The sequence below is a fragment of the Typopeltis vanoorti genome, chromosome 9 (genome assembly GCF_054136105.1).
Source record: "Typopeltis vanoorti isolate ZY-2024b chromosome 9, IOZ_Tvanoo_1.0, whole genome shotgun sequence".
In the NCBI taxonomy this organism is placed as follows: domain Eukaryota; kingdom Metazoa; phylum Arthropoda; class Arachnida; order Uropygi; family Thelyphonidae; genus Typopeltis; species Typopeltis vanoorti.
The window spans coordinates 129,811,223-129,883,311 of NC_143557.1; the positions used below are offsets into that span (position 1 = coordinate 129,811,223).

The 72,089-nt window shown below is 36.8% G+C and overlaps 1 protein-coding gene across 1 annotated transcript; it reads right to left on the minus strand.

Annotated features, from left to right (window-relative positions):
* Positions 1 to 1,789: 1,789 nt before the first annotated feature.
* On the minus strand, positions 1,790 to 42,344 carry LOC150103543 (uncharacterized). The gene is made up of 13 exons (XM_090397931.1): positions 42,212 to 42,344; positions 33,747 to 33,860; positions 33,460 to 33,544; positions 21,667 to 21,680; positions 16,645 to 16,743; positions 12,582 to 12,680; positions 9,850 to 9,948; positions 3,955 to 4,053; positions 3,608 to 3,703; positions 3,279 to 3,374; positions 2,950 to 3,045; positions 2,663 to 2,758; positions 1,790 to 2,445 (listed from the first exon to the last, which is right to left on the minus strand). The coding sequence occupies exons 2-13, from the start codon at positions 33,823 to 33,825 to the stop codon at positions 2,129 to 2,131; spliced, it is 1,275 nt and encodes a 424-aa protein (XP_090254057.1). The 5' UTR covers positions 33,826 to 33,860; positions 42,212 to 42,344; the 3' UTR covers positions 1,790 to 2,128.
* Positions 42,345 to 72,089: the final 29,745 nt, after the last annotated feature.

A 72,089-nucleotide genomic window follows, 5' to 3' on the forward strand; every position in this document is an offset into this window, starting at 1 on the left:
AGAAAAGTTCACACACACACACACACACACACACACACACACACACACACACACACACACACACACACACACACACACACACACACACACACACACACACACACACACGCGCGCGCGCGCGCGCGCAGTTTATTTGAAACGAAGAGAACAGGTGAAAAAAAAGTGTCTGATATGTACGAGGGGTCGTCTGAAAAGTTCTCGGCTCCCGACTATAGATGGCAACACTATCAGCAAGAGATTTCTTTTTCTAAGTTGGTACATCTGTCATAAGTATCCTTGTGAAACTGCAAGTCATTCTATCAAGTAGTTTTTTTTTTATACAGCTGTCTGAAGCAAGAGCGTTGTCTGTATCCCTTGAAATGGATAAAATTGAGTATCGTGCGGTTATAAAATTCTTTGTAAAAGAAGGTTTACTGCCAAAAGAAATTCATTCAAAGTTCATAAAAATTTATAGGCACCCTTTGCCTTCGTTTTGGACAATTAAGAAATGGGCTGGCGAGTTTAAACGTGGACGTACCAGCCTTGAAGATGATCCACGTGAAGAACGTCCAAAAAGTGTAACAGCACAAGAAATCATTGATCAAGTGCATGATATGTTATTGGATGAGTGGCGAGTTAAAGTTCGTGAAATTGCTGAGACTATAGGCATTTCAAAAGAACGTGTAGGATATATTTTACATGAAGAATTGCAAATGAAATAGCTTTACGTAAGATAGTTGACACGCTTGCTCACAACAGATCAAACCTCCACTCGAATTAAACTCTCTGAACAGTGCTTGGAGCGTTTTATCAAAAATAAAAGTGATTTTGCGCGTCTGTTTATGACTATGGATGAGACTAAGATTTATAAGCTGGTTATGCAGCGCCAAAGAAGACAAAGTCGGTTCCATCAGCAGGAAAGTTCATGGCATCGGTGTTTTCGAATGCTAGAGTCATTTTGTTTATTAATTATGTTTAAAAAACAATAACCGGGGAATATTATTCCGATCTTTTAACCAGACTAGGCGAAAACATTTGTGAGAGCAGACCCGGTTTCCAGAATTAAAAAATCATCTTTCATCAGAACAACGCGCCTGCTCACAAATGTGTTTTGGTAATGGGAAAATTAAGGGATCTGCACTATGAATTTTTACAACATCCGCCCTATTCCCCAGATTTGGCTCCCATTGACTTCTATCTCTTCCGAAAACCAAAACTCTTCCTCGAGGTGAGTGCAGCTGTAGAGAGTATTTTGAAGATCTTACTGAGAACCACTACAGGGACAATGGGCTAGAGCATCGCTGCAATAAATGTATTAGTCGTAAGGGAGATTTATTGAAAAATAAAAATAATTTTGAAATTATAAATTCGTTTTTTTGATTTTCATTGTTGGGCCTAGAATCTTTCAGATCATACTCGTAAACACAATTTTAATAGTTTAATATATTTTAAACATAAATAAGTGATAAATACTCACAAATCTCCGTAACAATATGTACTACGTTTACTAGCACCCATAACTAACAGTGTATAATCCGTCCTGTCTGTTTCTCTATTTCATAAACAATATCAGAACTGGTAAACTTGTTTACAGAGTGGTAAACGTCACGATTGGTAAACAAATGGCTTATTCCTATGTCACAATTCTGTATCATGTGAAATACCATTTGAAATAGGTTGAACCTAATCTATGACAAAGGAGTTAGGTTGCCTTTTTGTCAAGAAGGCTTACTAGATAATATCTGTTTACAAAATTATGTAAAGAGGTAATAGATAGAAGAAGGAAATGTATCAAATCAATTCACGAAAGAACAAGTTTGAATCGAGATTTATTTTCGACATAGCTGATGCAAAAATTCCATCGCAGATCGTACTAAATTAATTAATACTTATTTAAATCTTTTTAAAATATCAATAATTATAATTTTATGTTGATTTTTATATTTAGAATCAGGAACAGAATACATTCCATTTAATCAGTTCTTTAATTTTAATGTTCATATCCTAAATCTCAGAATTTATAATCCAATATTAATTATTACAATTAACGTTCTAAAAGTTCACTAAATCTCAGTTGGTGCCTAGTATGATGCAGGAATTATGAGTATTTCAGCGTATTAATAATATCACCAAATAAACACTTCTGCTATTATGATTTGGTGGCTGTATTTACTGGAACATTAGAAGGATGTTGTTGTTGTAGAGGACCAGCGGAAACCTGAGCTTGCTGTACTCCTGCATATGGAACGTTCGATACAACATAGCCGGAAGAAATGTTAGGATAAAGAGGAGGGGCACCATGATGAACTGCTGGAAAAGATTGTGGTCCAACAATTGTACCTATTACTGCACCTGGAGTTCGCCTGGTTCGACGACAGTGGACAATTAATAAAATCACAATGGCAATTAAAATAATACTTCCGATAACAATTCCAATAATTGGTCCCACTGAGATGTAATCATAACCTAGGAAGAAATAATATCAGAAAATTGTCACACAAACATTACTTAACAAGAGAAAACTGAATAAATGATAATTGATACTGTGTTATAAGGATACTGTAGAGAAAACGACGGTTTATTTCTATCTGTATGCATTCTTGCCATGCAATGGAAGGTCATATAACACGGGGTGAAAATTATGAAATAAACTCAAATAACAAAAGAGAAAATGAAGTCGTACTTAGCTGGCACCACGATCCATAGTAACCCGATGGACACACGCAATAGCCGCTAAGGCTGCACCAACCTCCATTGATACAAGTTGGACTGCATTTCTCTGTAACAAATATAAGGTTCAGTGAGAGGTTGTGAAAGTATCACAACCTTTCCTTTAGTTTTCTACGCAAAGAAAACTAAACGAAAGTGAAGTGTGATTTCACCTACTACATTTCTGTGCATTAAAATATCAGAAATGTAAAAATTTAAAATTAACAGAATTCATGTGGTAATCGAGAAAACAGTACGTACTTATCTGACACCATTCTCCAGAAACTCCCATTGGACATCTGCAATTGCCATTAATGTCACACCAACCTCCATTGATACAACTCGGAGAACAATCTTCTGAAAAAATTTAGAAAATTATGTAAAAAAAGTCATGTGATATATCTCCATATTTTCTAAGACACAAAGCTATGGTAAGATCATGATCAAACAGTAAGTTATATTATCACTAGTGTAGGAAACTAAAGGAATGTGCAGTGTCATCTATTACATTTCTGTGCAGTAAAATATCGGGAAATGTGATCATCTAAAGTAAACAGAGTTCATGTGGTAATCGAGAAAACAGTACGTACTTGTCTGGCACCATGATCCAGAAACTCCCGTTGGACATCTGCAATTGCCATTAATGTCACACCAACCTCCATTGATACAACTCGGAGAACAATCTTCTGAAAAAATTTAGAAAATTATGTAAAAAAAGTCATGTGATATATCTCGATATCTTCTAAGACACAAAGCTATGGTAAGATCACGATCAAACAGTGAGCTATATTATCACTAGTGTAGGAAACTAAAGGAATGTGCAGTGTCATCTATTACATTTCTGTGCAGTAAAATATCGGGAAATGTAATAATTTAAAGTAATCAGAGTTCGTGTGGTAATCGAGAAAACAGTACGTACTTGTTTGGCACCATGATCCAGAAACTCCCGTTGGACATCTGCAATTGCCATTAATGTCACACCAACCTCCATTGATACAACTTGGAGAACAATCTTCTGAAAAAAATAAAGAAAGTTTTGTAAAAAAGTGATATCGTTTATCTGTCTCGACGTAACAGTACAGTAAGATCACGAGCAAATAGAGAAAGGTGAAAACAACCCCCCGACACCATGACCAAAATCCCGATGACTACTGCATTTGTCATCATCATCATCATCGCCACATCCATCTTCGTTGATTTAAGCTGACGAACACCTACAGATGAAACATGGAATAGCTGTAGTAACGAAATAGAAAATTAACTTACTTCTCTGGCACCATGATCCAGTAAATCCCGTGGGACATTCGCATTTGCCTTCATCCTCGTCACACCAACCTCCATTGATACAACGTGGATTGCACTTCTCTGGAACAAAAACAAATATTCATAAAAAAAAAGTTGAATTCTCAGTAAAATGAAGAACACTATGGAAAAAACAAAGCTATTATAGTATTAATTTTTATATATTTACTATTACACACTACATGTGAAAACTAATGCCAAAGATGTTTATTTTTCAAAGACATAATGCAGAGAAAGCGCTTCTATGCAATAAGAAATATACTTAATATGAGATTATAAAAATCCTCAAGTCAATTTAGTAAAATTTTACACAATTTTGCTAAATTGTGTAAACTAGAACACTCACTTAACAAACGATTTATGTGGTAGACCTTCCATCACGTTCATTGTGGCGGTGGGGTTTACCAGTCAATGACAATGCTGCTTTATCCTTTCTTCCCTAATACTCATCTGTACTCTTTACAGTAGCTTTACTTTCCATTTTTTTTTTAAATTAAGGGGATATTAAACCCCACATTGTTTTAAAACCGAATAAGAAACTCAAAGATCGGAATCAGAGAGTTTCATGCCGAATATAGTAAACTATAAAGTATGGGCGATCACTAGGGTGAGCTAATGCAAGTGACCCTAGTACGTAGTACAATACCGGACAACTCGCAGCAGTCGGTAAAGTTCTGATCGCTATTCTTAGGTATTTTCCATAATGTAAAAATAGATTTCCTAGGAAATGTATGCTGTCATTACATTATGGAGGGAGGTCACTACCCAGACCGGTTTCAGCCTTTTTTGAGGCTTCATCAGTGAGTAGCTAGACCAAAGGGTATAGCGAAAAGAACTTATATACTCTACTATATGAGTTGTTAAACGGGTGCACCCATTAAGTTACGTAAATATAAAGAGCCAATAGGCTTCATTTCGTCGATATAAACATTATTTAAATTAAGGGGATATTAAATCCCACATTGTTTTACCACCTTTGCGGAGAGTTGCCCTGTATTGTACTACGTACTAGGACTACTTGCATTAGCTCACGTTAGTAATCGCCAATGTTTTTATAGTTTACTATATTCGGCATGAAACTCTCTGACTCCAATCTTTGAGTCTCTTATTCGGTTTTAAAATAATGTGGGATTCAATATCCCCTTAATTTAAATAATGTTTATATCGCCGAAATGAAGCCTTTTGGCTCTTTATATTTAAGTAAAATTTACTTTCCATATTTCCTAGACCACCATCCCGACTGATATACCTCATCCTGCTGTTTTGTACAGGGCGACTCATTGCATCATGTGAGGAATGAAAAAATTCTCAGCTTCGTATATTTAAGACTAGAATCCTTAGGTATATTTAAGACTAGAATATATGCATGAGTCTTAAATATACGAAGTATATTTAAGACATGCATATTTAAGACTAGAAAGGAAGGGATCCTGGATGGTTCACTCAGGAAAAGTCAGTTAATTGGTTCAACAAGGGTGCGGTGTGTCTACTATCCATGATTCGGAGAGGATGGACAAGACTTGACACAATGTTGATGTAGAGCCTAATCTGGTTATGGCTCTGGAAAAGAACACGGATGGTTCGCTCAGGAAAAGTCAGTTAATTGGTTCAAAAAGGGTGCAGTGTGTCTACTATCCATGATTCAGAGACGATGGATAGGGCTTTACACAACTTTGATGTAGATCCTAATCCGGTGATGGCTCTTGCTTCCAGTTCAAAAGTAATTTATTGCTTTCGATAGTTCGAACTCTAGCGTGGAATGTAAACTCACATTAAATATCCCAAATTCATCCTCTCATTTCATTGCAATGCTCCAACCGTATGCAGAAGAAACGCAGAGACATTAAATGTCACAAAACCAACAAGCAAAAGAAAAAAGAAATGTTATTGCTCAACGCATTTGTAAGCAGTCTGAGTTTCCTCATCACACATTCACTAGATGTACAGTCAAGAGAAAATTTTCCTAATCTTTTACAGGAAAGATTCAAACTCTGAGAGTTTTCAAATTCACTTAGAAAATTCCATCTAGAACGGATCGATTCAAGTAGAGATATCATATACGCCCACATCAGGGTTTCTCAATCTGTGAAGTGTAGCTACCACCCTTGCAGAGGTACAGACAGAGTCCAGGGAGGGTGTGAAGAACTTTTTTATTACAATACATCTAGTCTAATTGAACTACAGAGAAAATCTTTGAAAGAGAACATTTCGTTAATAAAATCCGATCATGTCCTGTGTTCCCAAATGACTGTAAACCTGATTTTAACAAGCAGCCTTAATCCAATTTGTTACAACCAATCTATGCGAATCTGGATTTTCAACATTAGTCAGTGGGAAGACAATATTTAGAAGTCGATTGGATGCCAGACCTGATATTCACTTAGTACTGTCAAAGACTGTTCCTCGATTTTCTATCCTGGTTGACATTCATTTCATTAAAGTGGTTAAGAAGAACTATATAATTATTTTTGTTTCATTTGAACATTTTATTTTTATATCGTTATTACAAATAAAGTTCGAAGTTCATTTATGTTCATTTAATGTTTGGATTTTTAGGGAACATTAAGATTACACTAGAGGAAAGTTGATGGTGAAGAGTTTGATAACCTCTGGCCCAGATGGTAGAAATAAATAAGATTACGATCAAATGTATCGGTCTTGAGGGTACATTAATGCAAACAACCTTTTGGCTTTCCTCCCATAAATACAGAAGATATCGGAGTACTTTAGAAAATACCGACAAGGGAATCGCGCAAATAAAAGGTTGGACATCTCTAAGAAACAATTAAATAATCGATTACCTTTGTACCCAAGACAATATATTCCGTATATACAGGGTGGCCTATAAGCCCAAAGGAGATTACAATGTGAATAACGTTTTTGATTATTAATATTTTTTTTTTTTCAATCTAAGGAACATTGGGGAAATTAATCACGGAAACGTTCACAGCACCAAAACGAGCCAAAATCTTTAAGGCACATTTTTGCAGAACCAATAATTTCCCGAATATCTGCTAATTGGTCATCGCGTTTTGTCGATGTGACGGTTCCCGATTTCTTAATAGCATTACCTAAAGGAAAAGGTGTATATGAAAAGCCTCAGATAATCCAACAGCAGATGGAGAACAATTGTGCAGAAATGAGGGAGCCACAAGCGGAAACATTAAGAGCTGTCATGGAACTTGCTGTAGAAAGGGCCCGTCTTTGTGAATCCGAAAATTGAAGGCAATTATGTGTTTGTGGTTTTTAATAATTAATATAAATCTCCACGTCTTGTGTTTCATTATAACAAAAGAAAGAATAAAAATAATTAATAATTAAAAAAAAATAAAACTTTAAACCTCTTCGTGCCTTATGGCCACCTGGGTATGTCGAGAGGAAATCAAATGCCGATCTTTTGGATATACTTCCTGAGGAGGAAGAACAAACTACTTCCATAACTGCAATCCAGACGGATACATTAAACAAAATATTGACTGCACTGAAAGGCATTATCTAGGATGTCAGCTGAACACTGACAAGATGTAAGTCATTCTTCGGAAGCAGAAGACGAGGTCCTATCTGAAACCTCACGTAATCATATTTCACAACTATCTATAATGACAGCACAGGGGTCGACTTGCTCATGAAGGAGCCCCTGTCCTAGAGTAGCCATATTGCATTTCAGTAAGCCATTCTTCATATCATCCTACGGACCATTTTTGCCCTCCTGTCAACAGAATGTCTGATAACAACAGGTTCTTTCCATCTACAAATGGCATCTCCCAAAATGAGATTGTTCAGCTCATCAGACAACTGCAACCTCTAGAGGTTTCATGGATTTAAGCAGACATACTCGCTGGAGGTGATAACGGAATTAGCGATCTCTTGTTGAGCATGTGCTTGGCAACAACAACAGCAACCGATTCGTCTTACCTACACGAAGCGTTTCGCATGCCAGTGACAGAAATATTTAGCCTCGTGTGAAACACAAAGATTATATTCTCCTTTCCAACAGATTTTATGTTTAAACAGTGAGATCTTCATAAGTTGGAGAAGATGGGAGGTAGCGTTAAAATTCTTTGGCATAACGCTTTTCCATTATTTACGAAAACACATTTTTAACGTCCAAAATATCATAAGTCAAGACTATTAAATAATCTATTGCATGGCTGTTTTCAGATCATGAAAGGCATTTATTCACAATAGCAGATATTTTAACAATAAAATATAAATATATTATAAATCAACAGTTATTGCTAAGAAAATTATAATGAAAATTTCCCTCAGATATTTAACTACAAAAGATTTCTGATAATAACAATAATATTGGAAAGATCTGGGTTAAAATCCCGTGTCTGTTGTGCGTTCTATGTCCATCTCTGTAGAGAGGTAACTATGTATGTATCTATGCAAATAAAATAACTATGAATATTCGAATTTAACTAATGCTGTTTAAATTTGGCATAATATGCCATCATAATTTATTATAGCAGCGTCCGCAGTTCACTTGGTAAGTACGATGGCCTGCACTGGAAAGTAATGGATTCGTTTATTGTCTAAGAAGCGAATATATAAGGATTTTGCAATTGCAGTAGTCACAGAGCTTTTCTTCCAGAAATTCTCGCCGTCATATCGCAATACCAGTCATTCAGACCTGAGAATGCAATTGATTGATATAGAAGGCCATGTAGAGAGGGACCGTACTATCATAACATTAAATTCGTTCCTATTAAAGCAACTACATTGACCGTAACAGGCCATTTAGCCTAACACGCAAACTAACAGTGCTGGATCAAATGAGTTTTCTTGAAAATCCATAAGCAATGTTTTAAACACTAATGATGATCTGAAGTGGAGCGAAGAAAATCCAGTGAATTTTAAAGATATCAAATATTATCTAGTGTTATCTTTCGGAGGAAGTATTTCATTTTCTTACCCGCCTACGTTACGTTTAATAACATTGAGCTCCCCAGTCAAGATCGCTATTCTCTCTTTTGGTTCACGTTCACATTTATCCTATGATAATATAAATATGTCACATTAGTGGCTTGTTGAATTTCTGAAAAACGTGGTGCCTTCTTGAGTTCAAAGCACTACCTTTTGGATTCGCAACTCATAAGACTTTATAAATGTAAAATCCGCTCCTAAGCCTAATATATTGTTATCATATTTGGGAGAGGTAGCGCTTTAGGATATTCTTCCCAATATACAGGAACTGCCGATCAAGATGGTCATGGATATTTTAATAAATGACAGCCTCCTAACAAAAATTTCTCTCTCTCTGTCTGTCTGTCAGGCTTCCAAATTTCAACTTTGAACAGTCTCTGTGATTTCAAACAAGAGATGTGTAGTAACTGGCTTTGACATCACAGAGCATGTTCCTAGGCTAATATTCTACAGAACTCAGTAAACTACAATAGAACTGATAGTGTAATCCTATACGACTTTTGGCGTATGTCACTATCCTCGCATCAGCAATAGTCACAGAGGATCGTCGGCAGAGCGCCACTGCTTCCCTCCATACACGAGACTATTCTTGTTCTTTATGTCAATGTATTCCTAGTCTTCAGTGCATATTCGAATCTTTAAAATGTCTTTGAAAATGCTCGTTGGGCTAACAAATATTGGGGTGTAAATATTTACGTTAATTAGTAAATTAATCATTTTCATTCCACTTTCACGTGGATTTTATTTCATAAACATCGACGTGAATCACATCATTCTCGTTGGTTAACACCCAAGGGTATTCGAATGGCATCCTTTCATTTTGGACTGTTGTTTCACTTATTCCATGAAAGTTACAGAAAAATTAAGGTGATTATATAATCTCACATCCAAAGAATTAATTGAAATGATAAAAGAGAAAATAATACTTGCTATATTGGCAGTGCAATCCATAATGGCCATCTACACAATTACATGTGTCATTTGCGTCACACCAACCTCCATTCAAGCAAATGGTAGTACAGTTAACTTCTGCAAAAAAATGTACGACATTGATTATCATTTACTATTTTTGGAGACTGAATTACCAGCTATAGGACAAAGAGAAAGAATTATAACCACATATCTAAACTCTTCTATGGTTAAATTACACTTTCATTTGACTTTATCGAATTTATACAATTCGATAAAGTTTCTTTATTTTGGGACATTTACGAACGCTATAAAAAGACTGCTTGTGTATATCTGGTGACAAAGGAATATATGGAATAGTTAAACAGGCATGGTGTCATTTCCAGACTGATGCAATATCAAATATATGGAGCTGCTTCCTATGATATCCGATCTTAAGATTCGTTTGCATGACCAGCTCGTTTGATGTACTGTAACCCCCAAAACAGTGAGTAATGAACAGTTTATTAATAAACTCATTGTAAAATGTTAACAGTGTAAACTGAAACTTTCACTCTTTTTTATTTTTACTCAGTTATTATGTTTAGAAGTTGATATATAATTCCATAATTTTATCACTTAATGCAATTTTGTTTAATTATGATTAAAAAAGTTAACATTTAATGAGGAAAAAGTAATGAAATTTTAAGATCTAGAAAATGACAATTACATGAAGACCCCTTATGTATATTTAGTGAGAAAGGAATCTTTAACACAGAAGAAAATATTGCTTGAGATATATATGTGAAAGGATTACTGGAAACATAGATTTCTGGTTAATTATGCATGCAAAAAATAGATAAGATTTTTTACTCACGTATTGCTTTAAGAAATTGATATATAAATTCATAATTTTATCCCTTAATGTAATTCTGTCACTAAGAACCAAATAGGAGTAGGGTAAATAGGGGGATGGAACCTCACTGTCATCCCTGTCTATTCTTATTAGATGTAGATATGAAATACCACACACACACACACACACACACACACACACACTAAAATTATCAAATCGTACTGCCATGTGTTATCCCTGCTGTGAAATTAATGCAGGGAATGAAAAGAAAAAAGTATGGGAACACTAATATCCAGTAATTAATTATGTTAGAAAAATGTCTACTGTTCCCTATTGACAAGAAAACATGAATGAAAAAAAATTGTGATGATATCTCTTGATACTAAACTAAAAATTCCGATTTTTATTCCGAGTCTAAATTAGGGAAGAAATACCACACACACACACACACACACACACACACACACACACACACACACACACACACACACACACACACACACACTTAACATACCAAATTCGCATTGTCACATTGAAATTAATGCAGGGAATTAAAAAACTGTGTGTGTGCGTGTGTGTTTGTGTGTGGGGGGAGGTGATGGGGACACTGCTAATATCCAGTAGTTAATTATTTTAGAAAAATTCCAATATTCAAAATAAGGAATGAAATACCACACACTCATATTCGCAAAGTCGTCGTGCCCACCTATAAACAAATATTCTCCCATAGTTCCACTATTGAGCCAAAGATCTCAACACTTGACCAAATATCCTCTCAGAATTCTAATCTCTAATCATTACCATAATGCCATATTCGAACCAAAGGCACAACTCACGTCACTGATAGATGGCAGCACCAGGGCACATCCCAGAATTTCACCCTCTGACCATTACCCAGAATTCTACTCTCCAACCAAAAGACACAACGTCACGTCACAGAAAAATGTGTCCACAGGGAAATTCCAAGGATTCCATAATCTAACCATCACCCAGAATTGAATACTCGAACAATTACCCACAATGCACCAATGAAACCAAACAAAAAAGAGGGCGCTCACACAACTCTTGCATCCAGGAGACAGAAAATGGAACAAATGTCCATGACAATAAAGACATGAAACTACATCTCAAATTTAGGTAACTTATCTACTCTAACCAATGACGTCAATTATCTATCTAAATGAACACAGTTATCTGCTTCTGATAATAATAGAATGGGATGATACTGACGTCATTTACCACCCCCCACACCATTTACCCTAACCCTATTTTACTTAAAGTGAACGGTTAACTACTCACCACGCTCACATTATACTGTTCTGGTTCTCAACATCAGTTTTCCGGTCTTCACTGATGATCTGCGTCTATCAGGTCCTTATAGTCCTTATAAGGACTGGCTTAAAGGGGCGAAGCAAGAATGCTTTTCATCTTCCCCGTTATCTGTAGAGGACAGTGTAGGGATAAGGTGTTATTGAGCTATTAAAGCTCTGATCATGGCAGGAGGGTAACAGCAGTAGCCGAGCCTCAGTTAGAACTTCATTAGCTACAGCATTGCCATCCATTACCCTTCAAGGGTATTGGATTGAATGAATCAATCACCGCATCTCACGGTCGATTGATTCAATCACCCCTGCGTCTATCAGGTATTTGCGATTATTTTTGATATTGCTAGCTTAAGCTGGCAAAACTTTGGTGTGTGTAAATTTATTTAGTAATTTAATTTTGTTAGTAAATTTCTGAAAATTCAAAGAAACACATAATTCTCATTGGGTTTTAAACATTTTGAACGATATCGTTATATTTTGGACTGCTGTTTCACTAATTTCCTGAAACTTCCAGAGAAAATAAAATCCTCTTATATCCTAACATTAAAAGAAGCAAACTATAACTGAAATGCTAAAGATGAAACAGTACTTGCTTTTCTCGCACTGTGATCCATAATAGTCATCTGGACAATTACATGTGTCAAATGAGTCACACCAACCTCCATTCAAACAAGGCTTCGTACAGTTAAACCCTGCAAAAACAAAAAATATTATCAAAACATTGGTTGTAAATGTATCAAAAATAAGGTACATTAAATGTTCTTTTCGTATATCTTCTGAGTTATAGTCACACTAGTCGAATTTAAAAGTATAACGAAAGTAATAAAATAATTATTAGAAAGTTAGTTATAAAGGAAACTGGAAGTGCAGCAGTGCTTAAATTCTAAACAAATGCATTTTATCCCACTCTAATTCGGAGTGAGATAAAACGAAGCCGTCTTTACTTATACCTGAGAAATAAAATTCGTTATGTTATCTCAAATGAAATCTGGCTAACTTAAAACTATGAAACAACTGTTCATATTACTGTCGTCACCAAGGATAGCTGTTGAATGCCTAAGGAAGCAAAGAAGTAAATTGATTCTTTAGAGAATATATTTCTGAGAGTAGCAAGTATTATCGCATCGGCGATCAGAACACCGACATAGGTTAATAGATAAGCATCTATGAGTATTTTCATGGTGATAATATTATTATTAGTTCTATTAAGAGAGACCTCGAGGGAGTCAGAGACTCATCAAGGGAGGCCACATACTACACATACCAGCTATCATACTTATTCTCGAATTCATTCACACTGCTTGCACTCACAACATCCAATGGCAATTCATTTCCAATGGCAATTCATTCCAATCACGCACCACTCTCTGAGAGAAAAATCTAGCCCTTACACCCTTCTTGGCAGCTGTCATTCTCAGCTTCCAAGGATGTCCTCTCTTCCTTTCCCCACCCTCCATAAATTGAAAAATCCCATTTATTGAAATCCTGTATGACCTTTTCAGCAGTTTGTAAGTCTCAATCATATCACCAGGGGCGCGCCGGCCATATGTGCAATGTGTGCGATGCACATAGGCGCCACGATAGTAAAGGCGCCAAAGTTGAGGAAATACTTAAAAAAAAAACGTTTTTTTAAGTGATTTTTTATTGGAAGGAGGATAGGGGCGCCAACTAAAATTTTGCACACAGGCGCGGGACACTACTGACGCTCCCTGCATATCACCCCTCTTTCTCCTGTTTACTAGTGTATGCAATTTATCAATTCTCAACCTGTCTTCATAATCAGTATTCCACAATCCTGATATCATTTTTAACACTCGGCTTCGTACTCTCTTCAATATATCAGAATCACATCCGAAACCAGGAGACTAGACCTGCGCGCAATAGTCCAAGTGAGGTCTTATAAAGGCCTTAGAAAGAGACAAAATAACATCCTTAACCTTTACATGTGAAGGTTCGTTTGAGCATCAATTATCTTTTGAGTTGTATTTGCAATCTTTGCCACATGGCCCCTGAACTTCAACTTCCTATCTATTAACACTCCAAGATCCCGAACCTCATCAGTTTCTTCTAGACTAATCCCGCCAATATAATACGACATTGGATAGGTAATCATGCCGAAGTTAATGACTTTACATTCAGTGACATTGAACTGGCACCCATTTTCCCATGCCCAAATTCCAGCTTATTCAAATCATTCTGCAAGGACTGCATATCAGCAGCATTCATAATTACTCTGCCTATCTTTGTATCATCAGCAAATAACCGTATGTCGCTTGTCAAATCCTTCCCAATATCATTAATGTACAGATTGAATAACAGTGGACCAAGCACTGATCCTTGTGGTACACCACTTATTACCTTAAACCTTGCAGACTCACATTCTCCGTGTTCCAATTTTTGATATCTGTCAATCAGCCATCCTCTTATACATGCTAATGTTGTATAACCCAAATCCATTTTCTCCAATTTATACAGCAGTCTGTGATGTTGTATTCTGTCAAAAGCCTTAGCAAAATCCAACAGTATCATGGTGTATCCATTCCCCTTGTCTACTTCAATTGTAACATTGTCATAGAATATGATCACGTTGCTAAAACATGACCTTCCCTTAGTAAGCCATTGTTGTTCATTGCAAAGTAGAGATTCACTCTCAACCCATTTCTGAATGCGGGCCCTAACTAATTTCTCTAAAATCTTCACCACCACTCCTGAGATACTAATTGGTCGATAGTTTGATACATCGGTCTTTGCGCCACCCTTATGCAATGGAATTACCATACATTCCTTCCATTCCTGTGGAATCTTCCTTGTTCTGAGACTGATATTAAATATCCTGGTCAAAGGAATGATCAATTCAGCTGAACACTCTTTTAGCACGCATGCTGATATTCCATCAGTCCCTATTTCTGAATTCTTATTCAGTTTATGGAACAGCTCTAATACCTCGGCTTCACACACCTGCGTTTCTTCATCTAGTGAAGAGGTAACAGGGAGCTCAATGTTGCGTTCACTAGGATGATAGCTTTTAACAAAATGAGCACTCATTAACTGAACAACCTCGTCTGCATCAGTAACCTGACTCCATCTGGATTTAGAAGAGTTATTCTTTCATATTCATTCGTTTTTTTACTTGCAGCATATCGATAGAATTCTTGTGGGTTGTCTTTAGCACGCAGAGCCAGTTTCGTTTCATAACCAGACTTTGCATTCCGTACAAAAGTTGTGACTATTCTAGCCTGCTGCTTATAATGTTCATAACAGACGTCATCCTTCTGTAAACGGTATTCCTTCCACATCGTCCTTTTCTTACGAATCTCTTGCTTAATAAGATTGCACATCCATTTGACTCCTACTCTATTTATTCTTCGAACTCTCGGGACACATTCTGATGTCGTATCACCTAAATATTATTTAAATGCTTCCCATATACTGTCGATGTCCTTTCCATCCAGCAACCGCTCCCGTTCCACTGAACTCAATATACTCCTCAGATGGTCATAATTTCCTGCTTTGTAGTTCAACATGTAACCTTTTCTGAATGGAACATTCATAAACTTAGTCACTTACCAAGTGAGTACCACATGATCACTGTCACTAACTGGAGGCACAATACTTACGTCTTTAACTGAAATGTCCTCTGACACTATAATCAAATCTAGCACTTTTTGACCTCGAGTTCCTTCTGTCACATGCTGCTTGAGGAAGTTGTCCCGCAACAGCTCAATAAATGCATTTTCATTCTTCTCATGAGATTCTACTGCTACCCAATCAATATTTGTATAATTAAAGTCTCTCATTATGATTACTCTTTTCGAGCTCACCTTTTCTATTTGGTGATGCATTTCTTCATCACCAGCAACCGATCCACCAGGTCTATAACAACACCCCACTGGGTAATTTGTCTTCCAGATTCCACCTCACATCAAATGGCTTCAAACTCACTGCCACGTGAAATATTGTTAGTAGTATTACTACATTCATAGGTCTCAACTCTAACTGGATTTAAGTCATCCAATATCATTAGGAGCCGCCCCCTCCTCTCCTGTCCACTCTATCCTTCCTAAAAATACTGTAACTTTCACCCTCGATACCAGTTAGTAGGTCTAATTCTGATAGCCAGGTCTCACTAATTCCTACAATCTGAGGGCCGAACATATTGACTAAGGCTACAAACTCTACCCCCTTTGGTTCTGATACCCCTAGCATTCGTGTACAGACATAATAATCTACCTTTATGTTCTTTAGTATACCTTTATTTGCAGTCTGCCTAACCCAATTGGACAACTTGAAGATCTCTATTCTTCTCTAATACTTTACACATGTAAACATCTTTGCATACATATAGTTGGTCCGAACCGGACAAACACAAACCTGAAATCGTTCTCACCTCGTCAACATTCCCATTAAAAATCCCATTCCCATCATTAACACAGTTATATAACATTATCGCTGTCAAACTCACATTCACGTCGTTCCTCCCTTTATAATTTAGTTTCCCTGACTCTCTGTGTTAGGTCTCATACCAGTTATTAGTATCTTAGGCATTGAACTGCTGTTACATGTATTTAATGAAACTACCAGAAAACGTGAAGCAATCTGCAAATACTATCATCAAAGGAAAAAAATTAAAATTGAAATTTTAAAGAAGGAACTAACCATTTAATTGGCACCATGAGCCTGAATATCCAAGTGGACATATACAGACGTCAACCGCACAATACCCACCATTAATGCAAGATGGTGTACAGTTCTTCACTGCAAAAAAAATTTAAGAAAATAAAATAACCAATAACTAAATAAAGAGATCTGAGTCTTAAATAAATAAAGAAATCTGATTGTAAAAATATCACAAATCAAGACTTTTTAAAAATTGTTTTGTAAGTCGACACTCTTTTCATATCTTGAAAAAATTAAACTCACACTAACAGTCATTAAATATGAATAAAAATAAACAAATACATTTATATAATTCTATTAGCATGTGTAGCTCAATGGAACTGGTTTATGCCATCCACAGCGCTAAATCGCCTGAAGAGACCGCATTGTAAGTTCAGTTCTAGTCGCTGACTAGAGGAATTTTACAAAACCTTTTTCCAAACGATTCTCTAGTTAGTCGATCTCTGGCATGGCAAGGGTTTTTCCAATAGAGACTTGAGGTTTTCGTCCAGTAAACAGAAGAAAATATCGACAGTAGGAGCGATGCCATTTCCAGACAATAAGTATATCATTAGAATTAGGAACCACCAGATGGCAGCATTTGTCTGTCGACTATCTTCACCAGATTTATTAATTAGTGATAGTCTGAGGAATGCTATCTCTGATTGGCTACCGGTGGAGTGTGAACTGCTCCCTCAATCACCACAAAGTCAGATAGGGCTAAAATGGCCTAGTCTACCCCCTATACGGAAATAAAAAGGCGTTAGCTGATTTTTTTGGTATTACTATATAATTTTCTCTCGTCCAGATCAGTTTAATTCTCCATCATATTTTACTACTGCAACTCACATGATAACCACGATGGCCTTTATAGGAAAGACGTGACTTCGATTCTTGTCTAGTTGTGAAAATATTTCATATGCATTTTTCTACTGAATAGTTGCATGCCACAGGACAAACATACTTACTAGAGAATATGTGGTGAGTAACCATGTTATCATATCATTAATTAGATTCCTATGAAGGCAAGCACTTGTGCCTTGACAGACCACTGGGCCTAACTGTCAGGGAAAGATGAGATCACGAGATCATTTATTATCAGGCAATAGTCAAAGTACTTTACAATAGATTGTATTCCATTAATATACTCGTAATTCTACATCATTTTATAACGAATAAAAAAGATTGTATTTGTTTGTTAATTGTATAAAAAGCTCTGCTTGTTTATTCCACGTATAAAACAGCTTCGAGTACAAACAAACAGTGTGTAGGAAGCAGGCTTTTGTCTAGCCTATCCTTACAAAGAGACCTAAACTGCCGTCCAATAGGCTCGCCTAAATACTGTTTAACATATGAAAATAGATAGGGAAGGTTATTAACAGCTGGAGTCTTCACTTATCTGAAAACCCACCAATCAGTTGAGGATTACAAAATGGGCTCAGCCATTCTCGTTCACGTCAGTTCTCGTAGTCAGTCTTAAAAATCTTGGGACACAAGTCATGAAAGTTTGATCTATCCAAAACATTGGATCGAGATTGGTATCGAGGCCTTGAAGCTACCATTGTGTGAACTCCCTCCTGTTATTTGTGCTTTTTTTGTCCGTTTACTCTTTTCTGTGAATGAAGAGGTGTTTGACCACTCCCTTTCTCCTGTGTATTAATAATCTTTTCTCATCAACTTCAAATCCTATCCACAGTTTTGTTGACGACGGTATCATTCCTCGAACTTCATCAGTCACACCTCCATGTGGCGCTTCAGCAAAGATTGCGATTTGGACTTCAAAATTTTCTGTACGTAATAGTTTAAACATTGATGATTTAATAAAACTTATAAAACTTTCTGAATTGGCGTGAAGAAATTTCAGTGAATTTCTACGCTATCGAATACCATGAGGCTGTTTCTCTTAGAAAAAAGCCTCACTTCCCTTCCCATTAATTTTAATAACATTCCGATGCCTATTCTAGATCGCTTTTCCCTTAGTTGGTTCATTTTCACATCATTCCTATAAATTTAAAATACTTCACATCCATAGCCAACTCAGCCACTGTGAACGTGGCATCTTGTTTATTTAAAAGACTAATTTTTGAATGCACAAATCCTGTCACTTTATAAGTCTCATTTCTGACTAATTCCAGAGCGTCGTTCTCACGTTTGGGACAACCAAAATTCCTCTTAAAAATGCTCAATACTTCCCGGTAGTTGGCAATTAGTTTAATAATTGATATACTCACTCACAAATTCTCTCAAATAGCTTTGTTATAAATGATCTAATTCTCTTTTAGGTATTTTCGTGAGAGTTGAATCACCGAATTACTGCTCTGTGAAGTAAATCCCCCCTCCCACCACCACAAAAGTCGACAAAACTCGATCATACTAAAGAGCATTATCGATAACCAAGTAAAAAATACAGACTAGAATTCCCTACTTAAAATAAACGATCCTGTAACATTATACGAGAATTTTCAACTAAAGTTCACAGAAATATAAAAAAAGCAACAAAACCTACACAAACGAGGCGACAAACAGACAGCAATCCATGGATAAATGACGACATACTAAATACTATTACTGAAAAAGAAAATCTATGGGAAAAAAGTTAAAAAGTCACCCAGTAACACACATTTACAAACCTTATACAAAAACACAAGAAATCAACTAACAACAAAAATTCGTAGGACAAAAAGACGCTACTACTTCCAAAAATTCATGGAATATAACCACAACATTAAGCAAACATGGGCTGCACTCAACGAATTAGTAACCCGAAAAAAGAAAACTTCAGCACAAGATTTTATTGCTAAAAGCTTCGGTCAGGACACAAACCAAGAGGAACTAGCAGACTCATTCAACCATGCTTTCACAAACAACATCACACAACTCAAAAAATACAAACTACCAACGATCAACAAAAAACTACCAACGATCAACAAAAAACTACCAACACAAAGTCAACAACAAACGATGTATTTTCCACCCATAACAAAACAGGAACTGAAAGAAGCACTCCTAAAACTAAAACCAAAAGACCACTCCAGGAATAGACAAAATAAGACTCACAGACCTTATAACACACTTTGAACAAATAAATCCAATACTTTTGAAACTCGTGAACATAATATTCGACACAGCCATTATTCCACAACAACTAAAAACTGCAGTAATTACGCCAATATACAAACACGGCAAAAGAAACGATACTCAGAACTACAGACAAATAGCTACACTACCACTCATCTCAAAAATTCTAGAAAAAATAACACACACCAGACTACAGAACTATTTACAGAAGTACTGCATCATCTCACAAAACCAATACGGCTTTCAGAAAACAAAAAGCACCATTACTTTATTAGAAGACATCGCCGACACAATAAACAAAGCTCTCGACAAAAACAAGTACGCCGTCCTTATACTGCTGGACCTAACCAAAGCATTTGACACACTTGAACATGACATACTACTCACCAAACTATACTCAATAGGTATAAGAGGAACACTGCATACATGGTACAAGAACTACCTCTCAAACACAGAACACAAGTAACAAAAAGTACATGTCACAGTCGTAGTATACACGTAAAACACGGTGTACCTCAAGGTGCCATATTATCACCCACTTTATTCAATATACATTAACGATGTTCATAACATATCCATAAGAAGTCAGATATTTCAATACGCAACGAGTTGCCCGGTATTGTACTACGTACTAGGATCACTTGATTTGCTAACGCTAGTGTCGCCGATACTTTATAGTTTACTATATTCGGCAAGAAACTCTCTGATTCCAATCTTTGAGTTTCTTATTCGGTTTTAAAACTATGTGGGATTTAATATCCCCTTAATTTAAGTAATGTTTTCATTGCCGAAATGAAGCTTATTAGCTCTTTATATTTAAGAAACATTCGATTATTTTTTCTCTGAATAAATCCTTATATGATTGCATATGGAGTTCACAACATTTCTTTTGTGTATGGGACTTTTAACTGAACACCCAACTTAGGAAAGTTCATATAAATAGAAATTTAAGGAAAATAAGTTTAAAGTTTCCCCATTCTCTCCTTTCGTTTGGCAGTCTTGCCAAACAAAAGAAGAGAATGGGGAAGCTTTAAAAATTCATCCATTTATTCCAGCAACAGATGCAATGGAGACACATAACAGAACACTCCCTGCACCCAATATATGTTCCTACTATTTATGAATCCATGTTAACTAAAAATGAAAACGAAAATAGCCTCGAAGAAGGCCAAGACAATTTTAAGTTCAACAAAACGTGGTTTGTTCCACAGAAGGTGCCTTGCAGATTTTTATTAAAATTCCGCTTTGCATAGAAAATCATATAAACACAATTTTCTATTGATGTAAAGTTAACAAACTAATACGAAGGTTTCTCAGGGTGTTTTGATTACATTAAAATAATGTAAGTTTTCGAAGCTCTTTCTCTCTCTCTCTCTCTCTCTCTCTCAAATTTCTATTGTGAATAATCTGTCTGATTTGAAACGGGATTTCTACAGGTAACTTGGTTTTCAAATCTTAAAGATTGTTCTTGTTCATCTTCTACAGAATCCAACAAACTCCAATAGAACCGATGGTGTCACGCTGCACAAATTTTGGGACAACGTCTTATATTTCCATCAGCGGTTTCACAGATTATAGCGGTGGCGAGCGCCATTCTCATCTCCATATGTTGTTCTGGTTCTCAACGTCGGTTTTTCCGGTCTTCACTGACGATCTGCCTCTACAAAGTATTTTTTGATTATTTTTGATATTAGCAGCTTAAGCTGGAGAAACGTCGGTGTGTGTAAATTTATTTAGTAAATTAATTTTAGTAAATTCCAGAAAATTCAATCATTCACATAATTCTCATTGGCAAACATTGAAGGGTTTTGAACGATATCCTTATATTTTGGACTGCTGTTTCACTAATTTCCTGAAACTTCCAGAGAAAATAAAATAATCTTATATCCTAACATTAAAAGAAGCAAACTATAACTGAAACGTTAAAGATGAAATAATACTTGCTTTTCTCGCACTGTGATCCATAATACTTATTGGGACAATTACATGTGTCAAATGAGTTACTCCAACTTCCGTTCAAGCAAGGGTTCGTACAGATGAACCCAGAAAAACGAAAACAGTATCAAAACATTGGTTGTAAATGTATCAAAAATAAGATATTATTAAAGATATATTTTTCTTTTAGTATACCTTCTGAGTTATAGTCACACTAGTCGAATTTAAAAGTATAACTGAAAGAAATAAAGCTATTAGTAAGTTAGTTATGGAGAAAATGTTCTTTTATATCTCGTACAGCTGCCTAGTACCGCCTAGTAACGCTGCCTAATGATGCAGGGTTATTTTGAAATTGAAAATGGCTTACAGCCACGGAAGATGATGCCTCAAAATACTCGAAATAATAGGAGACATGAATATAAACATTAGGAATATAAATGACAACACAGAACAATACCTACACCTCTTATCCGCATATAACATAACCCCATCCATACAGTCGTATACACGAGAAGAGATAATCGGAAATACAACAACCTCATCCTGCATTGATCATATAAATATAAGGGCACCTCCAAACAGCCACACAGCAGCCGTCATAACATGCAAACTGGCAGACCATTATTTCACAGCATTACAGTAACACATTGAACCAGAACCCATAAAAATCACTGAGACTACAAAACAGTATTATAGCATTCTAAACGAAACAATAGGTACATGATGAAATCAGAAAAAAAGACTGGATGCAGATAGCATCTTTATATAATAATCTTAAACTTGCATTTAACAAAATATATAACAAAGCATCAACAAAAATAAAAATACGCCCCCAAACGAAATAAAATCCATCGATAACAGACAACATATTAACAGACATACAAAGAAAAGATGCCCTATGGAAACAACTTAAGAAGTCGCCGAACAATATCGCTTTAAAAGCTGAATACAAAAGAAAACAGAATATCCAAACAACACAGATTAGAAAGCCAAAAATAAACTATTACAGCAACAAATTAACAACAGCTCAGAATGATATAAAGGAAACCTATCACCTGATTAATGAAATGCTGGACAATATACACAGAACCACTGTCTCAGAAACAATAAAACACAGGTTTTGCCTGCGACCCCAAATCTCTCAAACAGTTGGCAAACAACTTTAATCAGCACTTCGTGAACTCTGTCCAAAAACTACAAGAGACAACCTTTCCTCACACAAACGAACATTCTCCACTAGGTCCACGAGCAACCCAGTCGATGTGGTTCCCCACAGTAACAAAAGAAGAACTATCACTGGCAATTCAACAAATTAACCCTAACAAAGGACCGGGATAGACGGAATCAGACCAAAAGACATCAAGAAACACTCAACCGACCTACTTCCAGTTATACAAAAACTGATAAATAAAATCTTCGAAACGGGACACATACCTGAAACACTGAAGACTGCATTAATCACACCCATACACAAACAGGGAAAAAGAAACATTATAAGTAATTACAGACCCATCGCCACTTTGCCTGTAATCAACCAAATTATGGAGCGCATTGTACATCAGAAACTTTCCACATACGTTGAAAAATTTCAAATCATACCCAAAACACAATATGGCTTTCAAAAAAATAAAGGAACAGCACACTCCTGGAAGATTTCACAGATCTAATAAACGCTGCATTGCATAAAAACAGAATAACATTAGTGGTATTCATTGACCTAACAAAAGCATTTGACACACTAACACACAAAACCTTGTTAACGAAACAAATGCATATCGGAATTGGAGGTCGTCTACTCCAGTGGTTTAAAGCATACATCAAAAACAGAAAGCACACCACACTACAGCAAAGAGGTAGATGTAACCTGTGGAGTACTGCAAGGAGCTGTTCTATCTCCCATTCTATTTAACATATACACACACGATATAAGCCACCTTCCCCTAAAAAGTATAATCTTCCAGTACGCAGATGCAAGCCATAGTATCCATTCACAACAACGCAAATATCGCTTACACAAATATGCAACACGACATCAATCAAATCACTAACTGGTTAACCGAAAACGGCATATATATATAAACCCTGGAAAAACAAAGCTAATGATATTCAAAAACCCCCAAACCCTGCCCATAGAAACTAAATATATCACTATCAAACATTCATCCTCCTATATACAAAGTGCAGAACCTAAAATCACAACCATCACACAGGTGAACACAACACACTACCTTGGACTTCACTTCGATGCTGATCAAAGTTGGAATAGCCATACGAAATACCTACATACCAAGCTCAGGATAATAGCAAGCAAACTATACAGATTAAAAGACATTGCTCCAACCCACATAAAAATACTAATCTATAAAGCATTATGTGAAAACATTTTAAGATATGCAATCACATCATACGTATTCTGCGCAGACTACAGACTTAACAGGCTACAATGGTTGCAAGATAAAATGATAAAACTGATATTCTGGGAACAACCCACTCTTATGCAGGAAACATGGACAAAACACAAAATATTTAAGGTGAAACACTTACGCCACTACACAGTCATGTTAAAACACTACTACAGCCCAACCTATAGAGTAACCAGAACAATATATCAAATCACAAGACCACAGTCAACAAACTACATAACATATAAGTACAACAATCAATACGGCAAAACCACCCGAAACTTCTACGTACCTGACATGATAAACAAACTGCCGTTCAAAGACAGAAACCTAGGGACATACAGAGAGCTGAAACAGGCACTATATAAATATTATAGCGAGAATGAAAATTAGAGCAATTCCTGTTTCTATCTCCCTCCCCATACCCGCCCGCCCGCCCGCCCGCCCGCCCGCACGCACGCATACACACACACACACACACACACATACACACACATACACAACCTATGACAAACCGCCCTCTCAGAAAAAAACATCACTACAAGAACACAAAGAAACAAACACACCATGTCTAAATCCAACCCTACTTGTAAAAAAAAATTAAAAAAAAAAATTTTTTTTTAAAAATATAAAAAATAAAAAAAGGAAAAAAAGGTTAAACTGTAATAGCAATTGAAGTCTTCCAAGCACGTACCAATAAACAGTAAATTCATCACCTGGCTTGCGACCAGTATAGAAACTTAACCATGAAACTACCACCAGCTATCATCTATTATCTTCCTCAGATAAACTCTGCTAAGCTTCCAGGAAGAAATCAGAAATGCCTCCCAAAGAAAGAAAGAATATAATACATTATACAGAAAAAAGTACTATTATTATTATTTAAAAATATTATTAACTTTCAAGTATCTGTTATTCACAATTGTAATGTATTATAATTATTACTGTATCTATGTATGTAATTTATCTGGGATATAATAAAATGTTTAAATGTGAAAAAAAATTATTTAATAATATTTTTTATATTTTTATATTTAATAATATATAATATATAATATTAAACGTGGCATAAAAATAATAATAAACCGCTGAAACCATAAAACACAGCTTCATTAAAGACGCAAAACCTATCCAACAAATAGCAAATGATATTAACCAATAATTTGCCGACTCCATCAAAGAACTGCACAGAAATATTCTCCCAATCACAAAACGTATTCCTCCTATTGAACCACAATCAAAACAGACATTACTGTTCCCAACCATAAAAGCAGAACTTCTCTCCGTAACTTATTATTAATACAGTTTTCAGAAAAATAAGTCAACAACATCTCTCTTGGAAGACTTTACGGACGTAATTAATACCGCCTTAGACAAAAACAAAATTGCCATGGTAGTCTTTATAGATCTAACTAAAGCATTCGATACACTTACACATCAAACCTTGTTAGAAAAGCTGAGGCATGTTGGAATAGATGGACCTCTGCACAGGTGGTTTACAAACTACCTTCAAAATGGAAAGCATATCTCACGTATCGGGTCAAACCGAAGTAGAGAGCTACCAGTAACCTGTGGGATGCCACAGGCAGCTGTACTCTCCCAACACTTTTCAATATTTACACGCACGATATTAATCAGCTACCTCTAAAAGGTAAGATATTTCAATGCGCAAACGATACAGCAATAATATCCATCCATAATAATGCAAGCATAGCCCAAACAAATATGCATCATGACATAAATCTGCTCATAGACTGGTTCACCAATACTCCATAAACCTAAACTCAGATAAGACAAAATTGATGATATTCAGAAATCCACTGACACGAGCAGATGATAACAAATATATAACCATCCAACATCCACACTCCAACATAAAAACACACAAAACAGCAAAACCACTACGATCACACAGGTTGAAACAATACGATACCTTGGAATTTACTTCGATGCAGATATGAACTGGAATAGCCACAAAAACTGTCTACAAAACAAACTCCCAACAATAACTAGCAAACTCTACCGGTTAAAAGATATTGTCACCACACGCCTAAAAACACTAATATACAAAGCACTATGCCAAAATATACTAAGATACGCGATAACAACGTATGCTTTCTGTGCGCCCTACAAACTAAATAGATTAATGTCGTTACATTACAAAACGATAAACTTGGTAATTTAGGAACCAATAGACAGTAACGTCTTTATGTACACTGCAATGTCAGAAAACAAAATACTCACAGCAAAACACTTGTTATTATGCAGCTTTGCTAAAACATTATTTCGATGCCAACTACAGAACAGTCAGAATACATAGCGTATAACAAGACCAGACAACTAATTATATACATATAAATACCATAATCACTAAGGAAATGTCACAGGAAGCTACTCCATCCCAGACAAGCTAAATAAATTACCTTTTGAACAGACGAACCCTAACAAAACTACTGAAAAGAGGCCTAAGGACATACTATGAACAAGAAACACACACTACATCCCATTTAAACTTAATGAAACACAATGTATTCTTCCAGGCTTCCAGTTCAGCGATGCATCAGGACATTCCAAATTATTGTGTGTGAGTGTGTGAATTTCTGAACCTACGGCTGTAGTGGAAATCAAAACTGTCAACATTAGCCTAATTCCCAACACAGCAAACAAACGAATAAATAATAACTAACCAGTGTCATTTTCAGATAAGCTTAACAAATATGCTTTGAGGATGAAAGCTGAGAAATTACATCTCAACCAAGAATAACAAAAAAAAAAGAAAGTAAGAAAAAAAAAGGATAGAATCTTGGGTAGAATCTTAATTGCTCTTTATCACCAGCCAAATTGTTGCTTGAATGATATCTTCTTTTGACTGTGTATCAATTATGTGTGTGAATAAAACGAACTGACCCATTATTATTATTACTTTAGTAATAATAATAATGGATCAGTTCGTTGATTTTTAATTGTTGTAATTAGTTCGATAGCTTCTTTAAAACTGCATCAAGGGGACCGCAACTATTGGAATGACTTCTTTGTGTTTAAGCTACAAACAGCCATCTTCGATTGCCAGATCTCGATATTTAGTAATTTTTTCCAGTTCTTTGTTGTTATCACTGGGTACAGCGATGCGATATCAATAATCCAAACCTATCGATGTATGTGTTCCAAATGCCGATCATTTTGTAATCGAAAGTCCCAGAGAATTTTTGCTGTTTCGTTTTCCAATACAATCTCTATTTTATGCTGCCACCAGTTATCAGATATAGGAAATCCATATTTTTTGCCTACATGCCAATGAACTATTTTGGCCACTTGATCATGGCGGTATTTATAATCCGTTTGAGCTATCTTGCTGCAGGCACTGATTAGATGTTCTACAGTCTGTATATATATTACATAAATGGCATTCCCAGAAAGAACAAAAAACAAGGTTTGCCAGGACCCGCACCAGTCATAGTTCATCTGACAAGCAAGTCCACAACAGACAATCAGATAAAAGTCACAAACTTCAAAGTCTATATAAATAAAAAGCTCGGAAGACATAGATAGGCTGCCAGAGTGAAACAAAGGACTCCAAATGAGTTCAGAAAGAAGACTTTAACACAACAAAAATAAATGTGAACCATCAGATAGATGTAATTACACCAGTATACAACAGCAATTGTACTTTCGACTGGCTTGATGTATGGAAACAACACACAGTACAAGCGAGAGGTCTCTCAATCTTGTATACTAACATCAGAAGTATCCGAAAACATTGATTATTGTTACAGGCTTATTTGAGGAATTACACCAGTGTTATTGATATATTGGTACTAACAGAAGTATCCATAACTAATTACGAAGCGACTGTTTTCCAAATTACAAGCTTCCAACAACATAGATCACGACGCCAAACAAAAAGTGGGGATGGAATATTAATATTTATCGACATAAATTAATAGCAAAAAAAACTGTCTATCAATTTGAGCATGCTGAAACCCTTTGCATGGAAATCACTAATACCACGAATAGACAGCATCCCATAATACTAAATGCAAATTACAGGCCACCAAACTTAAACATGATAAAATTCTTGCAGGAACTCAATTGTTGGCTTTCAGGCCAAGATATATACTCAACCGAATACTTAGTGATAATCGGCGACATAAACATAAATATTGAAAACGAAAACCAGAACAACACTGTACAATACCTAGACACGCTATCCATGTATAACCTAATACCAACAATAACATCGTGTACTGGAGAAGAAATATTGGGAAATATTATCACTGATTCCTGTCTAGATCATATAAACGTCCGAGCACCACCAAATAGTTACACTGCATCAGTCATAAAGTACAAAGTAGAAGATCATTACTTCCCTGCTCTAAACCTGCACACCAAGACAATATCCATGCAATGTCCCTCAGAAGAAAAGCGACAGAAAACAATAATGGACGAAGAAATAATCAACCAGGAAATAAGAAAAACAGAATGTGAACACCTGGCATGAGATTTAGCAGATATCTTATACAACAACATTAAACTCACAATGGAGGAAATATATAAGAAAGCTGCAAAAAAAAGTTAGAATTGGTTCACGAGCAACCCAAAATCATTGGATAACAAAAAACCTTAATCCTAGAAATACACAGAAAGGACGCTCAATGGAAAGAATTAAAGCGATATCCAAATAACACAGCTTTGAAAACTGAATATAAGATAACAAGGAATCGCCTTACAACACAAATCAGAAATGCAAAAAGAAGCTACTACAGAGACAAACTAACCTCCGCACAAAATAACATGAAACAAACCTGATCAGTGAAATGCTAGATTGTGTTCCCAACACCACTGCCTGGTGAAATCATGAAACACAGCTTCATGAAAGACGCAAAACCTATTCAACAACTAGTACATGACTTAACACTTTCATTGCCAAGCTGAAAATTGGAATTTAGTGTGGTGGGCAATTTTTTATTTTTATTTTTTTTATTTAGTTAGCGACGTCCACGCGATAACGCGTGATCGACCGTTTGGTGAGGTCTTGCATCGCGCGATATCGCGTGATTGGCAATGAACGTGTTAAACTAATACTTTTCAGTCTCCATCGAAATTTGCACAGATATTTCCCCAATCACAAAACGTGATTCTGCACTTGGATCACAATCAAAATAGACATTATGGTTCCCAACCATAAAAGAAGCAGAACTTCTCTCTGTAATACATCAAATCAAACCGAACAAAGGCCTAGGAATTGGTGGTATTAGACCTGAGGATATCAAGCAACATGCAACTAGCTTAGACCCTATCCTACTAAATTTAATAAATAAAATATTTAAAACAGGATAGATACTAAGTATGCTAAAGACCGCCATAATCACACCCATATAGAAGCGTGATAAAAGAAATTTAATCAGCAATTACAGACCCATAGCAACATTACCAATAATCAATCAAATTATGTAGCGAACAGTACTAAAGAAACTCATAGCATATATAAATAACTTTCACATTATCACCAAAACACAATACGGTTTTCAGAAAAATAAGGGAACAACATCTCTCTTGGAAGACTTAATTAATAGACGTAATTAATACCGAATTAGACAAAAACAAAATTGCCATGGTAGTCTTTATTGATCTAGCTAAAACATTTGATAGATTCACACATCAAATCTTGTTAGAAAAGCTGAGGCATTTTGGAATAGATGAGCCTCTGCAACGGTGGTTTACAAACTACCTTCAAAATAAAAAGCATATCACACGAATTGGGTCAAACCGAAGTAGAGAGCTACCAGTAACCTGTGGAGTGCCACAGGAAGCTGTTCTCTTCCCAACTCTATTCAACATTTACATGCACGATATTAATCAGCTACCTCTCAAAGGTAAGGTATGCCAATACGCAGAAGATACAGCTATAATATCCATCCATAATAACGCAAGCATAGTCCAAACAAGTATGCAACATGACAAAAATCTGCTCATAGACTGGCTCACCAAAAACTCCATGCACCTAAACTCAGATGTTTCTCAGTAATCACAATTAATGATATTCAGAAATCCATTAACTGGACAAGTTGATAACAAATATATAACCATCCAACATCCACTGTCCAACATAAAAATACACAGAACAGTAAAACCAATACGATCACTCAGGTTGAAACAATACAATACCTTGGAATTTACTTCGATGCAGATATGAATTGGAATAGCCACATAAACCATCTACACAACAAACTCCGAACAATAAGTGGCAAACGCTACAAGTTAAAAGACTTTATAGGCGTTACATAGTTCCCATACGCCTAAAACAGTAATATACAAAGCACTATGCCAAAATATACTAAGATACGCTATAATAACATATGCTTTCTGTGCACCCTACAAATTAAATAGATTAATGTCGTTACAGTACAAAATGATTAAACTGATCTTTTGGGAACAAAGAGACAATAACGACTTTATATACACTGCAATGTCAAAACACAAAATACTGACAGCAAAACATTTATGTAGCTATGCAGCTTTGCTAAAACATTATTTCGATGCCAACTACAGGAAAGTCAGAAATACATCCCGTATAACAAGACCTCAGACTACTAATTATATCACAGATAAATACAATAATGTCTTCAGAAAGGCCACACAAAACTTCTACATCCCAGACATGATAAACAAATTACCTTTTGAATACAGAAACCTTACGAACTACAATAGCCTGAAAAGAGCTCTAAGGACATACTACGAACAAGAAACACCCACCCAAAATACCATATAAACTTAGTGAAACACAGTGTGTGTGTGTGTGTGTGTGTGTGTGTGTGTGTGTGTGTGTGTGTGTGTGTGTGTGTGTGTGTGTGTGTGTGCGTGCGTGCGTGCACGGGTGGCGTGCGCGAATTTCCCAATCAACAGCTGCAGTGTAAATCAAACTAATAAACATAGGTTTGATTTTTCGAAACTTCCCAACACAGCAAACAAACCAATAAATAATAACCAACTGTTGTCATCCTCAGATTAGCTTACAAATAAGCTTCGCGGATGAAAGCTGAGAAATTAGATCTCATCTAAGATTTAAAAAATAAAAAATAATTAAATAAAATAAAAAATAATCTAAACCCATATATCACATTTATTTTAGTGCTGTAGTTACAGCACTTAAATAATTGTAAATATATATATAACTAATTGTTAAATGAACAAATGCTGTATTATTATTATTATTATTATTATTATTATTATTATTATTATTAACAGGGGGGAAAGAAAAGAAAGAAAACAAAAACCTGTATGAATTTCATTAAAAATAAATAAATAAAAATAAACAGAAGTAAACCTGTTGTAAATAGGTAATCTTATGTTGTAAATATGTAATCACAATATTAACCATCATTTTAATTTAAAAAAATGATTGAATTTTTTTTAAAGAAAAATATATAATCAAGTATGTATCATATGTAACCAAATGCATGTAATGCATGTATTATATGTAAAAAAAAATATTAAGAGAGACCTCCGGGGAGTCAGAATTATCATGAATTATATTGTAAATGGTATAATTAAAACTAAATCACTTAAAAAATTATTATTATTATTATTTTAGGATCAGGAATACATGGAATCTGTCCAAAATACATCCAAAGACACTCTGTCCTGTTATACTAAAACTGCTAAATAAAATCTTCGAAACGGAGCACATTCCTGAAACACTAAAGACTGCATTAAACACTCCTATACATAAACATGGAAAAAAACATTATAAGCAATTACAGAGTCACTGCCACGTTGTTAGTAATCAAAGAAATCATGGAGAGCATTATGTATCGCAAACTCGCCACAAACTAAAAATTTCACCATTCTCCTAAAAATATGATTTTCAAAAACAGAAAGGAACAGTCCTGGAAGATTTCACAGACCTAATAAACGTTACATTACATAAAAAGAGAATAGTATTAGTCGTATGTATTGATATCTAATAGCGTTTGATACACTAACACACAAAATCTTGTTGAAGAAACTAACACACATCGGAATCGGAAGTCGTCTACTTCAGTGGTTCTAAGCATACATGAAAACAGAAAGCACATAAGGCGTATAGGATCAGCACACGGCAAAGAGCCATCGGCTCTTTGCCGTGCCCTTCCCCCCCCCCCCCCTCTGCGGACATGGGCGTCCGCAGAGGGGGGGAGGAAGGGCACTTTCCCCCGGGAATTACTTGTGAAAAAAAATCCAAAAAATTAAATAATTAAATATAACTTTATTGATGTAATTATTTGACTCCAAGCTTTGCTTCCTCTCACCCTGAAACATTATCTACGGACGACCATGCCGGAGGAGTAGCACAAGGAACTGCTTTTTCTCCCATTCTGTTTAACACATACACACAAAGCATTAGCCAATTTCTCCTAAAAAGCAATAGAAGACGATACAGTCGTAGTGTCCATTCACAACGACGTAAACACAGCTTATACAAATATACAACGCGAGTTCAATCTGATTACCAACTGGCTAACTGAAAACGGCATAAAAACAGACTACACTTCGATGCAGATCAAATACAAATTTACTATACAACAAACTCAGGATAATAGCAAGCGAACTATATCGATTAATTGATATTGCTCCGAGACCCACAGAAATACTAATCTATAAAGCATTATGTGAAAACATTTTACGATACATAAATACATCGTACGCATTCTGCGCAGACTACAAACCTAACAGATTACAATCGAACTAACTAATATGCTTAGTTAGTTAGTTAGTTCATACTTATAAGGGCAGCAAGAACAGGACACAAAATATTTAAAGTGAAACACCTATGACACTACACAATCATGCTAAAACATAACTTCAGCCCAATCTGCAGAGTAACCAGAACAATATACGAGATAACAAGACTACAATCAACAAGCTACTGACAGATGAATACAATAATCACTACGGCAAAGCCATCAGAAGCATGTAATCAACAAACTGGCATTCGCTGAGAAAAACCTACGAAGTTACAGAGAGCTGATACCGATCCTATGTAGATGATATAGAGGGCAAAAGTAAGACAGCAATTACTTAAACAAAACTATTAAGAATTCTCTCAGAAACCAATACAATGACTATCTCTGTATCTCACCCTGCCTGTCTATAAACTATATGTGATCATTCTAGCTTAAGCTGGTGAAATATCGGTGTGTAAATTTAATTAATAAATTTGAAACAATTCACTGAATCACATCATAATTTTCATGGGCAAACATTCAATGGTATTTGAATGATATCCTTATACCCGTATTTTGTCTGGAAGTTTCCTAAAATTTCAAGACAAAATGAGATAATCATATATTCTAACATTAAAAGAAATAAAATTTAACTGAAATGGTAAAAGATGAAATAGTACTTGCTTTTCTCGCACTGCGATCCATAATATTCATCTGGGCATATACATATGTCCTGTGTGAAACACCAACCTCCATTCAAGCAAGGGTTCGTACAGTTGAACTCTGCAAAAAGAAAACTCATATTAAAATGTGGTTGCGAAAATTATCGCAAATCACGTCATTAAAATGTTTTCCTCCCATATCCTATGAGAGGAAAACATCCCTAAACGATCTGTAAATCATTTAAGTTACTAAACTGACTCTGATGTTCAATTTCAATGATTAAAATTTTTTTCATCGGCGAAAGGACAATTTCTAAACTTACCAGGACTTTCAGTCGTAGCATTGATGGAAACGATACAAAAGAAAATTATAAAGACACATCTGAGCACGTGATTAAACATCTTCAAACTGAAAATACCGGATTACAAGAGATGCACTGAAATAAAACAAGAATAGGTATTGTTTTTAACATAACGGGAACAATTATTATTCGCATATATTTAAAAATAATTAGAAATGGTTATTAACTATCTCTCGCTAAAGTTATATGATGACCGTCAATAACTCCATTTTTCTTGGTAATTCTTTTACATTTTCGTCTGAATCATTTTTGCGATTATTTCCATTTGTGGACGAAGAACTAATCTACTTTCTAATATTATCTATCTATCCAGGTGATTCTAGGTCATTCCCGATGTCTTTGACAAGAGGTGAAGCCCTCTAGTGCTAATTTATTTAAGTTATCTGATCTATCTACGCGGCCCAACCACAGGAATTGTTTACAACTATCTTAGTGATGATTTTTCTTGTGTTCTGGCAATGGAGCAGACTTTCCTTCTAACCTTCGTCATTTGTTATGTGTGCCCCATATGGTATCTTCAAAAGGTTTCTGTAGCCCTTATCTCGAACGCCAACAATGTTTTTTTAATTTTCCTATAGTAAGACAGAGTTGACAAGGGTATCGAGGACACAGAGTTTCGTAGCTAAATGTATTTTATTGTCCTTCCCAAGTGGCTATGACTTCTGAAGGGCAAACAGTTGCTTTAGCAAGCGTGCTTTAATGTGATGTTTAGACAGACCATCTCTGTGGTGTACGCTTCCCAAGTAGGTGAATCTTTCTACTTCGTCCAATTTTTCAACATTAATTGATTTTTATAGAGTTATTGCTTGAATAGATCCTTTTTTATTTATGAATGCTGATCTTGAATCTATAACCGTTAATACCTTAGAAACTCTGTTTGTTAATTCTTGCAAGTGATGTTCATTCCTACTATTATGTTAATGTCAATATCATTGGAGTATTACTGATTTCTTTTTATTCTACCACCAACTATAATTTCCATACTACTACTTTCCAAGGCTAAGTTTATTATATATTCCAAATAAAGGTTAAAAAGAATCGGCGAAAGTATGCAATCTTGATGCACAACTCTTTCCATTTTGAAAGGCTTGCTGTAGTTACCTTCATTTCTATTCACATTTCTGAGGAACAGTAAAGAGTTTTAATTAGGCGGACTATTTTATTATCTATTCCATATTGGCTCAGTGTTCCACACAATGCCTAATGCCATACTGAATCAAACACCTTCTGTATATCTATAAACATGACAGTATTTTATTATGTTCGCTATATTTTTCTACAGTGAGATGAACTGTAAATAAGTGATAAATTGTACTCCTGTTTGTACGGAATCCTGCTTGATTCTCTGAATGTACTCTTTATATTTCTAATTTTTAATCCTGCTTGATTCTCTGAATGAACACTTTATATTTCTAATTTTTATTCCTGCTTGAGTCTCTGAATGTACACTTTATATTTTGCTCTCAATCTTTCACGTTTATTAGGCCTAGTGGCGGATTACGTTCGTATTAGGCATAGCCTATTACGATTCGAAACTCCGGCCGCTTCGAGGTTAAGGTGGTTTGCCCTATGCCTTCTCCTCTCAATCATAGAGAGGAGGATTATATTGAGATTACAATACTGGTGGTAATTGAGTGTTCTCAGCTATGAGATAAACATTAAGAATTATCGGTTTTTAAAGAATATATCGGAGTTACTTCTTTTCTATGTTAATGTTAAGATTTGATTTCAATTATTGTCAAACTCTAGTAATCATTACTGCTAAAACTTTAGTATTAATGACTATTCCTCGAAGACTTGCATTACATTTCCGTGATTGGTGCATTGCCGCAAACAGAGTGGTGCATTGGAGTCAAGAACAATAGGAAGGATGTGAGGAATTTTTACCATGTTATGGTGCACATCGGTAGCAGTCAATCACGTAATCCTTATCAAAATAGTCCTGGGATAAATAAATGGTATATACTCATTTATAATCTCACTGCGAGGGTGAAGGGTTCAGGAAGGACCCTGAAAAGATTCATACCATTAATGAGGTGTCCATTCTGCGAATAGAAGATTATGAGTTGGGAGAACTTGATTGAAGACAGGTTCACCCATCCCAGATTAGAGTCGAACTTTAGATTTACATCCCATTCAATACCCGAATCCATCAAAAGTCTGAAAACGTCATATCTTCAATACCAAAAATCGATTCAAAATGACTCGGTGGACGTTTGACTCCAACCTCGAGTGCATCATGTAAGATTCGAATCTCTTCTAAAAAAAATCTGCGTTGCAGAATTTTTTATAAGATTCCTCTCACTTTCACATGAAAGAGACAAGGATGTACATGAAAACGGAGAATTACTCCCCGAGGACACTACAATTAAACCAACACCGTTTGTTGGCAGTAAATCAAAATTCTCAGTCGCCAATTATGATGAATGTAACAAGTGGATTGAATGATATTCAGATTGCATCTACCCAGTTGTGTTTTCTGATGTCGTTCTGATTAAAGTAATTTAAAAGTAGACGTAGTGCACAAGTTGAAACATAATAGAAAACGATAGTATTTAAATATTATTGAAGATTTAAAAATGTAGGAATTGGGTATGCAAATTCTCCATTTTTCCGATGTTGATTAGGTGGCGTAGTTAAGGAGTTAATAAGAATTTTTGTGCGTTTATTTATTTATAAATTCGGGTTCCTAGAAGCACAAAATTGTTAACTGCTTCCATTTTCTCCTCATCTACTTGAAAATCATTAAGTTCACATGTTGCGATAACGTTTGTCTTTTTGAGGTTAAGTTTAAGACCATATTTAGCACTTTCTTCTTTAGCTTTCATAATAAGTTCCTCCAAATCTTCTTTGCATTCTGCTATCAAGGTGGTATCATCTGCATAGCTCAAATTCTTAACATTTCTTCCACCAATTTTAATTCCAACCGAAGACTCCTCCAGCCCTGCCATTCTTAAAATGTATTCGCTGTACAAGTTCAGTTACCGAGATTAAATACATCCTTGTCGCACCCCTTTACCTATAGTTAAATAGTCAGTTTCGCCAAAATCTGTTAGGACAGTAGCTTCTTGTTCATAATAAAGATTCCCCATAAATGCTCTGGGACTCTCATTGCTCTTAACAGATTCCACAGTTTCACATGATCTACAGAATCAAAAGCCTTGCTATAGTCAAGGAAACAAAGGTAGATATTCCTGTGCACTTTCTATTATCCATCTCACTTTGGCGATTTGATCTCTTGTTCCTCTGTCTCTTTCGAAATCCTTCCTGTTCATCTGGCATTTATATCTTCATGAATGGTTCCAGTCTTCTTTTCTGAATGATTGTAAGACTTTACTTGCATGAGAAAATATTTCTATAATTTTCAGCCACTACTGTCTTGCTTCGCCTTTCTTCAATAAAGGTATATAAACTGATTTTTTCCATTCCCTAGGCGATGTAGTTGTGATACAAATTTGCCGATATAGAGCTGTTAAAATTTTAACTGCCTCTTCTCCCAAGGCTTTGAGCAGCTCAATTGGTATTCCATCTCCTCCTGGTGCTTTCTTACTGAATAGCTGTTGCAGTGTCCACATCACTTCACTCTCCAGTGGTACTGGCTCCTATGTATAATCCCGCTGTTCAAATTTCTCAGTAATTTTGGAGTCCTTTTTGTGTAAAGGGCTTCTGTATACTCTTTCCTTCTTTCTTTGATGTCTGCAGCTTCTGTAGGATATCCTTTGTGTTTACTTTTCAATATTGTCACCTTGGCACTAAACTTCCCTGTTAGTTCTCTGATCTTTTTGAAAAGATTTGTTGTTTTTCTTTTCTTGTTTTGGTTTTCTATTTGTTGGCATTCCTGGTTAAAGTATTTTTCCTTGTCTCTTCTGGTTTGTCGTTGAAACTCTGGATTCAAATGCCGTTCTTCCTGCAAATTTCCTTCATTTTCCTCCTTTCCTAAGCAGTTTTGATAGCATTTTCTGACAGCCATTTGGACTTCTTAAAAACTGTTGGAATATTCTTCTTTGCTTCTGTTTTAATTATATCTCTAATCTATTCCCATAGTTCATTTGGTTCTTTTTCACAGAAGTTGAGTGTGTTGAATCTGTTCTGTATATTAATATTGTATTCAGCTGGTATGTTTCCAAGATCATATCTGATCGACATTTGTGTTGTTTATTTTATTTTATTACATTGATATTTACTTTTTAAAGTCTTCTTGTAAATGACGTTAGCAGGTGTTTCCTTCCAGTTATACATGTTGATCACTCTCCTCACACAGAATATATATATATAACTGAGCAAGGAGAAATATTCCAGCTACGTAGCCTATCAGAGTGACTGTAAGTTATCAGAGGAATGGTAAGGAGTAAAAAATAACCTTTCAATTTGCAATCTGATATCTGAATCTTCAACATAAAACACAATTCTCGACTTTTTCGTCTCATAGGTGGCATTTGTGCGTATGTTCGGTTTGTGTGATAGAGAGAGAGAGAGAGAGAGAGAGAGAGAGAGAGAGAGAGAGAGAGAGAGAGCATATGCGATTTACTGCCTTAATCCCTATAATTAAAGAAGTTAAACTGATGGTAAGATGCTCTACATACATTTTTAACAAAAGTCCTCTCAAGTAACTGATCGTTCAAAGTCGTTACTATTTAATGAGTACGGTGGATATTAGCAAACTTTTTCAGAAAGAAAATATTCCAATATTTGCTATTTTCAAGGTTGTTGTAACAGCGTGACACTGATAATACGAATGAGAAAAAATCACTCCAACGCCATCTGTCTCATGAGTCATGCATTCAAGAGCTATAAGATTCTGCTAACTCTACATGATAAGAATTGCTTTTGCAAGAATGTCATTGTTTTATTCGTGAGACCCCCCTCCCAACACACATAAAAAATTGTCAACATATACATCAGTACTATAGGCTGGCTAAGGATTTTTTTTATCTTTCTTATTATTTTTAAAAAATTTTTATTTTAGCTGAAATTAGAAGCACAAAGCAAGTTTAGATGTGTATTGTTTCTTTCACAGTGTCTCGTTTAAAAAGCAAAGTTTTGCAATATGTTATTTAGTACACAGATCAAACATTGTATTGTATATTCATGCAAATTTTAGAAGAGTTTAGAAATAGATAGATCAGAAAGTTATTAACAACATCAGCATTCATTTAAAAATGTACAAACGGGAATAGTCTATAGTGAGATAATCATTTGGCCAGAATTGCATTCCTTATTTTCTGTGAAATCAAAATGATTTCACAGAAGATAAGGATCTAGAAAATTCGATGCAATTCGAGTGCATTAAGCGATTGCAATATCACAGCAGATTCACTCAGAATTTTGACAGATAATAGATCAGTTTATTGGAATCGATTGCTGACTAAGATATGTAAAGTCATGATTAGATTTAAGTATCAGAATGTAATCATCTGTGATAACACACGACAGGAATTACGGGTGATAGTCTTTTATCTTCATATTTCCAGCAAAGCATAGAGATACATTTGTCTGATGATTTCAATGTTAGCATGAAGAAACAAAGAGAAATTAGAAATATATTTTCTAGAGAAATGATATAACTGTTTTTATAGTAAGAAAATTGGCAAACTGGAAAATTGGAATACTTCGAAAAATTTGAGTGTAAAATGGAAGATATTTAATTTTCCAGTCGGTTGAGATTTCCTTGAGCTTTTCCAATGCATGAGAAATGGAGGCTTGTCGAATGATGGGGAAGAACTCGATCTCTTGTCTTCTGCTAAACTATAAACAGGTTTTGAGGTCAGCCATAAAAAAGGTCCTTCGGTGATCTATAGAAGAAAGCGAAGGGGTTACACAGCGAATCCCTGAGGCATTTCTGCATTGTTTGAGAATTTCACATTTGAAAAAGTATTGTATAACACGTACACATTTCGCAAATCGTTTATAAGGAGAATCATATATCTGAAGTGCGCAGCATATTTATTAAAAGGGGATAAAAACAGCAGCTAAGGATGCCAAAATGGTACTAATTTGTGTACAATTATTCAATTATATTCAATAATACGATTACACATTGTATATCCACAAATCTATCGAAATCGTGTTTCTCTATTTAGTCTGGCGATCCTAAAGAAGCTGAAAGGTACTAAAGAAAATAGGGAACAACGGAGATGTGCCTGCAAAGAATTGCTGGGTTGTTACGTAGTATGGCTGATTTTCGTGGTGCAGAAACGAAGTTCAGGGGAACCATTTATGACGTCATTTCCAAATAGTTATTTTAAATTATGAATTATCCAATTTCAATATGATGCAAATTTGAATATGCGTGCGTGCACACCCACGCTGCTTTCAATCACCTGTTCTGTAATGAACTGGACTTCTTTCTGATCATCATCATACGCTCATAAAAGTTTATAAATAAGGCTATCTGGATAGCATTGTCACATGAGCCGAACTGTCGAATTATTTCTGACAACTTTAATTGCTTTTCTGTCATGTATGTTTTATGAATGCATCGAATTAATTAAGTAATTGTTTGCATTCTAAAACAAATGACCAACATTGAGTTGAGCACACTTTTTCAATAAAAGGTTAAGTTCCGCCAAATAGACTTATCACACTTCCACCTGAACATACAGTATTACCGTCTTAAAATTGGACACCAATCCAATTGCCCCATTGTCATAAGAAATCATATTAAATTCACGATTAAAGGATTTACGAATGAAAACCTTTCGGATTGAATTTTCTCTCTCATTACGTAATGAAAAGAATGAAAAATAATAATATACCTCGAAGTTTGTAATATTTTTTGCAATATATAATGAAATTCTCAACTATCTTCCTTTTATAGGGAGTTTAATTCAAATATTTTAGTACACCACTTGATTTATTCTACTAAAATTATACAATAAGTAAAGTAATAGTAATAAAACAATTTCTTCATCATTTATCATAAGCTCGACCTAAAATAGGAGGAAACCTACGCACAGTATTTTAAGGGATGCAATGAACCAGCGAGATCTTCTGACTTAATATTCAATACTGACTTTCTCGTGACCCGCATTGTTAGTAGGGTGGGACAGGCTTGAATGGACATTTGGAGTTTAGCCATTCACACTGTATTTATTTTTTTGGATACAACTAAAAGACAATGATGATACAACAAGCAAATAGTAATGCCGACTGGGATATCAACACGATCCCACTGTATCCAGAAAGAAACTAGGACGAACATTGGAAAAATCTGTGGGAACATATTTGAATTCGACATTAGCAGAATTCAACAAATATCGACATCAACATAAGAAGTATCTGAAGAAAGAGAAATCGATCTGGCAGAAGAATTATAAAATTAACATTGACAAAACTAGTATTACCGAACAAAGGTGAAAAACATTTAGATTCTTCTAATTGCCAGCTATAAGATGTTATATTCAGGTAAAGGAAGTCAGCACCAACCCAAAGATAATGGTAGTCTAATTCAAGTGCTTTGATGTATAAGTATCTGTATTTAAGTGATGTAGATCTAGAAAAGTTATATGTCAAAGTGCTCAAGAGAGGATGTCCAAAATGCAACTTGATGTTAAATCAGGTGTAACACCAGGGAACAAATGATCTCCATTGTTATTCGTCTGTCTGAATCACATTATGAAGAAAAGTAGCATTAGGCTTCGTATAAACTTTGGAGACGATAATCTCAGCTCTTTACTTTATGCCAATGACGTTATAATTTTAAATAAGCTCAGCATAAATCTACAGGATTCCTTAACGAACGTGAATAACTGATGTGAACACATTCGCATAAAACTCAGAAATAAAAAGACAGATACGATGAAAATAGACAGAAACACTAAAAACATCAACTGCATTTGGGAATCTATAAGAGAAGTAAAACATGTCGGTTATTTTGTCGTATATTTTAGTGAAAGGGAAAAATTAAATATAAAAATAGATAACAGAATTAAGAAGGCCTCGCCTACTCAGTATATGGAAATAAAAGGTGTTACCTTAATTGGCGCATCTGCGAACTGGGTTAGAAACAAAGCACGTGATTAAAGAACAGATACCACGAGTATGAGTTTCTGATAAAAAATAATGGAGGAATCAGATGGCCTCCATGGCAGACTCGTATAAAATTGAGATATTAGAAAGAATTTGACGCTGCTAGAATTTAAGAATGTTTGCGCTGAACACATATAAAATACGAACATTTTGTTTACTACCATTATAGTTTCCTGTATACTCCTTATACCCTTGTATACCTTAAAGGTACTTATAAAATTTTTGATGATGTTGGTGGTGATTTAAATACAGTAGCTGCTGTAGTAACATCAGCCACAGCTACCCTTTCGCAGTCGAGAACCTTTCACTTTTTATATTTTAATTTTCTATTCCCAAATTAAATTTAATAATTACCGTATTTTATTAATTAGTTATAAATGTATTAATTCATTACTTACCAATTTTCTTTTATTTTTTCCCCTGCTTTTCAAATGTTAAACCGTAGTAAGAATCCTAGAAAGAGCGAGAGAGATGACACAAAGCCAAGTGAACTGTCATCTGTGTACGCCCCTTAGAAATAATACACAAGTGGCTTATCACCGGTAAAGAGAGCAAACTTCAGGTGACAGTTGTAATACTATGATAAAACTGTGACGTAATCAGTGTAGATATATTGCACCCTATTCCCCCCACTTATTGGTGTCGAAAAGATAAATATAAAATGTATTTATAAAATTGTGTCACAATATTTATTAAATAATTTTTAATAATAATTAATTCAAGCAAATTAAACAATTCATTTCTATCTTATTTATAACATCTTTTATAATCCTGAATTTAACAATAATAAATAGAGACTATAAATGTACACTATGGATCCGGAAGCGAAATACGAGAGGATTGATTCATTCAATCCAATATCCTTGGAGGGTAATGGATAGCAATGCTGTAGCTGATGAAGTTCTAACTGAGGGTCGGCTATTGCTGCTACCCTCCTGCCATGATCAGAGCTTTAATAGCTCAATAACACCTTATCCCTACACTGCCCGCTACAAATAACGGGGAAGATGAAAAGCATTCTTGCTTCGCCCCTTTAAGTCAGTCCTTATAAGGATAAGGACACTATGGATCCGGTGGAGAATAACAAATTAGATGGAATCAATCGACCGTGACATGTGGTGATTGATTCATTCAATCCAATACCCTTGAAGGGTAATGGATGGCAATGCTGTAGCCAATGAAGTTCTAACTGAGGCTTGGCTATTGCTGTTACCCTCCTCCCATGATCAGAGCTTTAATTGCTCAATAACACCTTATCCATACACTGTCCTCTACAGATAACGGGCGAAGCAACAATGAAAAGCATTCTTGCTTCGCCCTTTTAAGCCAGTCCTTATAAGGACACTATGGATCCGGTGGAGAATAACAAATTAGATGGAATCAATCGACCGTGACATGTGGTGATTGATTCATTCAATCCAATACCCTTGGAGGGTAATGGATGGCAATGCTGTAGGCAATGAAGTTTTAACTGAGGCTCGGCTGTTGCTGTTACCCTCCTGCTATGATCAGAGCTTTAATAATAGCCCAATAACCTTATCCCTACACTGTCCTCTACAGATAACGGGGAAGATGAAAAGCATACTTGCTTCTCCCCTTTAAGCCAGTCCTTATAAGTATAAGTATACACTATGGATCCGAAATGAAGATACTTTGGAGGGTAACGGATGGCAATGCTGTAGCCAATGGGGTTCTAATTGAAGCTCGGCTATTGCTGTTACCCTCCTACCATGATCAGAGCTTTAATAGCTCAATAACACCTTATCCCTACACTGTCCTCTACAGATAACGGGAAAGATGAAAAGCATTCTAGCTTCGCCCCTTTAAGCCAGTCCTCATATAGACTATAAGGACTATGGATTATTCAGATGTTCCCAAATTTCCAAATATTACGCTTACGCATGATGATATTCAGTCGCGAAAAAATTCGGAGATTTCATAAAATGGAAACGCACCAAGTACACTTGAGATGGAGTAACTCATACAACGTAAACCATGGGAATTAGAGTAGCTAGACTTTAATAATCTGTTGATTAATGACTTAGCTTTACCTACCGATATACCAGGTTTGCTTATTCGCAGATATATCTGCATCAGTGTCGAGAAACAAAGATAATACGTCTCATTCCTCCGCGATATTGTTTACCTGAATAAGTGAACCTCTAAAGATTTCGGATCGAGTTTGTTTCGCACTACTGTGCCCCGTATTTGGAGAACACCGTAAAATTTCATGAAAAACTGTTTGATGAACTATTTCACATGATGAAGAAATATTTCACATTTGCTGTGAAACAAATGATAATAAAACCACATGCAGATTATTATGATATATTGCACTTCACGTTTGAAAATACAAAAACCATTGTTCCTGTAATAGCCGATAGAGGCGCTAGCAACCGAATGCTTGTTATCAAAATAGATTGAGAATCTGAACGCTACTAGATCACTTCTCAGCGAATTAAATGAGAGATGCAGTTTTCTTCTGTCTGCACAAACACTTTTGTACATAGACTGGTGTTATTCAACTGTATATATATATATATATATATATATATATTATTATTAAAATAAACCCGGATTTTCAATTTATTCCTCCCGCGTCAAACATCCACCCACGCTCCCTTCGCCCTTTATGTATATTATTAAAATAAATCCGGATTTACAATTTATTCCTCCCGCGTCAAACACTCTCCCCCACGCTCCCTTTCCCTTGTTATAAACAACCGTCAGCAGAAACATGGAATTTGAGACATCCTAGTGTCAAAACAAGGCATGTACAAAATTTTCCTCCTCTTTTATTCTGATATAATTGACTTCAATACTCACCTATAATACCCTAAAATATATATATAAATTTTTTTTTAGTAGAAATACCAATGTATTTAAAATAAAGGACAATCCTAAACAAAAACAGGCTATAATAGCCGTAATAATAATAATAATAATAATAATAATAATAATAATAATAATAATAATAATAATAATAATAATAATAATATATGTATATATATATTTGATTTGTTTTGAGCGATATTTTTGGGGCGACATAAACGATCATTAACTAGCTATATTGCTTGCAGTAAATGATATCCACTGAGACGGATATAGTAGACATATTAAATGAACGGTTCATAAAGGTATTTGATCCTCTTGAAAAGAGCATCCTGCAGAACTAGAGGTCAGTGGGGAGGGAGGAGAAACACTGATGGTGAGTGAGAGATATAATGAGGAATTGAGCAAACTCGATATCAATCAGCATCTAAGATTTGTTGATATATCATCATGTGTCTTGAGGTATCCTCATTAATGAACGGTATGGGTTTACTAAAGGAAAATCGTGTTTTAGCAATATAGTAATTTATTTTAACAGCCAGATAGGTAAATTGGAAAAATGAGATGCGCAGACTGTGGTATATATAGATCTTGCTAAATCCTATAATAGATTGCCAAATAATATTCTGGTATTTAAAGTCGAACAGATGGGATTTGATAATACATTAGTGCACTCGACTGGAGATTGGCTGTCTGACACGTATCGGCAAGTTGGGTATGTGGGAGCGTTATCCCAGAAGAGGAAGTCACTAGTGGTGTGGCCCAAGGATCAGTTGAACATAACAAGCTGTATGAGGGAGGGGGACTGAAAAGTTCCGATAAACACCTACAACAAAAATGATATTAAAGCAACTGATATAAACCAAAAGGAAGTATATGTATTAAAACATTTTAATGCCCATGTTTCCTTAATTCTTAACAATTTATTCTTTTTTCATTTAGGAAATGTAAGAAGACATGCTAGAGATTTTGAAGAAATTCGAAGACACACATGTGCCGGCCATCACATTTTTCGTGTTGCAAGAAACGTCCTCAACTGAGATTCACCGAACATGGTGTGACACTTTAGGGAACTATGCCTCCACTATAATGAACAATTGCTAGATTGATGGACAAGTTGAATTCTGTGTCTCAGAATGCTGGCATCCTGAGACACAGATGCTCCCAGGTCATCCCTGAAATTTGGGTTTTTCTTGCGAAAAATAAGCGAATTGCATAGAAAAATACACGCATTGATATAAGACCAGTCGGTTCGACCTTAATTCAAAACAACTCAACCCAATCTTATTTTCCTTTAGCGCAGTGTTTAATAATTGTGGTCGTCCACTGGTATCATTCAGAAGTTCCAATGCAACTTCCAACCGATGCTCATCTAAATATAACAATAACAACAGATGAGCATGCTTCACAAAGCTTTGTAAGATATTTTTTCTTTTCTGATTCTTTATTCATCATTCCCATTTTATTATTATTCGAGAGAACATTTTAACATTAAAAAAAAGTGCATCCATCACCTCCTCAAAACCCAGAAATGTATCCACCTGTATACTCATCAGTAGTTTTGGCTTAATTCTCCCTTTATTAACTGCAACTACTTGCCTGCGAGGGCCTTTGTGAGAGAAGTGCACTTGTCGTTCGGGAATAACAGAAACAAGAGTGAATAAGTGAAACATGTCTGCAAAATCTTCAGGAATGATTTATTTTTAATTTTATTTGCTTTATATATATGTAAGTTTTAATATCAGTCTAACTAATGTTATTGTGAAAATATTTGGTAGAACGAAATTTGTTCCGTACAGATAAATCGCTATCTGCACAATGAAACAGTATGTACAATTACTTAAAATGTTATAAATAAAATGCAAACAAATGATTATTACATTTCATTGACCACTTCCATATGTTGTCTGTATCTTGAGAAATGTTTGGTATTGTTACCGAACGCTTCTAGACAGTAGTTTGCAAGAAAAATGACTTTTAGATGAGTTACGAAAGAATTCATCGAAAAATGTTCAGTGAATTGTTTTTTCGATGAATTGCATTTTCGACGAATTGTCGTTCGATGAAACGATGAATTGCCTTTTCGACGAATTGCCATTCGTTAAATTGTCGTTCGATGAATTGTTTATTCGAAAAAGCAATTCGGCGAATTGCTTTTTCGATAAATTGTCTCTAGATTAATTGCATTCGATGAATTGTCTTTCGATGAATTGTTTTTCGGTGAACTTTCATGTAACCCTTAAATTATGTGTGGCGAGCAGTCTTATCGAAAACGCACTTGTTTCTCGATTCCGTTAACATTTATAAGCAAAGCAGAGTTTAGAGAAAAGTGCAATAGTTACGACATACTACGGAATGTTGGCTACGAATGTAATACTCCGATTTTACGAAACGTTTTTTAAATTTTGATTTAATTTCTCATATATAAGAAATGAATTTCATCAGAATGTTAGTGCTGAATTTGGTGAAAAGAAGGGATTTTTTTAAATGTATATTTTATTAACAACGATTTTGGAATTGAAATACAATTTCAAAATTTGAATTTATATAAAAGAATATGATAAATTGAAAAGGGTCTTTTTCTTATTTCAATACAGTATATATATCACAGTAATAATATATCACAATAAAATATAAGTGACAAGATCTCAATAAAGGAGAAACAACTGAGTTGGATAAAGGAAATCGTTATAGAACAAATGGGGACAGATGTGACACTGGTTAAGTGGATAAAACGGTGGCTGCTGGACAGGTATCAAAAGTGGCAGAATCGAGGCGTACACAGGAGATTAGTGGCGTGCCTCAATTGTGTTGTTTAATTTGTATTTAAATGATACAGGGAATAACCTGAAAGGAAATATTCAGTTGTTTGCGGATGATGCGAAATTAGTTAGAGTAATAGATAATCAAGGCGATATGGAGGCAGGACGATTTAAATAGGCTGTCAATATGGGCGACAGTTAATGGATGTCAATTGAATGTAAAGAAATGTAGAGGAGGGGTAACCAGGTGCATTGAAATTGGCTAAAACTGCTGATTAGAAGACTGTACTCGTCATCTTATAAACGTGTTGTCTTGGTTAGACAATAATTGAATGTAATAATCTTTCATGAATATTAAGATAAAAAAGGTACGATTTTAAGGTAGGTTTAAATTAATTGCTTGATCAGATTACTGTGCCATCAAATCCATACACTATTTTCTGACTCAAATTATATCTTCTCGAGTAAGAGATAAGTACACATATATTTATCTAACGTTTAAAAGGTTAAAGGTCCTCCTCTTCCAAACAATATTAATAATATCACACGTACTTACATTAGTGACATTTCTTCGTGCTCATAGAATCCGTCAACATATGCTATAGATTTCGCCGTATATCTATTGATAATAACTTTTCTTTTTCTTTTTTTTCTGTTTATAAAAAATGACTCGTTTAGCACAAATTGCAACTCAGTCGATGTATGAGTGCATTGAGAGAGGGATGACAAGATTCTCCTTAATAAAAAAAAATGATTCTTTTGCGCCAAATCCTTTAAATATTACCGATAATAATATGAGATATTTCATAAAATTCAGATACATCTTTTTCTGCAAATATATTATATTTTCGAAATATATACTCGTATTATTTGTGAATATCTTGAAAATAGAAGTGATGGTATACCAGTCAGCATTGTATAGCATACCATGACAGTCAGAAGAACCAGCTGCTTGCCATGATATTCTAAGCATTGTGCTTTGTAGAGTAATCTCTTGATCAGGTTGAATCCGTTCAAAATCGTCTACTGTTGGGTTTAATACAGGAACATACCACTGTTTTCTCTGAACATAAATATATTCCTAGCGATACTGTAATATTAATAAAACTATAAAATTAGAAAAGTTAAAATTGCCATTTATTATAATTGAGTTATTTAAATAAAATTTACAGTATTTTTGATTAAAAAAAAATCAGCTAACGCCTTTTTTTTTATTTCCGTATACGGGGAGTAGGCGAGACCATTTAGCCCTATCTAACTTTTGGAGACTGAGTGGGTAGTTCAATCTCCAATGGTACCCAATCAGAGATAGATGGCCCAAGGCTATCACTAATTAAACGGTACGCAGTGAAAAGAGACGGCTCAAACGCGCCGCCATCTCGTGGTCCCTAACCCTAACACAATATATTTAATGTCTGAAATAATGTGGGTGCTACGGTCGATTTTCTTGAGTTTACGGGACGAAAAACCCGCTTGCCCGTGCCAGAGATCGACTAACTCGGGAACCGGTCGAAAAAAGGTTTAGAAAAATTTCCTCTAGTCGCTGACTAGACTCAAAACCAAGTCTTCCTTCGTGCGGCCAAGCGCCGTGGTGTGGAAACGCCACATCCATTGAGCTACACAGGCTCAATTTTTGATATTTCGATATTTATCATATTTATCAAAGTATTTTTGATAAATATGATAAATACTGTATTCGTCATCTTGTAATCGTGTTTTTTAATTTAATTTCTATTCACATCTTTCATACTTTGACGGTATTGCCGTCAATGTATGAAACCGAGTATTTGGTGAATATGTATTGAAATGATAATGATTCATATGTATGATTTATAAGCACGTTCATAAGCACAGCGATATTTCCGCTTTCTGACAGGTTACTCATATCTGGGTTATCAATAATGATTGATAAGATGTTGCCTTTCCGTTTGCAACAAACGGTTTGCAAAAACAGGAAAAGATAACATGAAAAACTTAAACTCATTCGATATGGTTGTTATCGTTTTTTTGTTTTTTTTTTGTTTTGTTTTTAGTTCATATCAGAACGGGTACAGAGTTAACGGTATTCTTGTCGATACTGTGTAATGGCCTTAATATTTTTGGTGTCCTACTTAGTTCTTGACAAAACTAGAATTTAAATCTGTTTACCAGATTTAAATGCAACGTCAGAAGTATGCAAAAACGGTGTCACTGAAACAATGGTGACACTTCTGAAACATTCATGTGCACTCTTTACTCATGTTAGTTGAATGAATAGATCAACTAACTCAGTAACTGAGTTAGATAATCTCTGTTGCATGTTTGTTAATCCTGCATGTCCTCCCCCCACTCTCTTAAACATCGCCCGTAGAACTCACACTGTTTCAGACAACAATGCAAGTATTAGAGTTTAGTATCAAGAGATGACAGGAGTTGTCTATCGAAATCACGTCCTAATCTCTTGAAATTGTTGCTAGCCTTAAAGTGAATTACCATCGATCGATGAATAAAGAAAAGACCTGACTCCTCTGATTTCCAAAAACAGTTGATCTTAATCTATTTGGGAAATTTACATTAACCAATAAAAATTAAATACCATTGAAATACAACCAATAAAAACAAAGCCGTTGACATTAATTACATTACATTTCATGAAAGCGCCAAATGAAAACAATCACTTAGTCCTTATAAGGACTGGCTTAAAGGGGCGAAGCAAGAATGTTTTTCATATTCCCCGTTATCTGTAGCGGACAGTGTAGGGATAAGGTTATTGAGCTATTATTAAAGCTCTGATCATGGCAGGAAGGTAACAGCAATAGCCGAGCCTCAGTTAGAGCTTCATTAGCTACAGCATTGCTATCTATTACCCTCCAAGGGTATTGGATTGAATGAATCAATCACCGACTATGTAAGTAAAGGTGAAATCTCAAAAATACGGACGATCTCTAGGCCACTCCATAGTGGGCGAAAGACCGTCCTAATCTCAGCGTTGGTTCCACTCAGTGACGGGCTCCCCGACCACTGAGCAGAACCGCTCAAATTCCGGGGAAAATAATTCACCGACAAAGTCCCTCAGCGGGCCGTGCCGGAGAACACCTTCCCCGGATACTCAAAGTGCTCCCTTAAGGCAAAAACCCCAAGAGAGCGAACTCAAAAACTCATCGCCCAAGTGGGTAAGAGCAACAGCCGAACCTCAGTTAAACTTCATTGGTACAGCTTTGCGTTGCTATCCATCACCCCCAAGGGCATTAATGAACCAATCACCGCATCTCACGGTCGATTGATTCAGTCTCACCAAAAAAATAATCACTTGCACTTGTCTGCTTTGAAATAAATTTATTATTGTAAAATTATTTAGGTGTACAAAGAGAATTTCAGCTTTATTTCTATATGCCAATAAATTTATTTCTGAATAATTTATATAATAATATCAATTTTATTTAATAATATCTTAAATTAATACTACAGAAATAAAGTCTTAATTGAAATGAATTTTGATTACATTATTACATACTTTATTATATTATATTATATTATTGGGATTTTCATGAAACATCTATTCCCTAATACAGCTACCTCAGATCAGTTTTAAGATCAAATCCAAAAGTTGGATTTCCCCCCCCCCACACACAATAATCAGTGCATTCCTCACCGATTATTGCTGAAAGTTGTAATTTATTTCATTATGCATCTTATTTTTTTATTATTATCGTACATCGTCTCGCTTCTCAATAATGTAAGGTTATGCACGCTTATAAAATTTAAAACTGTTCTTTTAATGCCAATGCTCTAAGGCAGTGTTCCCAAACTTCTTCCATTTGTGTCCCCCTTTTAAACCCATTTCTATAAATTATAATCTTGTTTTTAAACTAGCTGTTTTCAAATACTGACATTCATTGTTCCATAACTAACGTCTTGTATTTTGTTCACTTTACTTGTTTTTCCGCCATTACTGATTATTTTTCGTGTACCCCCGGGGGTACGTGTACCACCGATTGGGAACCGATGCAGTCTAAGGAATTCACGTAGTTCTGATAGGATATCAAATGTTTCATTGTAATCGTTCATTATTAACCAAGGGATTACTTGGTTAAATTAAGCAGGTTATTACTAGTACATATTTCGTTCAATATTTGTCATTTTATCTGTGTAGCTGTATCTGAATGAAATAAATAAAAATGTTTTATATAATTTTGTGTATTTATATATAATATAAAGATATTATATTTAAAATAATAATTTATTAGAAAAAATAAACTTTAATTTAGTTTTTAAGTGTACACCATTTAATGTTTTATCAGCATTTTCATTATAAAATGGTATATCAACTACAGAATCCGAGAAACTACAGATAAAAAGTGCTTTTTAGGATTTCCAGGGTAACAATTAGCAATGCTGAACCGAGGAAGTAAACTGAGGTCCGGCTGTTGCTGTTATCCTGGGTGTGAGTTTTTGAGTTCGCTCCCTTGGGGTTTTTGCCTTAAGGGAGCACCTTGAGTCTCCGGGGAAGGTGTTCTCCGGCAGGGCCCGCTGTGGGGTTCTTGTCGGTGAATTATTATCCTCGGAATTTGAGCGGTTCTGCTCAGGAGTCGGGGAGCCCGTTGGGGTGCTTGAACGGGGCGGCCGACACTGAGTGGAACCAACGTTGAGCGGTTCTGCTTAAACGGGGAGCCCGTCGGGGTGCTTGGACGGGGCGGCCGTCAATGAGTGGAACCAACGCTGAGACATGGACGGTCTTTCGCCCACTATGGAGTGGCCTAGAGATCGTCCGATTTTTTGAGATTTTACCCTTTACTTACTAATCAGGGTAACAATTAGCAATGCTGAACCGAGGAAGTAAACTGAGGTTCGGCTGTTGCTGTTATCCTGGGTGTGAGTTTTTGAGTTCGCTCCCTTAGGGTTTTTGCCTTAAGGGAGCACCTTGAGTCTCCGGGGAAGGTGTTCTCCGGCACGGCCCCGCTGAGGGGTTCTTGTCGGTGAATTATTTTCCTCGGAATTTGAGCGGTTCTGCTTAGTGGTCGGGGAGCCCGTCACTGAGTGGAACCAACGCTGAGATATGGACGGTCTTTCGCCCACTAAGAAGTGGCCTAGAGATCGTCCGATTTTTTGAGATTTTACCCTTTACTTACTAATCAGGGTAACAATTAGCAATGCTGAACCGAGGAAGTAAACTGAGGTTCGGCTGTTGCTGTTATCCTGGGTGTGAGTTTTTGAGTTTGCTCCCTTGGGGTTTTTGCCTTAAGGGAGCACCTTGAGTCTCCGGGGAAGTTGTTCTCCGGCAGGGCCCGCTGAGGGGTTCTTGTCGGTGAATTATTTTCCTCGGAATTTGAGCGGTTCTGCTCAGGAGTCGGGGAGCCCGTTGGGGTGCTTGAACGGGGCGGCCGACACTGAGTGGAACCAACGCTGAGCGGTTCTGCTTAAACGGGGAGCCCGTCGGGGTGCTTGGACGGGGCGGCCGTCAATGAGTGGAACCAACGCTGAGACATGGACGGTCTTTCGCCCACTATGGAGTGGCCTAGAGATCGTCCGATTTTTTGAGATTTTACCCTTTACTTACTAATCAGGGTAACAATTAGCAATGCTGAACCGAGGAAGTAAACTGAGGTTCGGCTGTTGCTGTTATCCTGGGTGTGAGTTTTTGAGTTTGCTCCCTTAGGGTTTTTGCCTTAAGGGAGCACCTTGAGTCTCCGGGGAAGGTGTTCTCCGGCAGGGCCCGCTGAGGGGTTCTTGTCGGTGAATTATTTTCCTCGGAATTTGAGCGGTTCTGCTCAGGAGTCGGGGAGCCCATCGGGGTGCTAGGATGGGGCGGCCGACACTGAGTGGAACCAACGCTGAGCGGTTCTGCTTAAACGGGGAGCCCGTCGGGGTGCTTGGACGGGGCGGCCGTCAATGAGTGGAACCAATGCTGAGACATGGACGGTCTTTCGCCCACTATGGAGTGGCCTAGAGATCGTCCGATTTTTTGAGATTTTACCCTTTACTTACTAATCAGGGTAACAATTAGCAATGCTGAACCAAGGAAGTAAACTGAGGTTCGGCTGTTGCTGTTATCCTGGGTGTGAGTTTTTGAGTTCGCTCCCTTGGGGTTTTTGCCTTAAGGGAGCACCTTGAGTCTCCGGGGAAGATGTTCTCCGGCACGGCCCGCTGAGGGGTTCTTGTCGGTGAATTATATTTTCCTCGGAATTTGAGCGGTTCTGCTCAGGAGTCGGGGAGCCCGTTGGGGTGCTTGAACGGAGCGGCCGACACTGAGTGGAACCAACGCTGAGCGGTTCTGCTTAAACGGGGAGCCCGTCGGGGTGCTTGGACGGGGCGGCCGTCACTAAGTGGAACCAACGCTGAGACATGGACGGTCTTTCGCCCACTATGGAGTGGCCTAGAGATCGTCCGATTTTTTGAGATTTTACCCTTTACTTACTAATCAGGGTAACAAATAGCAATGCTGAACCGAGGAAGTAAACTGAGGTTCGGCTGTTGCTGTTATCCTGGGTGTGAGTTTTTGAGTTCGCTTCCTTAGGGTTTTTGCCTTAAGGGAGCACTTTGAGTCTCCGGGGAAGGTGTTCTCCGGCACGGCCCGCTGAGGGGTTCTTGCCGGTGAATTATTTTCCTCGGAATTTGAGCGGTTCTGCTCAGTGGTCGGGGAGCCCGTCACTGAGTGGAACCAACGCTGAGATATGAACGGCCTTTCGCCCACTATGGAGTGGCCTAGAGATCGTCCGATTTTTTGAGATTTTACCCTTTACTTACTAATCAGGGTAACAATTAGCAATGCTGAACCGAGGAAGTAAACTGAGGTTCGGCTGTTGCTGTTATCCTTTGTGTGAGTTTTTGAGTTTGCTCCCTTAGGGTTTTTGCCTTAAGGGAGCACCTTGAGTCTCCGGGGAAGGTGTTCCCCGGCAGGGCCCGCTGAGGGGTTCTTGTCGGTGAATTATTTTCCTCGGAATTTGAGCGGTTCTACTCAGGAGTCGGGGTGCTAGGATGGGGCGGCCGACACTGAGTGGAACCAACGCTGAGCGGTTCTGCTTAAACGGGGAGCCCGTCGGGGTGCTTGGACGGGGCGGCCGTCAATGAGTGGAACCAACGCTGAGACATGGACGGTCTTTCGCCCACTATGGAGTGGCCTAGAGATCGTCCGATTTTTTGAGATTTTACCCTTTACTTACTAATCAGGGTAACAATTAGCAATGCTGAACCGAGGAAGTAAACTGAGGTTCGGCTGTTGCTGTTATCCTGGGTGTGAGTTTTTGAGTTCGCTCCCTTAGGGTTTTTGCCTTAAGGGAGCACCTTGAGTCTCCGGGGAAGGTGTTCTCCGGCAGGGCCCGCTGAGGGGTTCTTGTCGGTGAATTATTTTCCTCGGAATATGAGCGGATCTGCTCAGGAGTCGGGGAGCCCGTTGGGCTGCTTGAACGGGGCGGCCGACACTGAGTGGAACCAACGCTGAGCGGTTCTGCTTAAACGGGGAGCCCGTCGGGGTGCTTGGACGGGGCGGCCGTCAATGAGTGGAACCAATGCTGAGACATGGACGGTCTTTCGCCCACTATGGAGTGGCCTAGAGATCGTCCGATTTTTTGAGATTTTACCCTTTACTTACTAATCAGGGTAAGAAATAGCAATGCTGAACCGAGGAAGTAAACTGAGGTTCGGCTGTTGGTGTTATCCTGGGTGTGAGTTTTTGAGTTCGCTCCCTTAGGGTTTTTGCCTTAAGGGAGCACCTTGAGTCTCTGGGGAAGGTGTTCTCCGGCAGGGCCCGCTGAGGGGTTCTTGTCAATGAATTATTTTCCTCGGAAATTGAGCGGTTCTGCTCAGGAGTCGGGGAGCCCATCGGGGTGTTTGGATGGGGCGGCCGACACTGAGTAGAACCAACGCTGAGCGGTTCTGCTTAAACGGGGAGCCCTTCGGGGCTGCTAGGACGGGGCGGCCATCACTAAGTGGAACCAAAGCTGAGACATGGACGGTCTTTCGCCCAATACGCAGTGGCCTAGAGATCGTCCGATTTTTTGAGATTTTACACTTTACTTACTAATCAGGGTAACAAATAGCAATGCTGAACGAAGGAAGTAAACTGAGGTTCGGCTGTTGCTGTTATCCTGGGTGTGAGTTTTTGAGTTTGCTCCCTTAGGGTTTTTGCTTTAAGGGAGCACCTTGAGTCTCCGGGGAAGGTGTTCTCCAGAACAACCCGCTGAGGGGTTCTTGTCGGTGACTTATTTTCCTCGGAATTTCAGCGGTTCTGCTCATTAGTCGGGGATCCCATCGGGGTGCTAGGATGGGGTGGCCGACACTGAGTGGAACCAAGGCTGAGCTGTTCTGCTTAAACGGGGAGCCCGTCTGGGTGCTAGGACGAGGCGGCCGTCAATGTGTGTAACCAATGCTGAGACATGGACGATCTTTCGCCCACTATGGAGTGTCCTAGAGATCGTCCGAATGTTTGAGATTTTACCCTTTACTTACTAATCAGGGTAACAAATAGCAATGCTGAACCGAGGAAGTAAACTGAGGTTCGGCTGTTGCTGTTATCCTGGGTGTGAGTTTTTGAGTTTGCTAACTTAGGGTTTTTGCCTTAAGGGAGCTCCTTGAGTCTACGGGGAAGGTGTTCTCCGGCAGGGCCCGCTGAGGGGTTCTTGTCGGTGAATTATTTTCCTCGGAATTTGAGCAGTTCTGCTCAGGAGTCGGGGAGCCCATCGGGGTGCTAGGACGTGGCGGCCGACACTGAGTGGAACCAACGTTGAGTGGTTCTGCTTAAACGGGGAGCCCATCTGGGTGCTAGGACGGGGTGGCCGTCAATGAATGGAACCAACGCTGAGACAAGGAAGGTCTTTCGCCCACTATGGAGTGGCCTAGAGATCGTCCGATGTTTTGAGATTTTACCCTTTACTTACTAATCAGGGTAACAAATAGCAATGCTGAACCGAGGAAGTAAACTGAGGTTCGGCTGTTGCTGTTATCCTGGGTGTGAGTTTTTGAGTTAGCTCCCTTGGGGTTTTTGCCTTAAGGGAGCACATTGAGTCTCTGGGGAAGGTGTTCTCTGGCAGGGCCCACTGAGGGGTTCTTGTCGGTGAATTATTTTCCTCGGAATTTGAGCAGTTCTGCTCAGTGGTCGGGGAGCCCGTCACTGAGTGGAACCAATGCTGAGATATGGATGGTCTTTCACCCACTATGGAGTGGCCTAGAGATCGTCCGATTTTTTGAGATTTTACCCTTTACTTACTAATCAGGGTAACAAATAGCAATGCTGAACCAAGGAGGTAAACTGAGGTTCGGCTGTTGCTGTTATCCTGGGTGTGAGTTTTTGAGTTCACTCCCTTAGGGTTTTTGCCTTAAGGGAGCACCTTGAGTCTCTGGGGAAGTTGTTCTCCAGCACGGCCCGCTGAGGGGTTCTTGTCGGTGACTTATTTTCCTCGGAATTTGAGCGGTTCTGCTCAGTAGTCGGGGAGCCCATCGGGGTGCTAGGACTGGGCGGCCGACACTGAGTGGATCCAATGCTGAGCGGTTCTGCTTAAACGAGGAGCCCATCGGGGTTCTAGGATGGGGCGGCCGTCACTAAGTGGAACCAACCCTGAGACATGGACGGTCTTTCGCCCACTATGGAGTGGCCTAGAGATCGTCCGATTTTTTGAGATTTTACCCTTTACTTACTAACCAGGGTAACAAATAGCAATGCTGAACCGAGGAAGTAAACTGAGGTTCGGCTGTTGCTGTTATCCTGGGTGTGAGTTTTTGAGTTAGCTCCCTTGGGGTTTTTGCCTTAAGGGAGCACATTGAGTCTCTGGGGAAGGTGTTCTCTGGCAGGGCCCACTGAGGGGTTCTTGTCGGTGAATTATTTTCCTCGGAATTTGAGCGGTTCTGCTCAGGAGTCGGGGAGCCCATCGGGGTGCTAGGATGGGGCTGCCGACACTCAGTGAAACCAACGCTGAGTGGTTCTGCTTAAACGGGGAGCCCGTCGGGGTGCTAGGATGGGGCGGCCGTCAATGAGTGGAACCAACGCTGAGACATGGACGATCTTTCGCCCACTATGGAGTGGCCTAGAGATCGTCCGAATTTTTGAGATTTTACCCTTTACTTACTAATCAGGGTAAGAAATAGCAATGCTGAACCGAGGAAGTAAACTGAGGTTTGTCTGTTGCTGTTATCCTGGGTGTGAGTTTTTGAGTTCGCTCCCTTAGGGTTTTTGCCTTAAGGGAGCACCTTGAGTCTCCGGGGAAGGTGTTCTCTGGCACGGCCCGCTGAGGGGTTCTTGTCAGTGAATTATTTTCCTCGGAATTTGAGCGGTTCTGCTCAGAAGTCGATGAGCACATCGGGGTGCTAGGATGGGGCAGCCGACACTGAGTGGAACCAATGCTGAGTGGTTCTGCTTAAACGGGGAGCCCGTCGGGGTGCTATGACGGGACGGCCGTCACTGAGTGGAACCAACGCTGAGACATGGACGGTCTTTCGCCCACTATGGAGTGGCCTAGAGATCGTCCGATTTTTTGAGATTTTACCCTTTACTTCATAACCAGGGTAACAAATGGCAATGCTGTAGTCAATGAAGCTTTAACTGAGGCTCAGCTATTGCCGTTACCCAGTCATGACTGGAGCTTTTTAGCTCAATGATACCCTATCCACACAGATTTTCTTCATTCAGATGACGGGATAAAGAGTCAAGGACTCAGTCCATCGCCCAGTTCTTATAAGAACTTAAGAATAAGAACAGAATCCGAGGTGAGAAGATCTTAGTCCTTTTTAGGACGTCCAGGGTAACAAATGGCAATGCTGTAGCCCATGAAGTTTTAACTGAGGCTCGGCTATTGCCGTTACCCAGCCATGACTAGAGCTTTTTAGCTCGATAACACCCCATTCAACCAGATTTGCTTCATTCAGATGACGGGATAAAGAGTCAAGGACTCAGTCCATCGCCCAGTTCTTTTAAGAACTTTAAGAACAGAATCCGATAGGATTGATTGTATTTACTTTTTATTGATATACTTTTTATTTTTTATTTTTTTAATACTTAAAGTTTTTGAAAGCTATTTCTAAAATATAAATGAATTTAATATTTATCAGTGTGCTAAAAGCATATAATCAATTTTTTTACCAACTTTATCTATAATATTAAAAGTTCTGTAATAAAGAATATTATATAATTCAGGATATTTATTCAAAAGGTAAAATTTTAATTGCTGTGTTTGAAAGATTTCTTTTGTGTGCATCGTTTAGTTGACTCTTTGTTAAGGTGGGTTATAATGAGATTGTAACTGAACAGTGATTCAAAGAAAAGTACACTGAGCTTATCTATAAGAGGGAAAGAGTTATTATTACATTATTGTGTGTTTTTTTGTCTGTCCTACACCCGTTTTTTGAAAGTTGACAAAGTTCATCAATCGTTTATTTACTTGACATAACTTGAGTAATTTTGGGGTTTAAAAGAATCAAAATATCAGTTGTTATCAACAATAATAAACCACTCCAAAGTTAGACTACATTGACAGAGTTCATACAAAATTGTGTTGAGATTTATGATTAAAAAAAATCTAAAAAATCACAAATAGCGTCATCTCATTTTGAATTAATTGCATCCTTTTTTTTGGAAAGAAAGAAATTAAAAATGCACGTATGGTATTTCAATTAAATGAATTGGGCACCAACGTTTGGGTTGTAAATAAATTTCATTGGTGAAAGACTGTCCCCAATGTTTATCAGATGTGTATAGTGACTTGAAAAAGCTCCATGTGGGGTCTCTGTACAGCGGAATTCCTAAAATAAAACGTTTTAAACACTTTCTTTCAAAAAGGCATTTTACTAAAGATGAAGATGTTGAACGGAGACGGTGCCATGTTCTTTACTCGGTGTGAGCACTGACTTATTCAGTAAGTGGGAAATGGAAATGGACATGGGAAATGCCTTCCGGAAAGTTATTTCTTGAGGGGATGTCTGAAAGCGCTAAGCCTGGGCACCAAAATTAAGTCACTTGTCAGAAGTCCTGATCTTTGCGTCGAATCTTGGCTTTCAGTTTGTTCTACTTTGCACAGTTGATTATTCGTCCCTCTGGCAAAAAGTCCACCAATACAACGCTTTCCTTGATGATCCCAGAACAGTGTGGTGACGACTTTTCGGATAATGGGAACAGTATTAAAGTTTTTGGGCACAGGTGATTGTGGATTTTCCTGGTCATTGAGTCTCTCCGGGGTAAAGTGATGAACCTACGTTTCATCTTCTGTGGGAAAAACCTCGCTGTATCGCAACAGATTCTACAGACACATCCCCATGTATGTTGCGTTGTGCTCCTCTGACAATTGTTGACGCACCCAGTGAGAGCACATCTTTCGAAAGCCAAGGACATCGTGAAAAACTTTGTAAACAGTCGACATACTCAAGTTAACCACTTGTACAATTTCTGGCAGCTTCACGCCAGTCTTCAAGGCCTTAATGCCCGAAATGTTGTGTTCTGTCTTGCTCGATGAAGACCTGTCCGTCTGATGTAGATCTTCAGTGTCACCACAGCCTTCTTTAAATTCATTGCACCGAAACACAGCTGCTTCTTTAACATCACCATTTCGCCGTACACAGCAACCTGTTCACGCTGAATGTCACTTGATGAAGCCCCTTTTGCTTGCAAAAAAAAAAAAGAAAAACCTCACCGACACCTGTTTGAAACCATGGTAGGTGTCGTCTCGAACTGGAATCAGCTGTGAGGGGGTGAGAAGCGCCAAACTGCAATGGCGGTATTTTTAACGTTATTAAGGGATCTATCTGTCTAGCATGTTTGTGGTATACAACGTTTAACCGACTGGTTAAACGTTGTATACCTCACGTGGTTAGCACTGCTATTTTATTAGGTAATAATAATAATTTCCAGTTGCCTTCCATTCCCAATAAATATATTCTTGTCTGTCGATGTGTGTGTGTGTGCATTCACAGAGCGGGTTTTCCTGATTGCGGGGTGATAACCCGATTTTTCTGGAGAGAAAATCTTGCACCACCGGCTATAAGACCGACTAATTCACTGTCAGTTGAAAACCCGTACTTCGTATAAAGATACTTCGGCTGATAGACGATAATCGAATCAGATCTTTTCAACCATTGGTTAGAAAGACTTTGGAAGCTTAATGTATACCAAATGAGCTACGGAGATCTCATTATATAAACCCAAAGTGGACATTGCGTTTCAAATAGGTGACTGTGTACACGTGTGTATGTGTGTGTGACAGAGAGAGAGAGAGAGAGAGAGAGAGAGAGAGAGAGAATGAGAAAAGGTCAAAGATATTCGACTTTTTGTCTCTCTCTGTAAATATAACCTGTAAGAACAAGATGTTTCACAAGACCGATTAAAATCCATATCAATAAAGTGAGAAATTCCAAAAAATGTAGGACATAAAAAAAATGTTCTACATTTTTTTCTCTTTCTGGAAAAAATAAAATAAAATAAATAATGAATTGAATTTGATAAAGCACAGATATATTTGTGTATCTTTATTTTTTTTTATTTTTACATTTTACTATACACGAGTCGTGTGTATCTTAAGATGGCGTAGGATAAGATGCAAAAAGACAAGATTGAAAGAAAGATATTTCGACGTGCTTTGTGAAGAGGAGTAGGAGGGAGGAAACAAGTAAGAAGAGGTCTATCAGAAGAATTTAATGAGTAGATTTAGAACAAATCATTTTCAAATATCTTAGAGTTTAGCTTGACTAGCTAGAGCACATTGCGATTTTTTTCCATTTAGAATGTGAATATTTAAAAAGAGGATATATATGCACGAATACGATTCTTTAATATAAAGTTACGAAATTGTTTTTCACTGTCAAAAGTATTTTAAGTGCTCCGCAAAAGAAACAGCGTCTCTAGAGTTGTAGTTCACCATTCCACTAAATGTATAATAGCGGGACAAACTACAAATTGCCTTTTAAACTTGAGATGAGATAGTATGGTTGTTTGCTATGAAATGAGATCTATGAATTGCATGTGCTCTGCACAAGATTATTTATATTCTCGGAGGGGGGGAATAAGAAACGGATTCATTTCGGTTACTAACTTTAAAGTACAGGATGATCAAAATTAAACTATCCCTGTTTATGGCCGTGTGGAGCTCCTCCTAGTGATCAAAATGGTGCAAAACTTTGAAGGACTACAGTGTGTCATGCAGAAGTATCTGAGAAAAAAATAATTTACAAAATTCACCGCCAAAGGCGCTGTATAATGCACCGAATGTATATGTAGTAATTTTTCGGTGTGTGTGTGTGAGAAAGAGAGAGAGAGAGAAGGAGAAAAGCGACACAAGCATAAATAACACATTTTTATTCACTTCCATTATGCATTCACGAGCTGTACTGTTCAATGTGATGCCCTTCTTAGCATGCCACAAACTGCATCCTTTGCACATTCAAAGTGTGTTCAACTGTAGAACGCAGCTGGTCGGGACTGAAGTTGCGCCCACGCGCGCAGCATTGACGTTGTGCACATGCTGCGTTATGTTGTCTTTAAGCGCTGGCAAGTTACCAGACTGCAATATAAGCTATTTCGGATAAATAAAACCATTTAGAAACAAGAGGTGGCACTAGAACCGCTTGCTATCGTCTCTCTCTCTCTCTCTCTCTCTCTCTCTCTTTCCTCTATAGCAGTGTTCCCAACCTTTTCCCACTTATGTACACCTTTTAAATCCATTTTTATAAATTGTACCCCTTGTTTTTAAAATAGCTGTTTTCAAATACTTTTGTTCAGTGCCTATCTTAATGTAAAATAGTGGAAATGAGGTAATGAGTTGGGAAAGGAAAATTACTACACTAAAAGTACAAACCACAGATTTAATTTTACAATATTCGTAAAAGCGCTGATTCAAACTTACCATTTATTGTTCCATAACTAACGTTTTGCATTTTGTTTAATTTACTTGTTTTTCCACCATTACTGATTATTTTTCGTGTACCCCTGAACGGCCCAGCACGCATCCCCCGGTGGTGCGCGTACCACCGGTTGGGAACCGATGGTCTAAATCAGGGTTTCTCAAACTTTTTCTACGACGGAACACTTCACAAATCCTGAAATCTTTACGGAACACCTTGGCTATTTGGTAATGTATTAATTAATAATTAATTCGTAATTTAGCTTATTTTATTGTTAATTAATAAATAATGATTGGCAATTAATAATTAATTAAACATCGATTAAACCATTATTAAATTAATTTGTGCTGATTTTCATTGACATATCCCATTCTGATCACCAAAAATGTATAATATTATTATAAGTACTTACGAGTGAATGCAGACTTTTTCTCCTGTGTGCTGGTTTTGTAGGTTAAATATAAATAAAATAAATGAGTAAATCTAAGCGTTAAGAAAAAATAATCATTTATTGTCAAATGTTAATTAGCAAAAACAAATCACATAAAAATAGTAAAACGTAAATTGCAAATTAAGTTCTTAATGACTCCGAAGTTTTTGGATCTTTGATATCAGGCACAATATTAGAAAGTTGAATTCTCATATTTGGTGTAGCGTCGAATCTGTTCCTGGACTTGATTGGGTTGCAGCATATTATGAAAATCCTGCCTCGCATAAATATGTCGTTGTGAAAGGAAATAAAACAAGAATAGCTAGTTTTGACACGCTTGTCCAGAAATCATTTATTGGCAGTTCCTTGTATTTTTGTTTTAAATCAGAGTCACTAATGAAGTCAATTAGATTTTCATAGTCACTTGCGCTGAAGCCTGCTGGCTTAGCTGTCACCGTAAATGGATTCAGAACCCAGGAATTGTCCACACTGGATTTTGCAAAATATTGCAAAAAGGTTAATTGCGAGTCGTGCAAGTGTTCTAAAATTACGTTAGATACTTCTTCATTTACTTTAGAATTTATTTCAGTCAAAAATTCATGCAAGGTGGGAAAACAATCAAAATTATTCTGTTCAACTGTAGAAATCCAGAATTGCAACTTCCTATCAATCAACAGATGTAATTTTATCTCTTGTATTTAAAATTGTAATATTCTTTCCTTGTAATGATAAGTTAATTTCATTGCACTTTGTAAAAATATCTGTCAGATAAACAAGACTCAACAACCATGAATAATTTCTTAATAATTCAATAAAATTTTGTCCTAAATTATGTGACATCAAGAAGACCATTAACTCACTACGAAGTTCAGAAAGCCTCAATAATGCTTTTCCTCTGGATAGCCTTCTCACTTCAGTATGTAATAAAAGTGCGTTATGTGCACTACCCATTTCATCGCACAAAATTTTAAATAATCTGGATTGAAGTGGTCGATATTTTACATAGTTGATCATTTTTATGGCTTCATCCAAAATAGTTTTTAAATATGTACGAATTTTTTTTGTTACTTGCTTGTCTATGCAAAATACGACTTTGGGTGGCTCTTGTAGCTACTTGCAGGATACGTGTTACAACTCCTTTCATTTTTCCTACCATTACTTGAGCAGCATCTGTACAAATATCAATACACTTCTCCCAACCGATATCCTGTTTTGTAATATAATTATTAATACAGTTGAATATATCTTCTCCGGTAGTTTTTTCTTGTAGACATTCACACATGAGTAAATCTTCTTCAATACTTTCATCAAATATGAAACGAACAAACACTAGTAATGAGTCCTGCGACATCTGTAGATTCATCCATTTGCAATGAATATTCACTGCAAAGTCTATGTCGATGATTTAGCTCTTTTTCTATGTCAGCAGAAAGATCTTTGATGCGGCGTGGAACAGTATCATTTGATAATTGTACTGCATCTATTTTTTTAGCAACCTGCTCGTTTAACATGCATGATACAATGTCTTTCACACAAGGCTTAATGAGCGTCTCACCAATTGTATGAGCTTCACCATGAAGTGCAATGCGGTAACTCACGAGAAAAGACGCCTCTGTTGCATTTTCAGTTGTATAGCAATTGTAGCCATTTAAAGTTTAGATTTTTCTAGCGAGTCACGTCGTCTCTTAAAAAAAATGTATATCTTTTCCTTTGTAATCAGTGTGTTTCGTTTCGCAGTGCGTACAAAATTTAGCTGGAGCCAAAGAACTGTTTACTAGTATTTTATTGAACAAATCATCAGGAGCATGTGTATTGCCAATACGCGTAAATCCATAATTTAACACTTTCATTGCCAAGCTAAAAATTGGAATTTCGTGTGGTGGCCAAAGTTTTTTAAATTTTTTATTTAGTTAGCGACGTCCACGCGATAACACGTGATCGGCCGTTTGGTGAGAATTCGCATCGCGCGATATCGCGTGATTGGCAATGAACATGTTAAATAACTTTCATGGCACTTCCGTTTTGGTCTGTTCTTAGATCACTCTTGTTCTTTAATATTAGCGTTTGAAGAGACCACAGTTTGCAATTCCATATCTTCTCCAATCATACGAATAGATGTGTCAGCAGAAGTACTTGCTCCTCTTTTTGTTAAAGTACCTGTCTTTAAACAAGAATCCTTGGGTATTTTTTCAATAATATCCAAATTCCAATATTTGTCAGAGCTATAATAAAAACAAATAGAATTTTTTTGTAAAGGTAACTTTAGTATGAAAAACAATAAGATTATAAATAAGAAATATCGAATAATATAAAAGTAAATGAATAATGCAAAATAGTAAAAGAAGACTGCAACACACAAAAGTAAATATGAATTGTAACAATACTTGTAAGAAAAGTACTAAACCGTACCAAATAATGTAAAATCAATTGTAATAAGAATGATTTGATAAAATGTTCAGTAACAAAAATTAAACATTTCGAAATAAATCAGATATTAATTATAAAATTAGTTAAAAGAGTAAGAAGAATTCTTTTTTTTTAAAAAAGTCGCCTCGCCTACTACCTATATACTGGAATAAAAAGGCGTTAGCTGTTTGTTTGTTTTTTTCCGAGGGCGCGGTCCCAAGAAATTTACTCGTAAATACCTTTCCAATTTTTTTTAAAGTTCACACATTAACATAAGCATTAATAATTAATTATGGCATAATCATAAAGAGTATTAGTACACTTATGTGTAGGGTGGGGCATGATGACAAATATAAATTACATTTAAATTAGTTATCAATCACTGGACTAATGAAATCTTGTAGTTTCTTCAGGCAAACATCATTAAATTAATTTGCTGATTTTCATTGACATATCCCATTCTGATCACCAAATACATTTATAATATTATTATAAGTACTTACGAGTGAATGCAGATTTTTTCTCCTGTGTGCTGGTAGTTTTCCTCTCCTTTTGTACATCCTGAAGATCGCTTTGTAGACTGGAGATGGATGACTCACTATCTGTTGCGTCACAAACACCTTCAATAAGAGATTTCTTAATACCAAAATTAAACAAAGTGCCTTGTCTCTTATTCATATTAATTTTAACTCTGTATTCCTATTACTTTAAAAAAAAAATCACAGTCCGGTTTCAGAACAAGCACTTACACACTGCAATACGAACTTGCGAAGAAAGTATTCAGTAGTAACAGATTTGAGAACGGGATACAGACTACCTTGATCTTCAATTTTAGTGGAAAAATTTTTCTTTATACTGCCTTGCTGATTGGTCATTAACATTTGCAACACAGATGTCATTTCGTTCAGTTTTGAGGACATGCCGTCCATTGTTGTAATCGGCTTGCAGGCAATTTTTATGACCGGTCATAAACAGCGGTATTCCCATTCCCAAATGTTGAAAGGATTCGATGTGTGAAAATTAACGATACACAGATGTCATTAGGTGTTCTGGGTCTGAGCTTATCGACATATTCACTAATATTATTCTCCTCAGAATATTTTTACTATAAAATATTTATTCATGAAAAATGCTTAGAAAACTAAAATGACAAATTTCAGAACTTCTCGCAGAACACCTACTCACCTTCCGCGGAACACAGTTTGAGAAACCCTGTTCTAAATTATGAGATCGTGGATGCCGTAAAGTTAACTAGGGTCAAAAAAGCAAAGTTACAGATAACTGAACACCGATTTCCAAAAGCTAGTAAAGGGATCCTTCTACATCCTTTGAGAAGTTAAACGGCAATAGAAGCTTTTTATTTCTTTCATTGTTTATAACAGTTTGCCGTCAGAATCGTTTTACACATTTAGCAGAAAAATCATACAGTTGGTAGAAAAGGCTTGGGTTCGAATCTTGTCTATGACGAGAAGAACATTTATAAGAGCCTTTTCAATTAGAGGTGTGTTAGCCAGTCTCATACAGAAGGACAAAATTTTCCACCCCGCAGATATTTTCCTCTCAGAAGATCGGCAAAAAAAAAACACAATGGACAGCCGGAATACACTATGCAGATGGACTAACAGCTCCCTCGGAATATTCATTAGGTTTCAAAGAAGCAATGTTGCATGACCATGAGAGGCCATTAAGTCTAACATGGAATGGGATATTTTATATAAATACACGCCTTATAATTATTCTAGAAAGAGCAATGGATGTTTCTTATGTTTATTTATTTTTATTCGTATGCAGTTACTAAAAATCAAAAGCTTTGACTCACATATACCGAACAGTTAGAAAGATATTGGATCTATAATCCTGGAGGAAGAAGTAATCCTTTCACTTAATCAAATGAATCATCAAAACCATCCGAAATTCATGAAATACCTACTGAGCCTTGTAACAATAGTGGGTCTGATCTAATTAAACAACTGACCAAACTTTTCAAGAATATTTTCTTCACTGGTACTGACGAATAGGATTGAAAAATAGGCAAACTCCTCTAAAATTATAGACTAACTACTCTTCTTTTCCATTCTTACAAAATCTTCGTAAAATAATACAGAATCGTCTAAATAGCATTTACAAACAGCTAAAGAAGAACAGGCTGAACCATATGTTTAGTCTTCATAGTCTGGCTGAAATTGGATGGACAAGAGGGAAAACGTTTATTGCTGATTCAACCGGCCGTCTATATGACGTCTATAGACGTCCAGCAAACTCTGGATACGATTCTGTAACACCTATTGAATAGCATGGATAAGAAGTGCAATTTGGTGTCACTATTTCATCCCTTACGGCCGGTAGAGAGGTTTCAAACAAGCATTTCATTCTGTCAATAGAGGAACCTTATACAAATATTAACAAAACACCTAGACTTTGAAATACTAAGATTTGTTTCAAACTATCAGAATACAAGTGCATTAGTTCAATATAAAAATATCGCAACTAACAAAACTTGAAATCAAACTAGAAGTTATGCAAAGTTGCCACTCTTTCCATGTCTTTTTAACACAAAAGGAGTGAAGTTAATGGAAGACCAATCACAAAGATCAAATACGCAGATGATTTAATAATTATAAAATATGACAAATCAAATCTCCAATACCAGCTTGCAAAATTACAAGAAACCTAAAGAAATTATAATATGATTGCAAAGTCAAGTAAATCAAAGATAATGATAACTGGAAGACAGTCGGAAGATATACAGGGAACACTAAATCAGGAAAACAAATTACAAGTTAATAGTTATAATAATCTAGGAGCAAACTTGAATTCAAATTTAAATGGCATCACAATAGTAAAACAGAGACATAACATGGTCAATTAGGAATAAACGTAATAAACAAAATTTGGAAAAATAACAAAATTCTTATAACTTTAAAAATAAAATCATACGAAAGTATAATACACTGGTGTATTAAAGTTAAGGATGAACTACATTTTTACCTGTATATGAAAGAACGTTACATGACTACAGCCAAATGTGGATATAAATTTATTGCCAGCATACTAATAAATTATATTTCGCAATAACGTGTCATAAATTTCATACAAATTAAATCAATACGTTTTTGGCAAAAATTAAAAATTTTCTAAGTTCGTAGTTAAAAAAAATTAAAGTACAGTGTTACAAAAAACTATGAGGAGAGATATTTCACCATGAAATATGTCCACCTGAATTGCGATGTAGCTCTGACAACATCATACCATGCTTAGCACCAAGTGATTCGGAACTCACTGAAGCAAACTTGCCCACTTCTAATTATAATGAAGAGCCAAAGGCTTCAATTCGGCGACATGAACTTATTTAAGTTAAAGGATATTACATCCCATATTATGTAGACCTAAACTAGGTCTACCTACTCACTGATGAGACCTCAAAAAAGGTCGAAACCGATCTGGGTAGTGACCTTCTCTCATATTGCTGAACAATAATACAGCTTCTAGGAGTTAAGTTCACATTATAGGTAAATATCAAGAATAGTGATCGGAGCTTGCTCCACCCTTTCTATGAGTTGCCTCAGCTTGCACAACCTTTAAGGGTTCAGTTGCTGCACTATCCAGGTATTTGCTTACACGTGGATTCGCCGAACTTTATATAGTTTCTATAGTCGGCATGAAACTCTTTCTGTTTCTTATTCGGCTAAGAAATAATATGGGATGTAATATCCCTTAACATAAAAAAAAAATTCCCACTTCTCCTTCAGAGCAAGGATAAGGCCTTGTTTGTTTTTCTGGAGAGGATTTTCGAGCAGCAATGCGTCTCCCCATGCATCCTAAACGTCTTCTATGAAGCTGAGATCTGACAAGCGTGCTGGCCACTTGGTTCTACACCTTCGGTCTCCAGAAGTATCTTCACTGCTTATGTACGGTATGGTCTGGCATTGTCATCCATAAAAATGAATTCTTCGCCTACAGCACCACGAAAAACTGTAGAATGACGTTCAATAACTTCGGTGCAATATCGTTCGTCAGTTATAGTCCCTTTTTCTGGCACTCGTAGCTCGGTGCGTCCATTAAGCATAATGTCTCACCACACCATGACCCCAACCGTGTTTGCATTCTTGAAATCTTTAAATAAAGGAGCTGCAGGAGATGTGTTAAGAATTTTGGTGATCGTTTTGGGTTCATAACCATTGAGTGCGAGGTTCTGTACTTGTAGCTCGGTGCGTCCATTAAGCATAATGTCTCACAACACCATGACCCCTAGCACAGCTGTATCTATTCCTTTCAAGAACATTCTCATGATGGTAACAATACCACTTTCACACAGTTCAGGTGTCGTTCGCAATGGGAGGAAAGACTCTCATCTGTAGAGCACATTAGCGCATTGTCCAATGTTTATGGCTACAACACTACTGAAAACGTGATCTATGATGAGCTGTGGATAAAGGGACGCAGACTGTAGGCTTTAGAGCGTATAGGCCTACGTACCGCAGACGACTTGCCACAGTTTGTCGAGATATTCTGGGACCTGTGCATGAATAGTTGGGTGAACAAAATTCCAATTCATTCAATCTCAGAACGAAGAACGTTACGGTTTCATGGGTGAAGCATAAATGCTTTTCATATTCCCCTTTGTCTGAGAGGGAAGTTCTTTGAGTGGAGAGTTACTGAGCTTTAAGCTCGCCCCTGGAAGGGCAGTGAGATTAGTTGTGTTCAGCTGAACATAGGATTGACTTGAGTCTTTTGCATTTGTAGCTAGATAATGGAGGAGGGGTGATATGTAAAGAATGTTGACTTCTCTGTGAATCTGGGAGTTTTTAATGAACCATTGGGCTTCCAGGATCATTCGCAGGCATTTGTTCTGTATTCTCTGTAGCTTTTCAATATTTGTATTCGATGTTGGCTCCATGCAGAAGATGGGTAAGTGATGACTGGACATATTACCTTCTTGTATATAAGTAGTTTGTTCCAAATATCCAGTTTTCTTCTTCTGTTGATCATGGAGTAGAACATTTACGGTTCGTGTTGAATAATTGTTTAAAGTACGACATTTGTCATTGATTGTGGAGCTGTACCAAGCTATATGCTTGGCGTTAAAGTCTCCAGCCATAATGATGGAGTCAGAGCCGAGAATGGAGTCAAAGGCAGATACCAGTAATAGAATGCTGGGTGGATTGTATACAACATAAATTTTGATACTACCCGCATTGTTTGTATGAACTTCAATACCTGTTGTCTCTAAGTTCTGGGTTTGCGGATTTGTCAGGCGTTGTGGCTCAGATAGTTTTTAATGAATACGGCTGTGCCTCCTCCACTGGAGGTGAGTCTTTCTGTTTTGTACAGCACGTAGCCACGTAATTTAGGGCTATTAACGGGCCTGAGATGTGTTTCATTTACTAAGAGTATAGCAGGGTTATATGTGTGGGTGAACTCTTGCAGTTCTAGGATTTTGTTACTCAGTCCATTTGCGTTCCGCGCAGAGATGATGAGGGAGTTAGGCTCATATTTTCTTTTATTCATTATTGAGGGCTGTCAAAATTGAGTGGATACCTTGCAGAAATCTTTCCGTTGAGGATGGTGAAGGATTTGTCATGCTGAATTCCTGTAATAATATGGTAGCTAGTGAGGACGTTAATACTGACGTTAGATTAGAACTTATTTGTTCATGGGATGGAATAGCCTTAGCTCGTGCGGCCTCGGCATAAGTTTTGGTCACTGCTGCAATTTGTGTTCCTCACCACTGAGTTGATAAACTAGAGATTGGTAAACCCTACAAGTTTCGTAAGTCGTCCGACTTATATCATCAGAGGTGCTAGCAAAAAAGAAAAGTTATACACAAAATATGATTATTTGAACAGCTTACATGCAAATATAAAATTCCCTCTTGAACTGCAGATCGCAAAAGTTCCTTGATATCCTTGTCCAAGAATAAAAAAGGTTATCCTTCTCCGTATTCAGAATATCCCAGTGGGAAGTTTTTAAATGCTGCTTCACACCACCATCCATTACGAAAGACAGGCATTGATAAATATATCGAGTACGTCAAAAATGAATGAATGAAGAACTGCTCTACCTGAGACAGAATCTCGCACTCAATGGTTATGAACCCAAAACGATCACCAAAATTCTTAATACATCTCCTACAGCTCCTTTATTTAAAGAAGATTTCAAGAATGCAATCACGGTAAATTGCATCAAGAATGTTACAAAGTGGCTAAGTTTCTTCGCGAGTCCAACGTAATAGTGTTTTTTTTTTTTTTTTTAACCTTTGCCCTAAAATCTCCAGATATTTACATCACCTAAACCTCCACATCATCCCATGAAAAAAAAAAAAAATGAAAAAAAAAGACGTTTTAAGATTCATTGCTGTTGTGACATTTACTGTGTAGCCCACACGGGGAGTTTGAAGAAAATCCGGATGTCTGAACACTTAAAGACGTCGAAAAAAGAAGACAACATAAATCATGTTTGGCATCCCACACAACTACCACAGGGCATCAGATAGTGTGCAACAAACAAAAATGTCTTCTATTGATCATAACTGTTTTGCAAGAAAGTTCATGGAACACAAAAATAAAAGCTTAATTTTACACCAACTGGTGTGCTTGCATTAAAAATCTAACTGCCACGGACCTAGGTCACGACACCCGCGATGCCACAGCACGTGACCGCAACAGCTAGCAGTGTTTGCAACACACGCATACAATAATGAATTTAACATTTTGATTCTGGTTACGTATTTGTTTGTACCAATTGTGAAGTTATGATAACATCGAATATGTGTTAATTAATTGTTTCTAGTCATTGGGAGTATGACGACTTACGAAATTTGTAGGGTTATAATTGATTGTTTTCATGAAACTCGTTATTTACTATCAAATGGAGTCGACATACCGAAAGCTTTCCAGACATTCATATCTTGTCAATTCTATAAATACTTTGGAATTTTTGCAGGCAACATTAAACGTTCAGCACCATCTACTGGCAGACCCCTATGTTTCGCTCGAGAGGCGTTATTCTGTTTGGATGGCCCAGAATAACTGAGAACACTTTCCATAATCTAAT

Excerpts from the sequence above, each read along its gene's own strand:
- LOC150103543 (XM_090397931.1), bottom strand. The coding sequence starts at position 33,825 with ATGTTTAATCACGTGCTCAGATGTGTCTTTATAATTTTCTTTTGTATC. Across the intron at positions 12,681-16,644 it reads CTCATGGTGCCAATTAAATG|GGTTTAACTGTACGAAGCCT; the intron begins GTTAGTTCCTTC and ends TTGTTTTTGCAG. Across the intron at positions 2,446-2,662 it reads TGGATCGTGGTGCCAGCTAA|GTTATGATTACATCTCAGTG; the intron begins GTACGACTTCAT and ends ATTTCTTCCTAG.